Below are 59,417 nucleotides of genomic sequence, written 5' to 3'. Positions count from 1 at the left end.
AATAATTTTTAAAAATATAGGACACAGACACGGCGTGGATAGATGTCTCTTTTGAACTTTCACCTAATTCACCCCCCGCCAGTAGCATAGCTCATTTTGCTAATAAACCAATCATACATATGAGTACACCAAATTAAATTGATATGAAGTGAAATCAAAATATTCCAATAATAAGACAACATGAATACAACAATATACCAGTCTGCCAGGGGTCCAAGGGAGCGCTGCCCCCTGGCGGGGTTCGACCTACCCGGTTAGGTCGCGGGGTTTCCGGGGGCAGCGCCCCCGGAACAAAATTTTATTGTAAGAGTAATTTTGAAGTTCTGCTTATTTTTAAAGTTCGTAAGTTATTTGTATGGGAAGATACCGAGTGGTACCGAGCATGTACCTAGCAGTACCGAGCATATACGTAGCAATACCGAGCATGTACCTAGTGGTACTGAGCGGTACCGAGCATGTACTGAGCGGTACCGAGCATGTACCTAGCGGTACCGAGCATGTACCTAGCGATACCTCATTTAATAACCGGACACGCGTGCCCGATTTTAATTTTAATTTTTTTAATTGCGACACTCCAATCCGTGTCGGACACGTGTCCATGCCGTGTCTGACGCGTGCCCGTGTCCGACACGTGTCCGACACTGCATACCCTCTCTAAGTGCCGTGTCGGTGCATCATAGCATGCAGATTTACATAACATTTAATATTATTTTTTTTCTATTTATATTTAATAATTATTCGAGCCGGCTCGCGAGCTAACGGGTCGATCCGGTTCAAGCTCGAAATCGAGCTCGAGCTAGACTCGTGAGCTCGATAAGCTCGGCTCGCGAGCCCATAAAAGAGTGGAGCAAGCTGGCTCGGCTTACTTACACATAAAATTATTCTGTGTGGTCACCTGACGGCTTTCGGAGGCAAATAAGAGCGCGTCACGTCACTTCTTTTGTTGTATACCGGGTGATGTGGCGCCCTCTAATTTTGCCTCCGGACGGTCTGATGACTGCACAAAATAATTTCTCTACTTTTTCATAAGTTTGTGTGTATGATGTTTGGCTTTGAGAGAAAGAAGAAGAAAACTATAGAGGAAGCTTCAACCATTCACAACTTGAGATCACCCTGATGAAAAGATAACACTTCCAATCCCTTTCTCTTGTGGCAAAAGAAAACGGAATTAGCAACTGAAACAGAAAGAAAGAATTTTGTTTAGCTTGTAATTACCGTATTAAACTAAAAGGTTAGCTAAAGGTACCTGTCTTAGTGCAAATTGACAGTTTTTTAAGAGCCAAACAAATGTTGCTTCTCGAATTTAACATCGGCTTGCATATCTTTTATGTATGTTTAAAATTACAAGTTGATCGAGTGTTAAATCAGCAGATATATAAGAGGATAGGGATGAATCTTATCATGACTTGGAACTTCTTTTTTGCCTAACCTATTATTTAATTACACACCAGCTTGATAAGTAACTGCATTTATTAAGTACTCTCCAAATTGGTTGAATATTGCATGCACGTACTTGTCTTACAGTATAGTGTAATATTTTTTGTGATTTTACAAAACTAATTCTATTTCTGTTTCTTCTATATATATTTGTATAAGCTAATAGTCGAAAATCAGTCTGAAAGCTAAGAAGTAAGACAAATGGTGTTACAGCTGGTTTGTCTTGTCTATTCTAAGATTTTGTTTGGGATGATTTTCTTACTGCTTCTTATTAAAGCAATATTTTAGTACAAAAATTTAATTTTTTGTACTAAAAGCTGTTTTAAGAAATAGTAAAAAAATTGTCTCAAATTAGATCTAAGATTATAATCATAACTATGTACATTAAATTAATTCATAGAGTAAATTAATAAGATCAACTAATTATTAGTGCTTATAATATATATTAGTAAAAGATTAAGTATGTTTCAACTAATATCAGAGGAAATTAAGAACTAAGGAAATGGTTCAGTTAAGCAGCCCAGAAAACATGCAAGTTGAAAGAGGAAATAAAAAGTTTCACCCAAGGTATAGAATCACTCATACAGGAAGATTCTCATCAATTTTATTAAACTAACAATTTTTAACTTTTTTTTGAATATAAGACAATATCCCCATCTATTTCACCATCACTCTGAACAATAGATCCAAGATACCTAAAACGTGTACTCTTATTAATGACTTGATCGCCCAAAGTCACAATCCCCTCACTAGGACTATTACTGCTAAAATTACACTCCATATATTCCGTTTTAGATCTACTCAAGCGAAAACCTTTAGACTCTAAGGTTGACCTCCATAATTCAAGTTTACCTTCAACTCCCTCTCTAGTCTTATCAACAAGAAGAATATCATCAGCAAAAAGCATACACCAAGGTACATCATCTTGCAAATGTCTAGTGAGAACATCCATGACTAAAGCAAATAGATATGGGCTTAAGGCTGATCCTTGATGTAACCCAACCGAAATAGGGAAATACTTGGTCAAACCACCTTGTGTTTGAACACAAGTAATAGCTCCTGCATACATATCTTTAATGATTTGAATATAAGCATTATTGACTCCTTTCTTATCAAGAACTCTCCATAGCACTTCTCTTGGAACTTTATCATATGCTTTTTCTAAATCAATAAATATCATATGTAGATCCTCCTTATTTCCTCTATATTTTTCCATCAAACCTCTGAATAAATGTATGGCTTCCATAGTCGACCTACCCGGCATAAATCCAAATTGATTTTGAGAAACATTAGTATCACGCCGCAACCTATGCTCTATAACTCGCTCCCATAATTTTAAAGTATGACACATTAACTTAATACCTCTATAATTCGTGCAATCCTGTGATAATATCCCCATCTATTTCACCATCACTTGTAACAAACAATAAAACAACAAATTCCAAAACAGCCCTCCCCAATTTCCTCTCAAATCAGCCCCTAAATCAGCCCTCTCTAATCAGGAAATATCTCCTAATTAATCTCCTCCAAATCTGCCCTTTTTAATTAAGAAATATTTCATAATTAATCTCCTTCAAATCAGTCCCCCAAATTAGTCTTTTTTTTAATTAGGAAATATCTCTTAATTAATCCCTTCATTAATTCCTCTCCTCATATATATAATGATAGGTAATGGGCTCCACAAGATGGGCTGAATTTCCCTCTTCCGTGTCAGTTTCTTCACTCATTCACCTATTTTTTTACAGAAACTATCCTCCTGAGAGAGGGGGTGGACAGTATAAGCAAAATTTTTGGTTGATGGATGAATCTGGGTATACGATGACATTGCTGTAGATTTAGGTGATCATTGTAGGGAAAATCCCGGAACACCATTTAGGAAGAATTCGGGAACAATTGGTTTGTTGATTTGAACTCCATGTGATAGTGCTTGTTATAGGTCACATCATCATAGGTATGTTTAAACATTTGGTCTAAACCTAAAAAAAATATAAAATAAAATAAATAAATCATCCTTAAATTATGAAATTATTAATTTTCTCATTGTAACACGTCAGATTTATGCTTGGGGCGAACGCAAACCTTAAAAATATCCATAAGAAGAGAAATAGCTTCTTCCCTGTAGCTTGGAAGTCTGGCCATCTGTTTATCATTCCATCCATTCCTATTTTGGGAGCATTGGGGTTTTTCTTCAGTTTTGTGTCCAAGTCAACTTGTTTGCAGTTTTTCTTGAAGAAGCTTTAGGCCTAATTTGATTGGACATTTTTTGTGCTTATTTCTTTTTAAAACGGTAAATTTATTCCTTCTTTATTGTTTGATTCCTCAAATCACGTTCCCAATAACACCATTTTTTTTTCATTTTTCTGTTGTTTTAATAAAGTTTTTTATATATGCTTCTCCGTTAGAAAACTACTTTCTTTGAACTGGTGTTTCTTAAAACTATTTTTTACAGAAGCACCGAATAACCAAACGAAGCCTTAGTTGAATATTCAACGTGGTTATGTTGGAGTAGTTGATGTTGTTGGTTCCTTCGTCTATTAGATATTGCGACTTCAACTTAGCTGTTCGATCTTAGAGTTGACTTGTTTGAAGCCTAAAGTCTGTAACTTTTACTTGGCCCAAATCCTGTTTTTTTTTTCTTTTCCTCCGTGATTTTATGGATGGGTCCGTTGGATATTCTGTAGTATTTTCTTGTTTGATTGGTTTTTTCTTATTTTACATAGCATTTTCCTTTAAAAGCAACCCACTGTGTTCCAGATCATTTCAGGCTCGTCTTTTTCTTCTTATATCGTTGTAAAGTTGCCTTTTTTATAGATTGGGCTTAAGCGGCGTTCTGGGGACTGGATATTAGGGAACTTGATGGGATTTGATGCAAATGCGTTGTGAGGTATGCTGTTTGATAAATGAGCAGCTCTGAAACACCAGAGGCATATTAATTTTTGTATATTATCGCTCGTAGCACTTACTATTCAAGCGCAGTATGTAAAATTATCTCTAGAATTTTTGTAAAAAAAATAAATAAATATTGTAGGTATTATAGACTTCTTATTATTGAAATAATAGTGATTTCCACGTCCTAAGGTCTGGAGTATTATCACACCATTTAAAATAAGTTTAAGGTGTCTCAATTTGGAATTTTGTGCTACTCCATTGAATTGATTCTTCATTGGCATTTATTGTTGACAGTGAGACTTAAGTATTTTATGCCTCAATTCTTAATTTTTTTTCTATTGTTGCTGCTTGTCTGATGCTGAAGTGTCTTTAGTCTTTGGGATACAAGGTTGCAAACAGGCTTTATAGATGCAAAATATAATTGTTTCTTAAATTTCTTTCAGATCCAATTCAAGATCAGAATCCTCCTCGGCTTCTGTAAGTTGTCTTTATTACCTCACCTCTGTTGTACCCTAAATGCTGTTCTCCCTCCATATTTCATGCCTTTCTTCGCGTCTTTTCATTTTGCAGCCACGAGCGAGGCACAGCCGCAGCAGAAGCAGAGGCCGAAGCCCGTCGCGTTCTCCTTCCATTGATGCATAAATAAACGGTTCGTCTTTTAGGCTTTGTTTGGGGCGGCTCTTTTATTGCTTCTTAAAGTAGCTTTTTAGTTCAAAAATTAATTTTTTTAACTAAAAAACTGCTTTATGAAGCAATAAAAAAAGCCGTGCTTCGTGAAGCAGCTTTCTAGTAAAAAAATTTTATTTTATTTACAATAAAAACGCTTTAAGAAGCATAAAGAAAGCCGTCCCAAACGAGGCCTTAATCTCAGTTTGATTCATGAAATTTAAGCTTCGTTTGGGACGACTTTCTTACTGCTTCTTAAAACAGCTTTCTAAATTTTTTGTATTAAAAATTTATTTTAATAAACACTAAGAAAACCATCTCAAACGAAGCCTTAGTAATTTATCACATTTTTGAACTGATAAATCTGTCATTTTACAGGTGAACTTTGATCGCAGCAGTGAATTGAACTTGTTGGAAGTATGCTTGTTTTCTCCAAGCAAAGAATGTAGGCTTTGTTCGGTACGGTTTTTTTCCTGCTTCTAAAAACAGTTTTTTAGTAAAAAATTAAAATTTTTGTGCTAAAAAGTTGTTTTAAGAATCAGTAAAAAAGTCATCCCAAACGAAGTCGGAGTCTTTGCCTTTCAGCTGACCTTCAAGAGAGTAGAAACTTAACAGTATTAAGCTTGATGTTTTAGTTATTTTAAGTCTATGAGTGAATACTATATACCCCTTATTTGAACATGTGAGATATTCAAACAACTCATACTTGGTTTTCTCTGTTAGATTTACTTATTGCAACACCGACATTTTCTGTGTTCTCTTCTGATTTTTTTATTTTTTATTTTTTGTTGGCATTATTGTTTATCATTGTGCTTCGTTTGGAGCAGTTTTTTAATACAAAAATTTTAAATTTTCAACAAAAAAATTACTTAAAAAAGCAGTAAGAAAGTTATCCCAACCGAAGCATCAATTTAACTTTTAGTAGATTAATGGTATAAATTTTGAGATGATTTCAATAAATTTATATGATTGGCATGCATTATAAGACAATATTTGAATGAAAATTTGTAGAACTAAATTCAGGATCATCCAATTTGATTTCAATAAATTTATAGTTCAATTGAATGTTTTAGAGGAATGAATTTATCAATGTTGCAAATTATAGTTAAATTTATTAAAATAACATTCTCAAAAAGATTATAAATATGATCTCATTCTAATATAAAATAGAGTTTAAGGGCTGATAGAATTAAAAAATTATATTATTCAACTTTTAACCTAGTTGTTGGGTTTAATTGTTCGTCATTGTACATTAGATTTCTATAATTTCCAAGGAAAATTATACAGTTATTTTAAATTATAAATAATCTCATTCTTTAGATTTCTAAAGAAGGATTTTTATAAATTTTTTAACTATCTTGAATTTTTCATATAAAAATTTTATTCTCTTATAAATTTTTCTGGACAAGTTTGTTTATTTATTCAAAGTTCATATATTAAACAACTCCACCAATGTAAATTTTTGTAGTTTTCAAAAAATTTATAATATATATATTTTTAATTTTGTACCCTCATAATTTATTGCTTATTTGAAATTAATTAAAAAAATAAATAAATTCTACTGTGAATAGGAGAATTTGATAAATGAAGCAGAATAATTATATATACATATAAACTCTCTTATTTATAACTATAAAATAATAATTATGATAAATTTTACTGATATGTTAGTAAAAAATAATTATTTTATTTATTTATATTAACATCTCTGATAAACTGTGGTTCGATAGCTTCCTTCTTCTACGATTTTACAGAGAGGAGAGCGAGGAGAGAATGGCGGCGGAGGTGCTCGCTATGTACAGAGCGCTTCTTAGGGCGACGCGGAAGACGTTCGACGGCGACGCGCTGATGCTAAGCCAGTCGGCGGTGGAGATCCGACGTAGATTTGAGGAGAATCGAGCCATCTCTTCGGAGGCGGAAGTGAAAAGGCTCGTCGACGAGGCGCGCGACGCTTCCCACTTCATCACCCATATGATCGTGCAAGCCAAGAGAAGCTCCAATGGCGGCTTCGGTAATCGGTCTTCTGCCCTAATCCTTCGCTTTCCTTGTTTACTCTATCATCACAAGGGTAGTAATCTTATGTTCTCCATTAGCTATTATTGATCGATTCTTTGATACGATGCAAGGCATAAGAATAATAGGATGGTAGAACATCGGATTTATTGATTGAATATATAAAGATGTGATCGGAGAATTGACATTGACGGTACTAAAATATTTTTTGCTAGAAAGAAAATTAAATTTCTCTTTTACAAGTATCCATGTTTTCAGTGTGGATGGCATCTTTGGTACCGTGTAATTGTGTAAAGGGCTGTGCATTTCTTGAAGTAACAAATCTTTGTTGTGATATTCCAACTAAAGCTTTTCAAAAATCATCATTTTTGGGCTGTTTGGTAGCACCCAGGATTTGATTTAATTAGGATTTCATAAATCCAGATTTCACAAATCCTGAGGGGCCTAAATCCTAAAAATTGTTTAGTAACATTCATCATAAATCTTATTAAACCCCGTGTGACTATTTGGCTATAGAATGGAATGAGCAAACTATTCCTCTCCAGCCAACAGATTTTCCGGGATTTAGCACGAAAAAGACGAAATTTTCCGTCTACGGTGGGTTTCATTTGTCGTGAGATTTGGTTTTGTATTTTAGGCCGTTTGGCTGGATTTCGCTCAAATCCACCTTAAATCCAGCCTAAATACTGCTACCAAACAGACCCTAAGGGTTTTGGATGGTGCTTGACTGCTGGTATTCTAAGCTTAAGGTGGACTTCATTAAGTGTGTTGTTTATAGAGAGATTGGCAGTTGGTGCTCAATTGAAGTAGGATTTCCTTCTGATGAAGTGCAAGTTAAAGACTTAACCTGCCAATTATCTTTTTGGCCCACAAAATATTTGATCTAATAGTCCAACGAAAGCTTTTCAAAAATCATAGTTGATCTCTTCATTTGGAGTCTTCCAATGATGTTTTGTTGATAGCAACACTGTTAAGTGTTGGATGGTGCTGGTATATTAATCATAAGGTGGACTTCATGAAGAATTGTTTGTGGAGAGATTGGTGGTGTGGGCTCATTGAAGTAGGATTTCCTTTCACTATAGCGTGAAGGCTAAGAGTTTCTCTAGCAACTATCTTTTTTACTTGCCCTTCAACTTGGTGGGTGTTACTACTGAAATTTTTGTGACTATTTTGTTTGTGCATGTCAATAAGCTGAATACAAGAAAATATTGCATCATCAAGAAATAAATGTTTATAGAATAAAATTCTTATGGAATAAAAATTAACTAAAGTAAAAGAAAAACGAGCCTAATTAAATAGAGAGAATAGAGCAGAGAATTCTAAACTAGAGGTAGACCTAAAAAGATTTGGTTAGAAAATATTAGAAATGATCTTTCTTTATTAGATTTAAATGATAATTTGACTTTTAACTGGACACAATGGAGAGAAAGGATTCATGTAGCCGGCCCCATGTAGTGTGACAAAGGCTTGATGTTGTTGTAGTATTTAAAAAAAAATGAAACTCACTTGTGAAGTACAAAATGGCTTAAAAAACAAGGAAACGAGAACAAAATCGAGCAAAGCATTGATGAAAAATGACTTGCTTTAGGGACTTTCGTCTTTTCTTTCACTAAGTTAATAGTTTATGCCTACACTTGAGTTGAGACCGACTACTCCAGCTTGGTGTCAATGATAACAATTTGCTCTTTCTTGGTTCAAAATTCAAAGAGGATCAATGGGAAAGCTTAGAGAACCATGGTTTATGGTTGGTGAATTGTACACCATCTCATAAATGAATTGTGAATAGGTGCTTGGGGTCGTCACCATAAAAAAGGATGATGAACCCTTTTTCTTTAATCAATGGTGAATACTAGAAATGGTGGGAGAAGATAGTGGAGTGATTGTATCACGAGGGGTTCTGCTAATTATTATGATGCAAGTTCTATAGGAATTTGTATTAAGGATGGAGGTTTAGTTTAGCTCGTTAAAATGGAGTACAACAAGCGTCCTTCTTGGTTGGCAATGATAACACAAGAAATTGAGGCTATGATATTACCTTGTGGGGACTTATTTCACATCAGTTGTAGATTGGATAAGACCAAAATTTGAATAGGATGGGTTTTAAGACCCTTAGGATTTATTTTGAGAAGGGTGTAATATTAGAGTTGATTGATTATCTTTTATGTTGAACTCATCTCAAATCAAATCCTAGGGTCTAAAACCCATTTCAACAAAGTTTAGTCTGGATATTCTGACCTAGTTTTTTCTCCTGACAGTCTTAAAAGTTTTCAATGTTCTGCCTTAAAGGTGTGTCTGGATGCTAGGAATTTAGCAAATGGAAATGAAAATTTGATTGAAATGCGCAATGGTTGCAGATTAAGAAATCATAATCAACCATAAGTTATTTGGATTTCATTTCATTTCCTCTTGCCATAATCCAAGCAAAGTCCAAGTCTTTATCATGATGCAGCTGTACTGAGATGGCAAGGTAATCTTGCCAGTCTTCTTTGCTGATTGATAGGAATTTTATTTTGTGCAGAGTCCGGAGCGTCCAGAGACCAATAAAAATACGCTACGTCACCTCAAAAATGTACCGCACTCGGTACCGATCTCGGTACCTGTGCTCGGTACGGGGCACGTAACTGGACGGGAGAACCGTCCGGTGTCCACACAAAATAATAGCTCGATTGATAGGGTTCATAAACCTATGAGTCCCCTTCTTTTCTTATTATATGCTTAAATTAACTTTGATGAGTAAAGTTTGTCCCAACTTCATTAATTTTTATAGCTAATACTGGCACTAGTCTGCTGAATCATTTTAGGTGTTACTATTTGCGATTGTAGTCTATATTTCATGTCACCATGCAACTGGTTTTTGTAAACTTTACATATTTTTCTCAAGTAGTTTCACTTTATCAGTATTTGCATCCTTACAGCAAAACTCCTCATTTTGGTGCTTCAAATCAGGACATATATTCTGAAAGAAGATGAAATTTATTAGATTCATTGTTTTGTTCTTCAAACTTCCTCAAAACTCCTCAAAAACAACTTCATTTGCACAAACAAATTGAGTGATAATAAAATTTGCATTTTTTTTTAACTTGTTATTCATCTTTTCTTATGTTGTTCTCTTAAAACAAATGTTTTGCAGTAGTGAAACCTGGTAAAGATCATGCTGGCGCAACCTTAGAGATTCCTTCCGAATAGATTAACCCCAAGTGATCCAGAGGAACTTAGAATTTGGTAGCTCTACATAACTGGCAATCTTCCAAGGTTTCAGATTTAGGCTTCGTTTGGGACGGCTTTCTTACTGCTTCTTACAGCAGTTTTTTAGTACAAAAATTTTAATTTTTGGGCTTCGTTCGGGATGACTTTCATATTGTTTTTTAAAGCAATTTTTTATCACAAAAGTTTTTTAAATTAGTTTAAATTAGAAATTTTTTTACTAAAAAGCTGCTTCATAAAGCATTAAGAAAGCTGCCCCGAAGCCTTAGAAATCTTGATTTTGGGACTGTGATTCAACAGAATTGAGTAATCTGGAACTCCCCTTGTGCCTTTCAAGATCAAATCCTGTATAATTTTCTATGCTGATCAATTTTGTAAGTTATATTAAGCATTATAACACAATCTTTTTTAGATATATAGACTGTTTATTATCTCAGTAGAGTAATGAATTGTTAATGTAAATTCAGGCTATGTGCCAAAGATGGAGTATCAGGACATCATATCCAAGAAATTAAGGCTTTGTTTGGGACGGTTTTTTTATTGCTTCTTGAAGCAACTTTTTAGTATACAAATTCTAATTTTGTACTAGAAAGCTGCTTTAAGAAGCAACAAAAAAGCCGTCCCAAACGAAGCCTAAACCTATATTCTTTGATTGAAGGACCAAAGTGATTATTTGGCTATTGATTCAGCCAGCTTGGCTTGATTTAGGCTTAGACGGTTTTTTATTGTTTTTTAGAATAACTTTTAAAGTATAAAAATTAAATTTTATACTAAAAAGTTATTTTAAAAAGTTATAAAAAATACTTCTCAATTTAATCTTTGATCATTGAACTAAAAATTTAGCATTGATGATCATCTACATAAACAATAAAAATTCCACTCTGTTGTGCAATCAATGTTGTTATTTTTTTCTAATTCAAGATTATATCATTATTTTTTATTAAAAACAAAAATTTTAATGTTTATTTAATCTTATTAAGTTTCATAGAAAAAAATAGTTATGAGACATTATTAGAAACTAATTTAAGGAGTCTAGTTCAAAAAAATCTCAAAGTAATTCTTAGATTATTCATGTATTATCAATTTAATCAAGAATATCATGTTATCCTAATTTAATTCTCTAATTATACAAAAGTAATTTAAATTAATTCTTCATGCTTTAATAGCAACATAAAATTAATCTCAAATTAATTAAAAAGAATTACTTAAGATCAATTTTATATAAGAATGAATAGCTCCAATCATAAACGTGTTTTTTTTTTTTTTGACATTCAAGTCAATTAAGACAAACTCATAAATCATATAAGCGATCTTCAAATCAGAATACGTCATGTCAGCGTAGAACGCCGCCCAAAGATAAACCAGAATGCGTCATGTCAGCGGTATGGAGCCATAGTAACAAGCAGTACCGAGCAATGGGTAACGTGACGCATTCTGGTTGATCTTCGAACCACATTCGACATCCTCACAAAATAATTAATTCAAATCCATAATCTCTTAATTGAAAGTTAAAATTCTAAACCAACAGATTAAGATGAGCTGCGTGACAATACAATAGCAATACATAAAAGTTTTCTCAAAGTTGGAACCATCAAGAACTCAACAGAGAGTCAAAAAAACATACACTAATACGAAAGCAATACAAAAAAGTTTATAAAGATTTATTAGGTTTCGTTTGGGACGGTTTTCTTACTGCTTCTTAAAGCAGCTTTTTAGTAAAAAAAAAATTATTTTTTGCAAAAAAACTATTTTTAGAAGCAATAATAAAGTCGTCCCAAACAAAGCCTTAAATTGAGTCCTAAGATTCATTCATTGAAAGAAATATATAAAAAAAAAATAGCTCACCTCTTCCTCTTCTTACTTCCCCTAAGATCACTCTTGTTGAAGACACTTAAATCATTGGTAGTCTCTGCAGTATTTTTCTTCTTCATCCCCTTTCTTCCGCCATGGCCGAACTTGCTTTCCCTGAAGGTCCTTCTCTTGTTCTTCTCCTTTGCTTTAAAACCACCAGATCTATCACCGGGAGTCACTCCAGGCCTCTTCTTATTCGATCTCTGGAAACTATTCGCTCCATCTCCAAAATCCATTTCTTCGGCCTTACTATTTCTTGCAAAACCGCTCTGTTGCCGCTGCTTCCGCCATTTTTTAACAGAATCGATCTCTTCTTTCTTGCGCTTGGCCTTCTCCTTCAGCTTGTGGGCCTGTACCTCCTTCGCTCTCTTCTTCGACTCCCTCGCCTTCTTCCTCTCCTCGGCCTCCTCCATCTTCTTCTTCTCCACCAAGAGCCTGCTTTTGATCTTCAGCATATGGTTGTCTGATTTCACCATCTCGGCGTAGAAATCTGGAGGTCGGAGGAACGGGATGCCCATAGACTGCAATTTCTCGAAGGCGTTTCTGGCGCCATTGACGGCCTGGTTATAGAATGCGAGCTCGCGAGTCAGATCGTCATTCACATCGATCTCTTCTGCTTGATCGTAAACGATAGTCAGTTTATGGATCCATTCGAGATCCTTCGGCCAGGCTATTTCTTCAAGCTTTTCAAGGAGGCCTTCCCTATTGTACACAGCATCTTTTGAAGGTTCCGACAATGGTATCTCTTCAGATCCCGACCCAGAATCCATTTCTTCATCATCAATATCATCTTCCTCCATTGTTTCCTTTGTCAATAAATATTTTTGCTCTGTAAGGCCATTCATTCTGGATTGAAGAAACACTGCATAAACAATAAGACAATCTATAATTTTCTCATTGAAGAAGTTTGAAGAAATAAACTCTTAGGAAATTAAAAATAATACCATCTAGAATTCTTATAGATTATCCTAAAACATTTATCAAATAAGCTAATTACAATCTACATTTCCCAATCTTTGTATATCTAACTGCATTAATTCATTTAAAGGTTCAGCTCACTCCCATCTTTCATAATCCTAAGATTTTTTTTTACCATTTATATAGCTTATTAACGGTCAAAATGCTTCTCCAGAAAAAAGTATAGATTTTGATGGCTCCCTCCCATTCCACTTTCATTTTATACTTCTTTGTTATTCTAATGCAATATAGCTTGAGGTGTAGTTTTTCATATCACCTACAATTAATTAAAACAACAACATTAAGCCTTTGTCCCACTACGTGGGGTCGGCTACATGAATCCTTCTTAGTCATTGTGTCCTATTAAAAAAGCCAAATTCTCATTTATATCTAATAAAGAAATATCATTTCTAATATTTTCTAACCAAATCTTTTTAGGTCTACCTCTATCTTTCTTAACATAAGTCAAATCTAATTCCTCAACTTTTCTAACCGGGTCATCGGAAGGCCTCCGTATAATGTGACCAAACCATCTAAGGCGACTCTCTCCAATCTTATCTTCCACTGGAGCTACTCCAACCTTTTCACGTATATGAGCATTTCGTATGATATCTCTAAGTGTAAAACCACTCAACCACCTAAGCATCCTCATCTCTACAACACTTAGTATTATGTTTTTCTTTTAATGGCCAACATTCAGTACCATAAAGCATTGCAGGTCTCACCACCATCTTCTAGAATTTTCCCTCAAGTTTGAGGAGGACTTTTCTATCGCACAACAAGCCCGATGCATTCCTCCACTTCAAACATCCAACTTGAATTCTTCTAATAATATCCCCATCTATTTCACCATCACTCTAAACAATAGATCCAAGATATCTAAAACATGTACTTTTATTAATGACTTGATCGCCCAAAGTCACACACAATCCGCTCACTAAGTCTACTGCTACTAAAATTACGTGCCATATATTCAGTTTTAGATCTACTCAAGCGAAAACATTTAGACTCTACGGTTGACCTCCATAATTCAAGTTTACCTTCAACTCCCTCTCTAGTCTTATCAACAAGTTATCAGCAAAAAGCATACACCAAGATACATCCTCTTGCAAATGTCTAGTGAGAACATCCATGACTAAAGCAAAAAGATATGGACTTAAGCCTGATCCTACAATTAATCAATGGACGAAAAAATAAAAAACAAAAAACACATCAGGGAACTTAACTCGGAAATAACCCACCCAAAGTTATAGCAAGGCCATCATTTCATTTTATAAGATCTACTTTTACAAAAGGTTCAGGCAAATGATTGCCGTCAATGCCTTCTCTCTATATCTTTTTAAATCCCTCATCTCTTCCTCTGTTTCAAAAGGCCAGGACATACACCTTCACAAGTCCCTCCTTGATCTAAATCTTTTTTCTTCCCGAAACCTCATTAATCCCAACATCTAGCCACAGATAATGACTCTAAACATCCTCGCTAGTCTTAGAGATCAGAAACAACAGGAAATTTTGATAACTCGCCACCCACTCTATTATAAGAAGTGCAAAAAATTCATATAAACCAAAATGATATCGAGAGAAAAAAATAGATGTGAAAAATGGGAGATGGAATATGGCATAAGATGTATTTGATATATAACCAAGTAAGAGATGCAAAGCATAAAGTCAGAGAAATGTCACTGCAAAGTTGGGCATCGGCAAAGTAAATCACAATATTTCTCTAACAGAAGACTATAAAGCAAGTAAATGAAAAGGATAAATGGTGCCATAGATAGCAAAAAGTATAAAACTATCTTTTCTATTCTACCCCTCATCTTCCCTTCAATAAATATAGAACAATTCCATATTAAAAACAGAAGATCCTTTGAGCGTACTAGGGTGTTTTGCTCAAGTGACAAATATTACATAAAACTATTTATATGAGTTTATTCTATTATCTCATACTGCATTTAATTTGTGGGTTAAATTTCTTATTTGAATGAACTGAAAAGAAGTCTTTTATCTAATAAAACAATATCTATATATGGATTTAATGTACACTAACAACAACGCCTTCTATTACATGGAATCGGCTACATGAATCATGTTTCTTGAGTCAAATTATTATTTGAATCTAATTAAAAAAAAAGTCATTTATAATATTTACTAAACCAAGTCTTTTTAGGTCTGCCTCTAGCTTTCTTAACATGGGCCGGACTAATAAATCCACTCTCCTAACCAGGTCATCAAAAGGCCGACATTTTATGTGATCAAACCATCTAAAGACGACTCTCCCTAATCTTATCTACCACTGGAGCTACTCCAACCTTTTAACATATATATACTCAATTTGTATTCTATCTCCAAGTGCAAAACCTATTCAACGCCTATTTCACCACTCCACACGCCACATCATCCATGGTCCATAAAATCCTAAATGACCTGCTATAGGGTGAAGGTGAGGTATTGTATGTTTCCTAATTTCAAGAATATGGCAAGATCTCTTCAAAATATGTGGCCTCTTCGTTTGTTACTTAAATTAAAGTTTCTTGTTCTTCTTTCATAATAGAGTTAAAATCTTATTCCTTCTCTTCTTCTAAGAATTATTTTTCCTTCAAAGTGCGTAGTAAGGTGGTTGTATTGCTAACTTCTTAGTTATTTTATTTGTTGGATTTGTCCATGTGTAATGCATATCATGCTATTAATTAACTTAAATATATATTATTAAATACAATTTACTCATTAATTATAATTTACACCATTAATTATATATTAATAATATATATTTAAGTTAATTAAATAGCTAATTATATTAATATTTAATTTCTAATTATTCAATTAAGTTAAATGAGATAATTAATTTATGTAGTAATTATATTATTAATTATGTAATTAATTTACTGAATTATTAATATTTTAAGTTATATTAATTTTAATCAATAATAAGTTAGAGGCGTCTAGGGTTTGCCTTTCATCTTCTCTTTTCGTCGTTGCTGTTCGGCTTCGTTGCTTCGCAGGAGGTGTAGAGATTGCAGGCGTCGCTTTTTCGGCTCTGTTCGACTTCGCTCCTTCGACAACTTTCCCTTCCTATCGGATCGGAAGCTATGACATTTTGATCGGAAGCAACAACGGGAGCTCGCTGGCTGTGAAGGTAACTTTCTACCTTTCGCGCGCTTCTTCGGCTAAATCCCATAAATCCGCCGAACCGAGGGATTTAAGCAGTAAATCCGGGATTTAAGCTGTAAATCCGTAAATCCGGGATTTAACGCGTGCACAAAAACCTTTTGGCTGGATTTAGCGTAAATCCGAACTAAATCCCATGATATATATGATGCCAAACAGGCCCTTATGCTTTTGTTTATGCAACTTTTCTCCTATTTAACATTTCAAAAACAGTTTTGGTTTCTGATTGGAAAATATTCTTAGAAAATTCTGCTTTACATCTCCTTTTTAACTTCATGAACATATGAGCTAACCCACATAACAACTGATAATCCATTATGTGTGAATGGTTATTTTATTTCATAAAGCACAACCTAAGAGCATTTGAATCAAATGCAGCCTTGAAGAACTAAATATTTTTTTCAATTAGTTTCTCTCTATATGTTTATAAGTATTCATATGCTTGTTTTATTATTTATTCATCCATATTATTTTGAAAAAGAAGAATATTGCACGTAATAATGCATATATATTTTATTCTTTTTTTATTTTACTTTCTTATAAAATAAAGCATGGAATCAGTGTGATTAGTTTTTCACGGAGATTCTAGAAATTATTTTGTTATGTCTTAACTTTTTAGCTCACTTTTAACAGATGAAGTAAATTGTTCCTAAATAAAAATTCACAGAGGATGTGGAGTGAAACGTGAATGATGGGGCAATAGATTGGCCTGACACATAAAAACACTTTCTTCTCTTGTTTTCCCCAAAACTAGCTGTTTTGCAATAGCGTAAGCTACCAAAGGGTATGCAGTTGCAACTATGTTTGAAGAGGTAGAAGAAAGTATAAGCTGAACCAAACTAGCATTTAGTCTTCACTATTGTTGTTAATTTTTGTTCTTTTCCTTTACCATCACATTATAAATTATAATTAATGAGTAAATTGTATTTAATATGTTATTAATTCATAATATATTAAATCTGATGATTGTTTTTATCTATATTTTAAGGCAGCGAACTGAGACATTATCGGATTTTATATTTACTATTTGGAAACAGAACCCCAAAAAGGCTAAACAGATGATTTAGGCTTCCTTGAATTAAAAATTTTTATACTAAAAAGCTTTTAGAAAGTAATAAGAAAGGTATCCCAAACGAAACCTTAATCCATCTGCCTTCCAGATTTACATGCAAATAGAAACAAGCAAGACTTATTGACAATAGAATCAACGAGATCTACAATCCTAGGTTCGTAAGATTTAAAGGCCTAACTTTCATGATATCAGATAGTGAAGCATCCTAGCAACGACGTAATCTAGGTAGGTAAAACAGCATAACAAATCAGAAATTAAGAAATAACAGATCAAGCCAACACAATCCTAAAAACCCAAATAAACGCATACATCTAGGCTCAAAACCCAAAAACAAGCTCAAACATTCAAAATGGAATCATAACTCTAACGGATCTGAAGAAAGAAGAGATTTTTACCGAAGACGGTGTTTGTCGGATTCATGGCAACCTGATTCTTCGCAGCATCGCCGATTAGACGCTCGCTGTCGGTAAATGCGACGTATGAAGGCGTGGTGCGGTTGCCCTGGTCGTTCGCAATGATCTCCACCCGATCATGCTGCCAAACGCCGACGCACGAGTACGTCGTACCGAGATCAATTCCGATCGCCGGACCTTCGCCTTTTCCAGCCATCTACACCGGAAACAATAGAAAAATTCGAGCGCGCCGAGAGAATTTAGGCAGAAACAGAAAGGAATTGTAGAATGAAACCCTAGCTTGACAGGACCGACAGATTGAAGGCAGTATTATAGATGAAGAGATGAACTTCTAGAAATTTCTATTTGTTGTGATCCGTTGGATCATATGCTGGCTCACGTATTGACCGCACGATTCGCTAATAATGTGGGTGGAAGAGCAGAGATGTTTGTTGCGGTTGGATTTGATGTTTGAGATATCTTGGCCGTCCGTAGCACTCCGTGGCGTGTTTTCGAAATATTCGAATCTTTTGGTTGAATCTTCAAAATTGTCGACGCCCGGCCTTTCAACGTGGCTTCAGCGTATCGTGCGTGGATAATGAGTGTTCAAAATTGGGTAATTGGTCAGATCAACATTGACGGGCATTTATGTAAATAAAGAAATACATTTGAAAAAATAATTTAAATGAGTATACTTTAGAAAAAAAAAATTGTTAGGCAAAATTTATATCATATTTGTACATAATCATATCATGTATCATGTACCTAATTATCCTTAATATCTACTTTTATCTGTTTTAAGTTGAGTCGAGCCGCTCGATTCGAGTATAAGCTCATTAAAATCGGAGACTGTTTGGTAACTCAAATTGCTGTTTGAACCTTCCAACAGCGCTTCGGGTCCTTGATTCAGACTCATTTGGGCTCATATTGAGTTGATCTTGGTGTCGTTGGGTTCGTATTTCCGAGACGCTCAGTTTGACTGTAAACTCACTGCAATCGGAATTCGGGTGCTCCCAAAATTAATTTTTGAAGATTCCAACTAACTTTTGTCTCGATATTCATGCCCGATCAAGCTAATTTTGTGATGTCGTATCAAGATTATATAAGCATTCACATCAATGTATATGATTTCATATAATTTATTTTTTTCTTTAATGTCATAATATTACTAGTTTGGAGAGATTTTTCATTTTTCAAGAATTAATTGGATTTGAGCCCTTTAACTTTATGTGTTTTGTTGAATTCAAAATTAATTGTGAATAATATCTAAATTTTATTGAGAGTATTAGATTAAGAGAGAGAGAGAGAGAGAGAGAGAGAGAGAGAGAGAGAGAGAGAATTTGTGTGAGAATGAAATAATTCTATGGTGAGATGATATGAGATTTCTATAAAAATATGTTTAAGTACAAAACGTTATGTAAATTATGCTTGCTTTTTGACCCCTTATTTATATCTTGAAATTGAGGCATGAGAGTTATAGAATTAACTATATACAAGATCAGGGAGTTATTAGTCCCTTAGAAATAGGAAGTCTTAAATTCACATATATTCTTCATAAAAGACATAGATGGTGCATCTTTTATTTTATAAAATACTTTCATTAGATCATATGGTGTGATTCAAGTATTTATTACTAAGTTCTCTCAATTTCTTAGCTATTTTATAGACAATTTTACAAGTAAGGTTAATGCACCATAGAAAATGGTTGATTTCTAACTGCATTTTCTGTCGGAAATCGACAAATTTCTGTTGTAAACTTGTAATAACACATTTCTGACGAATTTATGATGAAATTTTTTTTGCAGGTATAACATGCATAGGAAAACAAACAGCGCCAAAAAAATCTGGCAGAAATATTTCCAGTGAAAATTACGGCCATAATTTTTTTTTTTTAACTCATTTTGCCTTTGTTTGAATTCTACCTGAGCTTGCCAGCCCTCCAACGAGCTACTCGTGCAAGCTGGCATGCCGACACATGTATAAGGTTCGAACCCCACTCCTTCGAAGGAAAATCCAGCCATATATCCACTTGGCCACAGAGCAAGAGCTATTATAATTGCTACTTTTTTATTTAAATTATAATTCATTGAATATTAAAATTAATAATCAATTAAAAATAAATATTAATATTTTTGAAAGATAAAAATAATTAATTTAATACTATGGTGGAAATGAATTTTTACGCAGGAATTTAAATTTTTCACTCGAAATAAGCTATTTTCAAATTCAACAATATTCACCATTTTAGATAACTCAAAGCTAAAACCATATCATTGATTATGATCAACAACAAGCTATTTTATAATTCAATAGAAGAAGATTAAAAGAAAAAAAAAAAAGCTATTTTGCCAAAAAAATTATATTTAATTTCAAATCCTTTATCCTCTGAAAATAATAAAGTTGTTTTTCATACAGTAAATCATCTATTTAGAATCATATTGATCCGATCTGAAAGAGGTAATTTATTTAATCATGTATTCGAACTATATTTGTATGTACTTGGGAATATTTTGTATACATGTGAATATATGAATATGCTTTAGAGCGGGTCCCAAGGGTACATGTGCTTATTTGTGGAATCTGAAAATTTTCACTCATAGGGCACCACATCACTGAGCTCTCTGGAGTTTCATAAATTATTCATGATGCTGGTGGCGCCGCAACATTGTGGGCTCCTAGGGGGAGCGCTGCGGCATCCACGATTGGGCGCTGCAACCCTAGGCTGAAATTTTATATTAAAAATATCATTTTTCACAAAATCATTTCCATTCCCTTCCCTAAGAAGCTACCAACTAGAGAGAGAGAGAGAGAGAGAGAGAGATCCTAAAAAGAGAGTAATTTTTTGGTGACTCCAATCCATTTTCAACTTTTAGTCCAATTATGAAAATTGTTCAGCTTAAGGTAGGCTACATCTTGCATATCTCAATTTTTTTTTAAAGAAAATTTATTGAATTTTTTATTTTATTTATAATTTCATTAGAGAAATTTTTGGATAACTTTACACATGCTAAATTTTCATTGTGTAACTTCATGTATGTTATAGATACAACATTTATAAATACTTAGATTTTTTTCTAAAAAGTTTAACCGAGTAACTTGGAAAATGTTGGAATTTTGAAAAATTAAAAAACAATTTAGGTTCCAAAAAAATAATGTGGTAGTATAGTTAACACTTCAAGTAATGCTCTGAACAATTTCTAGTAATTTAGTTATATTTTGAAATAGTACATTTTTAGTTGTATGGATTATTAATGCATTTAAAATCTATGATAATGCATGTTTGAGTAGTTAAAGAGCAATTTAGTCAACCAAACTTGACCAAGACTTAGGTTTAGTTTTAACACATCCCAAATGTTGTTTGGAAGGCATTGGAAGAGTTTCCAAAGGTTGTTTTGAATAAGTCATACTGAGATTTATGAAAATGTTTGACTGTCCCTTTTGGAGCTTTGGGGTTAAGTGGGCCCATGGTCAACTAGGTCCACCAAAAGTTCATTTTTTATTTTTAACATGTCATAACAATGATCATGAGCATGTTCAAAGGGTTTGGAGAGGTTCCCAATGTCAATTTGAACAAGATGCATAGTCTAGTGATATAGGTTGTAAATATTTGAAGATTTTATAACATTTGGAATCAATTCAGTTTTTGGGATTACAGAGCTTGAATTGCTCTTAAATTTGGAGGCTTGGCCTTAAGGATATGTCTAATCAATATGCAAATGAAAAATCATAATTTCAAAATCATTTAATTTGATTTTGAGATGATTGAAAGATATCCTAAAATAAGTTACATGACAAGAGATTTTGGCATTGATTTTTTGTTTGAAGTCTTGGATTTTGGTTTTTAATTTAGATTTGGAATTTTCTTAGTCAACCTCATATACGAATGAGGTCAACAAATATGGATTATCTTAGCAAAATTTATCTGTTAATAATCATACATAATATACTAGTTAAAAAAATTCTTCATTTTGATCAACTAGTTTAGGGATTTATTTGGATCATAGAATTCATCAAAAATTGGGTCTTCAATTTTTATTTTGGTGCAAAGATCATAGGGAACATGAAGTCTTGTTCAAGTTAATGTTATTGCATTGGAAGTTTTCTAAACTAATCATTCATGGGTTCATGCTTAGGTGCAGTGTGGAACCTAATGGCCAAGTTTTGTGGTTGATCTTATTGTGTTTGAAATATATTTTGAAACATATTAAACTTTTTCACAATCGCATCTATTTTTCTTTATGTGGTTTGATAAAAGTTTTTTTTTGCATTATTTTGAAATTCTTCAAAATTGATCTTGGTATATTTATGAGGTATACTGCCATGAAGGGGTGTGATATATTTAGCGCATTATAGTCTAATACGATAATTGTTTTTATAAATATAGCAAAGCAAGTGATCCTTTAAAATATTAATGATTACAAAAAGCTTACAAAGTCTAAATATAATCATAAAAATATAATTTTCAACTATTTTATTTTAATTACAATTCAAGATAAGACTTTTATTTGTGGAGCGCATATTTTCTATTTAAAAAGTCTTAAGAAATTTTTAGATTATGATTCTTTTTTTTTTTTTGAAAAAGGGACTAGCCCAAAATTTTACTCAACAAAACGGAAGAGTACAATAACCACACAAAGCCAAAAACACACACTGACAACATAAGAGACCAACGTTATGAAACAACTAGCTTAGATGACAAAAAACACATCGCATAAAAGGTCAAAAAAAAAAAAAAAAAAAAAACCAAAGGATGCTAAACCCAAAAGGACTTAGTATGACAATCCTGCACCCATTGAGTAGCAAATAAACGACAATCCATTAGTGGTAATAAGCCATAAAGCAACCAGCTGAAGTTTAATAAGCAACACCAAAAGGCACAGAGATAACCACACTAACCACCAAGGTTGCCAGCTTAAGGCCAACCCGGGGTTAAGAAGCATTGTCTCATCATAGTCTAGCAACCAATAGAAAAGCCAAACCAAACAAATCATAAATCACTATTTTTTCTTAGATTTACTTTTAGATCTTTTTCTAACACCACTAGAAAAAGCATGATTAACTATTCGACTTGCCATGAAATTATACCTATCTTGTGGATCTTGAAACTCATTTGTATTCTCATCAACATCATATCGCCATCAGACACATTTAACCAATTTGAATGATCCACACAAGAGTTACTGACAAGGCCATATGGGCTTTTAACTCTGCATTGGACATGACAAGGCCAGATGGGTTTGATGAACCCCTTCTCAATCAACTCTGAAATTGACTCTTCAACTCCTGCAACTCCTTATTAACCATTCTATAAGGTGTTTTAACAATTCTTATTACTTCAAGCTGAACATTTGTTGTAAATCTCCTTTTTTATTGGCAGACCAGCAAGCTGGCTTATTCAAAAAAAAAAAAAAAATCATTCACTATAGGAATACTTCTTTTCTCACCAATTATTTCTTTGATTGATTCAAATTTAGCCAATCGTATTAATTCACCAATCTTTCTTCACTTATTCAACCTAACGGAGTATGACATTATTTCTTTCTCACATTAAAAGTAAAATGTCCAATCATTCGGAAAATCAAATGAGTCTCTCCTTCCAGTATTCAATGGAAGCATAATATTTAGTCAGCCAATTCCAAAATTACATAAAACTCAGTCAATAATATAAAAACAACAATAACTTCAAGCCTTTATCCCATTATGTGGGATTGGCTACATGAATCTTTTTTCTCCATTGTGTCTTGTTAAGAGTCAAATTCTCATTTAAATCTAATAAAGAAATATCATTTTTAATATTTTTTAACAAGTCTTTTTAGATCTACCTCTACTTTTCTTAACATAAGCCAAATCTAATACATCTACTCTCCTAAGTGGGTCATCAAAAAATTATCGTTCTATGTGACCAAACCATCTAAGATGTCTCTTTCTATTCTTACCTTCCATTGGAGTTACTCTCCCTTTCACGTATCTGCTCGTTTCAAATCCTATCTCCAAGAGTAAAGCCACTCATCCACCTACGCATCCTTATATTTGTAACACTTAACTTAATATTATGTTTCTTTTTTAATGGCCAACATTCTGCACTATAAAATATTGCAGGTCTCACCACCATCTTATAGAATTTTCTCTTAAGTTTGAGGGATAATTTTCCATCATACAAGAAGCCCGATGCATTCCTCTACTTCAACCATCCAACTTGAAATCTACTAATAATATCCCCATCTATTTCACCATCACTCTGAACAATAGATCCAAGATATCTAAAATGTGTACTCTTATTAATGACTTGATCGCCCAAAGTCACAATCCCTCCACTAGATATATTACTAATAAAATTATACTCCATATATTCGGTTTTAGATCTACTCAAACGAAAACCTTTAGACTCTAAGGTTGACCTTCATAATTCAAGTTTACCTTCAACTCCATAATTCAAGTTTACCATCATAAAGAAGAAGAAGATTATGAAGAAATAGGTGGAGGAAGTGAGAGTTAAGAGAGATAACCAGTTTGAGAGGTCAAGCTAGGCGTTGGGTTTGACTTGAGGTGGCCAGACATATATGAGAGCAAGAGTATCGAGAGGAGAGTGGAGAAGCGTGAGCATCGAGAGAACAAGAGGCGAGGGGAGGCCTCCTCGGTGTGGTTCGCACGAGATGGAGGAGTAGAGAAAGGCAGGGGTCATCAGAGAAGCTTTCACGGGAGAAAAACATCGGGCTCAGAGGGGTTGGGGTGGGGTTTTGATGGAATGTAACGGAGTAGTATTTCAAATGAGAAGAATGTTATTTAGGTGATATATAAGTAAACAATATAGTTTAGTTAGGTATGTAAAAACAGTAATTTTATGTATTATGTATGTAAAAACCCCTTGATTTTAACATAATGTTGACACTCATATGAACTTAATTGCTAGTTTTTACATTCCATTGTCAGCAACATAACATAAAATTTAAAGTTAGCATATTTTATTAGTTATATAATATAATATACCTACATATATTTTCATTACAACATTATGACCCCATGTAGTGGGATAAAGGCTTAATGTTATTGTTCCTGGTGGTGGCATTGTTGTTGTATAGCTAGAATTATAATATCATCATATTATAATATTATCATAATTATGGATACATCTAATAAAAGATTTACCACCATTAATGTGAGTTTACTAAAAATTTTGAAAGACGTGAAGATCGTATTCAATCCATTCCAAAATATAGGAAATATAAGAATTGCCATGATTTAAAATTTGATAAAAGTCTACATTGAAATCACTTTTGTCTCCAATTTTAATAGACAGCAAAATTCTAATAGTATTTTGGACTGTTAGCTTATTTTGATAATGTATTCAATAAGAACCACATGATTGATGAAAGTTGTATTAGAATTGTTTACGCTAAGTTGGTAATTGTGCATAAATATTTTGGAAAAAGACTCAGAATGAAGATAATCCTATTACTATATGAGCTAAGATGAATTACAAACTTAAGCAGTCATATCTGTCACCACAACACTATATGCAATCAATTGAAAAACTTCTAAACCTTAGCAAAAACTCTTAAGTGTGGAGAAGTAATTTAATAAGTTTGAAAGGTCATTTGAAATGTGTTTGCTTGAAAAATCATGAACTATTGCACCAATATTCATTAACGGTCTTAAGAAAAACATTAGATAGAAAATAAGTACTTATTATCACAAGACAATAAATATGACTTACTCTAAATATATAAAGATTGAATTACATCTTAAGTAACCTCTTGTTATTTCTATTGATCCATCCCTTTAAAATAACAAAATCTGCTTATGATCCACACGCACAAGCAACAGCATCCACAAACTCAAGTCAAAACTCATCTTATTTAGAATTTTACAATCCATGAAATTTTTAACCCTTCTAATGCTAACTTAGTTTTAGAAGAATATTACCAAATCAAGAATGTATCTTTACAATGCAATTTATCTACGCTTGAGACTATATCTGTTTCTGAACTTAAGCCCAAACGTGAGTAAGTCATGAAAATGAGAATCAGGTCGAATCTAATATAACCACGTTTTTAGCAAGCAATTATTTTGGTTCAAGATTACTTTCATCTTTTATTTTGTTACTAGGGTTACCATTGAATTGTAAGTTTAAATAAATAAATAATAATAATAATAATAATAATGCTTAATTACTTATTATTTCACGCTATTTACATATCTAATACATAAAATATTAATATTACATGTCAACCAACCACAGAATAAATATGGGTGCATGTAATGAAATATTAGAGTTTATAGCATTGTATAAGTGGTAAGAATGAAATATATGAATCGTATATTCAATATTAAAGTTGTATAAGGATGATAAGCATGTAATATTAATGTTTTGAGTGTTAGATATATAAATAGAATGAAATAAAATGGTATGGATGTAAATCCCTCTTAATAATATTTATTAATTACAACTATGTTAACTTAAGTAATATTGTTTTTAATTTAATTTAAGTAATTAAAATATTATATTTAATCAAACTAATAAATTATTAATAAATGATTTAATAGAATATCAACTTGTATTATATATGATTTAATTAACTTAATTCTATTTCATATACTTTACTAATTAAGATTATTAATAATTATCAATCTTATAAATTAGATACAAATACATTAATAAAAATAAGTCACCCTTGTGAATGAATATTAATTACTTTAAAATATTTATTAAAATAAATTAATTTTATTTATTATGCAATTTGAAAAAAAATGTACTATATTGTGTTTAATTAACTTAAATAGGAGTTTTATTATAATTATTATTTAAATAATCTAATTGAAGTTGATGTATTGATTATATATAATACTATCTCATAATCATATAAATATTTATATTTTGAATCAAGTAACAAAATAGTATATTAAAGTAGTTTTTTTGTAATAAAAAATTGGGAGATGAGACGTTTGGGACGGCTTTCTTGTTATTTCTTAAAGTAATTTTTTTGTAATAAAAAATTGGTTTAAAAGAAGTAGTAAGAAAGTCGTCCCAAACGAAGCCGAGATGTGAGCATTGTGAATGAGACTCTAGAAGCTTCCTAGTTAAACTAGAAATGTCCAACTATAGGATAAATGAACATTTTCATTGATGTTCTCAATTGAGAAAATATTGAATTGTATAGAAAACAACTTTGAGTGGAATTTTTGGTCTCAACTCTCAATAATATATTAGAAATTTATCGTACGGTCTTCAACCAAGTTCTTGTAGTCAGTGGCTTGCGTATCACCATTCTAACTTAGTATTGAAAATATATATAAGATTACACTAATCTTAAAGCAAATTTAATAATTATAAAAATCATTTTGAATAAATTTAGTCAATGTATGATGATCTATAATAAGCTCGAAAGCATTATAAAAACAAAACGAAATTAGAAAAAAAAAACTGAAAAATAAATTGAAGCGCAGCCTCTGTAATGTGGCAGAAAAGAACTGTATTTTCTTTCAATCAAAATATGTATTACACTCTTAAACTAAATCTCATTTTGACCAAATTTGAATCAGAATATTGATCCAAATTTGATCTATTAACCAAGAACATACAGTGTGTAAAACAGGAAAATATCAATTTTTTTTAAAAAAAAGTACCTTGCCTGCAAATACTAAATCAAGTGAGGAATCTCCATTGAGGCTTTCTGGAACCAAATCATGGAATCTGGAAGGATATATTCTCCACTTGGATCCTCAATCTGTAAGCATCCATTAGGCATTAGGCAGAAAAACAAAGGGAAGCCATTAATTGATCTGACCAATCTCATCCAGCTTTCAATCTAAGTATGTCCAAAGCTGTCCTCTTTCTGAAATAAGCCATGTGTTCCTGTAAAATGATAAGTCCTTTTGATTATTTAAGGGGGAAAAGAAAAGAGTTTAAGGGAGTAATTATTGTGTCCGGATACCGAACACGTCCGAAGACCAATGGGTGCTCGGTACCGAGCACTCGGTATTGCTCGGTATTTGTCCGGATTTCTGATTTTTTATCCGGACGTAATAACTTTTCAGTTTAAGGAAGCCAGAATATAAGAAAAGTAGTCTGAGAATTAGGAAAGAGGAAAGATCTAAAGGTAATTTGGATAGAAATTGTTTAAATTATTTTAAGGAAAGAAAGTTTGAAGTCTGAAGCAATAAATGATGATATACACACCTGACTGAAGCGCAACTTCAAACCTCTGCTGTAGAAATCCGCATATTTGAGCATAAACATTCCACAATCCCACCTGTTAAAAATATTGGGAGAGTTAATTTTAGATTAGCAAGAAAAATTTTAAGCAGATAGCGAGGTTCTCTTTCTCGTCAGATTTAAAATGACTTGTAGACATGTTATCTCTATCAGTCAATTTACTTGAATTAAAGGAGAAAAAAAATTATATATATATATATATATATATATATATATATATATATATCAGCAAATTTAGGAGCCAAAGGAGGGAGCGGAAGGGGCTATTAGGTCATTTTGCTTCTTGTTGTAACGGTATGCCTTAAGTATGAGGGGGAGATTAGAGTTAGGGTTATGCTTGATTATTGTTCTCTTGAGAGTTTCTTCTTGGTGTCTTGGGCTCTAGAGCTATCTAGAGATTGGGAGAGAACGATCCTCCCCTCGAATTGAGGATCAATTGTATCTTTGTTTTCGTTACTTCCATTAGTTCTCCCTTTTGCAATAAAATTACTGTTAGAGAGTTTTCCTTCAGATGTTGTGGGAATCGTTTGCTTTTCTCTATCTTCGTTAGGGTTTACTTGATATATTCAAGTATTTCCTCTCAAACACCTACTAATTCAATGACAATCATGTAAAATGAAATCTTTGGACTTTTCTAACAAGAGAATGAAAGGCTATCAAATTTTCAGAAATGAAATTCAGGAATAACAAGAAAAAAATTAAAAAAAAAGGATGATTACTAGCTAATTTTTTGGTCCTGAAGCAAAAAAAAAGAGATTTCACCGGACCGCACAAAAACTCAAAATTTTAAAATAAGCTTCCCTAGAGCAGGATTCTGGATGCATGAGGTTGACCAAATGTCATGGAAAAAATATCATCAATTATATTATGGTAATGACATAGCCATCATACCCATTCTTCTGTAAAGGAAGTTCATCTACAAATTCCTTCTTCCAGGATAGCGTGTCAATTTCTTTGCCACTCTTGTCCCTTACTTCATCCTTCAAATATCTTGCCTGCATTTGAAAACAAACCAAAAACAAATTCCAAAGATGAATGACATCATATCTTACATAAAATATTAAAAAAATCAAAAAATATAACAGAATCTGCATCAAGGTAGCCACTTAGTAAATATTTTAAAAATATGTAACTAGTAATATCAAAATTGTGAGTGCAGAAATCTCCAAGACGAGCAAGAAAATCAACAGCAATCAATATTCAATTAAGAACAAAAATATACTATGATCAACAAAGCAAAATATTTTTTAGTTTCCAACACAGACTAGCCAAGAAAATATACTTTTAACTTTTGTTAGACTGGTCCATTGGACAGGTCCAGCCGGTCCCACTACGGGACCGGCTCGTGCAAAATAGGCGGAGTTCCGCCTCTTGTACGCCGATCCGACCACCCAGGCACCGCAGAGCTATTTAGGAAGGTTTTTGAAGGGAGTTACGAGGGAAATGTAGAGACTGTTTAGAGATTTCCTTTTTGATTGTATGCATTAAATAGTTTGTTTTCCTAGGGTTAAGAGCATCTTGAATTTGGCTGAAATTTGAGATCGCTTAGGTTTTTGGACTCTAGCGGCATCTAGATATTTGAGAGAGATAGATCCTCCTCTCGAATTGAGGATCAGCTGTAAATTGTTATTTTTTCTTCCGTTTTATTTGATCCTTGCAATAAAATTACTATTTTCCCGGGCTTTCATCGGAGTTTGGAAGAAAGTTTTTTTTTTTTTATCAAAGATTGATAGGGATTCTTGATAACTTCAAGTGTTTCCTATCAACCTTCTACTTGTCAAGTACATTGACATAAGATCCCTGCTGAAAAAAATATAAAAATTAAAGGTGCCAATTCAAACAGAACATGAATCCGATCCAAACAGTGTTGAGTAAATAGATTTAGCTCGCAAGACATGTTCTAGTAAGATAGCTGCCAAACTCAAAAATGCTCCGCCATGTTCAGGTTGAACCAAACATGCCAAATCTGATTTTCTGAAGGACTTAACTGATCATTTACCTAAAAAAAAGATTAGCATCCCAATTCCCAATTTTGAAACCTCCAATCATAATCACTTCCGATTCATGGCACATTTCCATTATAGAAATGATGTCATGTGATAAGCCAACTCTTCTCTGATAGGCCGGTTCCTCCTGAACCGGCCCAATCAGGATGAGCCGGTTTTAGTTTATAGGAGGCGGGCTAGTCCCACCTCCTCTATACTGCCGCCCACAATATTGAGTCCCACTATTCCAATTGAGTTCAAATTAGAAAAGGAGGGGGCAGCTAGGACTTTGGAGGGAAATTTGATTTGGAAAGTTTATGTACTAAATAGTGTTAGGGATATGCTTGATTTTATTTCTCTTGAATTCCTTGGCGTCTTGGGCTCTAGACTACCTTGTCTAGAGATTTGGGAGAGACGATCCTCCTCTCGAATTGAGGATCACTTATATCTTGTTTTCATGTTTATTTGGCTTTGATTCTATTATTGCAATCCATCGTTTTGGGGCTGATTTCAACCAGATTGTTGCATTATTCTCGCTGTTTTCACCGATTAGTGATAGGTTTGCTTGTGAACTCAAGTATTTCCTATCATTCTCCTAACACCTTCAGTTGGCACCTTGGCCTAACAAAATTCCAGATTTTATGTATATAGATACTTGAATATCTACTTATATTACAAACCCAGCCCGTTACGACCAGTGCAAGCTAAGGCCTAACAGATTGAGTTTTCAATAACACTGATAGAAAGTACTATCTAAAAAATATCTGCAATACCAGCACGTAGTATAAAAGGTTATGAAACATTTCGAATATCTGAAACAAAGCAAAGACACTCCATGGAGATTTGCACTAGTATTGGAAGCATAAAAATCATTGTAAGTTACCAGCATTTTCAGCACATGATTATCCAAGCCACCCAACGAGTCAAGATACTGAAAAGATCCATCCTTAACATTAATAACTGCCAAACACCAATGAATTTCTTTGTGTATGGGTACAAAAATCTGCAAAATAGATTTAAAAAGGGGCTTAGACATGTAAAAGTAAGCATTCAATCATGAGCAAGGTAAGTATGTTCACCTTGTCACACTCAATGAGAGCATAACCCAACTTCCTTTGCGTAGTCCATCTTTTCACAGCCTTGAAATCATAGCCATGCTTCTCACTGGTCAGCTAAACAGCAATCAATAATTATTAGGAAAAAAATCAAACTCAAGCAGAAATCACCTAATCACAAATCTAAAAATTGCATACAATGAAGGAATATGTACAAACAGTAAAGATAACACAACAGCAACAGCTCCAGGTTATGCCACATATTCACCCACACCCACTAAAAAAAGGAATAGTAATGATCAAGTACAATAACAACAAATTAATTGTAACAGAAAATAAAATGCAAAGTTTTATATAACCATGATAATCACTTAACAACTTTATGAATTAACATTTTTCATTTGTTCTGATTGAGTATTGCATTATATGTTAAATCTTATTTCATGCAAATTTATTTGCAAGCTTTTTTCATGTTAAAAAAAATAATGATTCCCAAAAGAGAAAAAAATTTAACGTGCCAAAACAAGACTGATAAAGAAGCAACACGAACAATATCACCATCTTTTGGAAATACCTTTTAAGCTAGAGAGGATCAGAGGACTGGCACTTTGGCCAAAATCTCTGGCCAAAAGGAATGAACAGGGCCGTATGAAATGTAATTTTTGCCCTATATATGAAAGAATATCATGACAAAACTGGTACTTAAAAAAATGCAGCGCATTCGAAACCTCCCTTTCAATGAGAGAGTTTGACAAATAAAATCTTTCTCTACAGTGAAACTAGATAGTATGCCTCACAAAAAATGAAGCTCCTAGAACAAATATATCACCGGATTAAATAGAAATTCAAAATAGGGGATATTTATGAGTATGACATTGAATTTCTTATTTACAAAACTAACCTTCAGGTCATTTGTTTTAAACTACTGAATTCATGCATTTATGTGTACTACGATCAAATTATTGAGAAGTTGAAACTAGCGGAAAAAAAAGGTTGAGATTTTTGTTGTGAATTTCAATATTTTAGTGAGAACTTCGAAAATACACAACTCACCTTGGCCTGTTGGTTGAGAGCTTATGCTACAACCTAAGAGGTCTTTGGTTTGAGTCTTTGTGCATGCGATGTGTGTGTGAGTTTGTCTTAATTGGCCTAAATGTCCCAATAAAGAGAACTTCGAAAATTAAAAAAGTAGAGTGCTTGTTTTATAAAGAGGCAATATTTGAATGCTACATATGAAACTACCCAAAAGAATATAATTAAACATCGGTGCAAAATAATGACATATTATTTAATCAACAACAACAACAACAACATCAAGCCTTTATCCCACTACGTGGGATCGGCTACATGAATCCTTTTTCTCCATTGTGTCCTATTAAAAGTCAAATTCTCATTTAAATCTAATAAAGGTCATTCCTAATATTTTCTAACCAAGTCTTTTTAGGTCTACCCCTACCCTTCTTAACACAAGTCAAATCTAATACCTCTACTCTCCTAACCGGGTCATCGGAAGGCCACCTTTTTATGTGACCAAACCATCTAAGGCGACTCTCTCTAATCTTATCTTCTACTGGAGCTACTCCAACCTTTTCACGTATATGCTCATTTCGTATCCTATCTCTAAGGGTAAAGCCACTCATCACCTGAGCATCCTCATCTCTGCCACACGTAACTTAGTATTATGCTTCTCTTTTAATGGCCAACATTCGGCACCATAAAGCATTGCAGGCCTCACTACCATCTTATAGAAATTTCCCTTAAGTTTGAGGGGTACATTTCTATCACATAACAAGCCCGATGCATTCCGCCACTTCAACCATCCAACTTGAATTCTGCTGATAATATCCCCATCTATTTCACCATCACTCTGAACAATAGATCCAAGATACCTAAAACGTGTACTCTAATTAATGACTTGATCGCCCAAAGTCACAATCCCCTCACTAGGACTATTACTGCTAAAATTACACTCCATATATTCCGTTTTAGATCTACTCAAGCGAAAACCTTTAGACTCTAAGGTTGACCTCCATAATTCAAGTTTACCTTCAACTCCCTCTCTAGTCTTATCAACAAGAAGAATATCATCAGCAAAAAGCATACACCAAGGTACATCATCTTGCAAATGTCTAGTGAGAACATCCATGACTAAAGCAAAAAGATATGGGCTTAAGGCTGATCCTTGATGTAACCCAACCGAAATAGGGAAATACTTGGTCAAACCACCTTGTGTTTGAACACAAGTAATAGCTCCTGCATACATATCTTTAATGATTTGAATATAAGCATTATTAACTCCTTTATTTTCAAGAACTCTCCATAGCACTTCTCTTGGAACTTTATCATATGCTTTTTATAAATCAATAAATATCATATGTAGATCCTCCTTATTTTCTCTATATTTCTCCATCAAACCTCTTAATAAATGTATGACTTCCATAGTCGACCTACCCGGCATGAATCCAAATTGATTTTGAGAAACATTAGTATCACGCCGCAACCTATGCTCCAAAACTCGCTCCCATAGTTTTAAAGTATGACACATTAACTTAATACCTCTATAATTCGCACAATCTTGAACATCACCTTTATTCTTAAAAATAGGAATTAACACACTCATTCTCCACTCATCTGGCATCTTTTTAGTCTTCAAAATAGTATTAAAAAGTTTAGTAAGCCAAGAAATTCCTTCATCTCCTAAGCATTTCCACACCTCTATTGGAATATCATCAGGTCCATTTAACATACATTATAATATATTATATATATTATTTTAATTAAAGCAAAGCTCATTATCCCAAAAAAATCAATGATGCCATCCCAACTCCCAAGCAATTATGTGAGTCCCAACTTCCAACATATATTATAATAAGTTATATATATTATTTTAATTATTCATTAACATTTATTTTAAAATATTTTAATATATTATAAAACATATTATATATATTTTTTAATTAATAAATAATTAACGAGTCGGCTTCGTGAGCTCACGAGCCGGACAACACAAACTCGAACTCGAACTCGAGCTCGACTCGTGAGCTCGGCTCACGAGCTCATAAACGAGTCGAGCTCGAGCCAGCCCGGAGCCGGCTGCTCCTTACACCCCTATGTTAAATCAATACATAGCAAATCAAAAGAGCATAATAAAAATCATAAAGTGGCTGCCCTTCGATTGGTAACTTCTATATATCAAAAAACACAAATCCAAATGCACAATTTTATGGTCAACCAATCACAGAGATATCATAAAATGAATACAAAAGCCTTTTAGGTATGCAATATAGCCAAGCTGAAAAATAAATATATCTACACGAGCAAAGTAAAAAATGACAAGGAAAGATGGACTAACCTTTTTATAGAAAAAGGTGTTAAAGAAATGACATTTCAAAAACTTTTTGGGCTCCCTTTTTTCCCTCTCCTTCAATAGCTCAAAGTACAGATTAATGACCTGCCAGAAGAAGCATGCAATAAGAGATGATTTCAGCTCTTTCCAGACATATTTTCATTTCTAAGATAAAAATTTATAATACAAAAAATAAACATAAACCAAGAATAAACACCTCATCATTCAACCAAGCACCCGGTCTCAAGCATTGCAAGACCTCTCTCGTAATCTGAATGTTAGAGGATTCATGCGCTACTAAAACTTTATGGCTGCAAGGATAACATAGGCAGTATTCACAAAACTATACTTAGCGCTGAGTATAAGCAGGAGTATTATGTCATAAATCACATGGGATTATAGCATCACACCTGTTGCCACTAAACAGAGCAATAGAGATCTCTTCCTCTTCTTCAGCCGTGAGAGGGTAAAAAAGTTCCTCAATTTTCTGAAAAAGTTATCATTAAAACAGACTTTAATGCTAAAGTTTAGGCGTAAAGAACTCTAATAATAACCAGAAGAACAAATTTAATTGGCTCATTTATAACAGTTTAGATATTTGTCCATAAAAAAATTTCACTCAATAAAATCTAATTACTGCATAGATATTATGTTCCACAGCATCACCCTACATGAAAGTGTCTGTTAAGATTTGATGGCAGTCATATTTGTTAAGCGCCTACAAAACAATATCAAATCATGTTATAAATAATCACAGAACAAGCATATGGCTATTTTCATAAGCAATGACATTAACAAGTCCCTATATCACTAGAAGCTTCATGGTTTTTGATGAAGCCAGTGAACCAATAGTAAGACTAAGACATATAATGCGCTTTCCAACGGTTCCAACGGTTACAAGGGCTAATATAATTGATTCTTTGGAAATTATAAATAGTAACGGTTTTATCTCGCCTTTAGAAGCTGATATTCTTGAGTGAGTGTTTCCTTTCTTCTATTGGGTGAGTGAGTCGCCAAAATTTTTATAATTTTTTGTTGAGTTTAAGTACGACTTCACATTCTCTTTCATCACTTATGTTTCCACTATATCCACTCAAACATTCATTTTTTTCCTCATTTATATGGGGAAATCTTATATTCAAACATCAAATTTAGCATAAGAGTGAATTTATCATGCCGCACAAGTAATATACTTTATCAACTCCAAAGTCTCCAATATTGACCATCCATGAAACTACAATTTGGGATGAGATCTATGACCTCTATTAATCAAAAGCCAGTCTCAAACACATGGAAGAGAGCAATATAACAATCACAAAGGAATGGTTGGCCGCCACTAACCTGTCCTAAAATTATAAAACCTATCAAATCCAATCTAGCAGATAACCATTATGCAATGTTCTTAACATTAACTACAAGTAGTATATCAATTCAAAATAAAATAAGGTCATATCAAAAGAAAATCTGAATATATTGACATGAAACAACATGACTAAAAGAATTAATTAGTAATTACGACTCAATATTAACATGATAGGAACTGCATTCCCATATTGCTAATCAACCATCTTTTTTATAAATTTCAGACACCTCACATTAATTCTATAAGTTCCATGGAATCAGCGTTACCACTTAAGAAAACAACCGCTTTTCAATCCATTTGCATTGTACAAAAACAAGGCATGTAAGGACAATAGTTCACAATAAATGCTCCGGGCCCAAGTACGGTGGGCGTGGATTAGAAGATTTTCTTGAGGCATATTTTTAGAAACCAAAGCTTGAAAACAAGTGAACATGAATAAATATAAAAGCTCATGCTACTTTTACAAACAAAAATGACTTCAAATAAATCATTGGGGTGAAACGTGGTAAAATGGAAACTAATAAGTAGGAAAGTATATAAACAAATTTAAGTTTAAATTGTTGCAATACTTTGTTAGCATGCACAAATTAAGTCAGCACGGGATTGTGTTGGACCGACCACAAATTTAACAGACAATACAATAAAACGACTCAACTAAGTACTATACTAAACTTAGTTATTTTAGTTAAAATTTGGCCAAACTAGTAAGAACTAAGAAAGTGTTTCTTTTTCCAAAACTATATGCTTATTCATATATGTTTTAGACTTTTAGTTAGCATCAAAAATCAGCCAAAATGAACAGAGCAGTAGGAAGGCTGCTAAAAATCACAATAGATTATGAAGCCAGGCGGTTAACAAGTCAATTAGGTGAGATGGACAAGGCTGGGAATTCAAGTGCAGGCGGGGGCAATATTATTAAGAAGGGAGCAATAATCAAAATTCGAAAGCAGGAGAGGTTAGTGAGAATTTAAAATGTGATGCAGAGGGTTTGTTATCGGAGTAGTTCATGACCATAATCAACACTGGAAACTAACACAATCCAAATCTATAACAATATTTTTTTGTTTAATTTTATTAAGCACTTATCCATCATAAAGCTGAGCACAAAGAGTTGGATGAGAAGGCTATATTGATGCAATGTCATCTAATACTTATCAAAAGGATGGCAACCAAAGGCATAAGTGACAAATAAAATATGCGCCGATAAAGTGCGTCCAGCAAAAAGAACAAAAGTTACCTCTTTTGGTTTCTCTTCCCTTTTCCACAGCAACTCCGCCTCAATACGGAACCCAATGACCTTCTTATACAACACTTCCACTTCAAAGTTCAAGCTATTTAATCTGGTATCATGCTTCTTAGCCTTCTCATACAACTCCTTGTACAGAGGTTCCTTCTTCACCAAGATCCTCTCCTCCCTCTTGTGCACCAACTCTAACGCCATATTTCTTCCATCCTCCACCTTTTCACTAACAACATCCGAACCATCCAAAATATCCGCTTCATTTATTGTTAACATTCCTCCATCCTCCACCTTTTGGCTTAAGGCATCTGAACCATCCAATATCTCCGTTTCATTTCTTGTTGACAATTCCGGAGATTTTGGCTGAAGCGAGCTCACCTTACCAACCTCATCGCCAGGAAAGCCAGATTGTTCCTCCACCAGCTTTTTGTACTCTTCCAGTGCAAACATCTCATCCTGCTTCTTTCCACTGAGTTGAGAAAAGAAATTCCCCATCTCCGCTATGCTTGAGGGCTTCCATTTCCTGGTTGACGAGGATCCGAGACCAAAGGCGCGGATAATGCGTTGTGGTGCGTGAACTAGGCGGCGAAAGGGAGTAGGCTGCGGGATATTGGATGAAATAGGGGACGACGAGGGCGGAATAAGACGGGGTTTCTTTGGAGAAGCGGAAGAGATGGGAAGGCGCAGGTCAGCGGAGCTGCGCTTTCGTTGATCGGTGAGTGCACCCATCTTGGTATCCAGATCGTCGGTGGCGGAAGCTTAGCATGGACTGGGCTATGGGGGCATGGAAGATCCCTGAAGCCCTGAAAGTAATCGAGGTTTTGAATATGTTTTGAATCGGACGCGGGAGGGAGAGAGGGTTAGGGTTCGGGAGATTTGGGTATCGGAGAAGATGGGTTGGGCAGCGCAAAGCGCGCGGGAGCCTATATAAGTGCGACGAGGGTTTTCTTTTAAAGGCTATTAGGAAAGCTTGAAAAGGCCCAAATTTTTTTTTCTAAAAATAGATTTTCTTGTTGTGAGAGAGTGGAATTAAATAAGTATATTATAAATTAAATAGGAACCCTCACTATCAAACCAAATATTAAATTCATGGGAAGGCTACATATGTATATTATTTATAAAATTAAGATTTTTTTATATTTAAACTCTCATTTAAATAAAAACTAATTTAAATTATAAATGAGATCATCTTTTATAAATGTTCCATTTGCAAAGATTTTCATTAATGGTAACTCTTCTCTCATGTTCTTTCTGCCTATTAGCCAGCTGTTTAGGCATCCCTATCCTATTCTACCTCAATTGGATCTCTTTAGGGTTTTCATGTATGTTATGGAGTGTTCCTCATCTCCTTTCTTTGTCTCCTCTTGAAGCATGGAAAGTTAATAGTCGATCAAACTCATAATTGAACTACAAAGGGCTATTAGCAGTGTAGGTGCCTAACTCCTCGAGCTTCTCTCTGAGGTATGTCTCATGCTAAGAAAAGAATCTCACCATATCAAATGAAGAAATAGATAAAGAAAAGCAGTGTTGGAGCTTTGCCTTAGTTGACTACGCAATTAGCGGGAGGCTTTTTATAGCAACTTATGTCAAGCTATGCATAAAATGTGGATGCTAAAATGTACCTTTAAAATTCTGTGTTGTCGACAAATTTTTTTTTTCTAGTTTACTTGAAGTGAATGCTTGTAAATGATAAACAATTTAGGTCATTGGCTTATAAATGGAAGACCCTCCATTTTTTTAAAAAATGGACCCCTTAGATTTGTGCAAGTCTAAGAAGAATATAAGGAGATTCCCATTAGAATCAAATAACTTAATCTCACCCTTAGATGTTGGTCATTTGTTCCACTACGTGGGGTTGACTGCATGAATCTATTTTAGGTCTTAATTTAAAATACTCAACTTTATTAATAAGATTAGTATTTCTTTTATTGCTAATTCATTAACTATCAAATATTGTAGATTGACTTTTTCCATGACCAGTGTCCAGCTTTCTACTTGTTATGTTCTTTCATATTTCATCGTCTTAATTATGAAAGGGAAGGACAATCAACGTTATATGAATGAGGAACCTCCCCTTGAACTACATGTGACATATTTTCTCATTTGCTACCAATTGTCCAAAATCAACGAACTTTCAACCAATTCCAAAGCTATACCAAAATTGTATCATTATGATCTTCCATTTCCCCCTCCCCTCATTCACTATTGCCATTAATCTCAATATTCCAATCATCAATTTGGTTAATATCATTGGCTCCTTTTTTCTCCTCTCATTCTAGAATTGAAGGATGATCCAAAAATATTATTTTTCTCGCTTCTAAATAAACTAACATGTGATTGTCCCCATCTCACAATGCATTCGGTATTGACCCTAATCCTGATATCGATAAGGAACTGGTTCTTGCTGTTTTGGCCACAACTTCCATTTCAGTGAATCGAGATACCACAAAGTTTTTATAAAATATTCTGCCTACAATTTGAAAAATATAAAATGCATACAAATAGAGCTACTCCCCCATCCTAGCATCTTTCAATGCATTTGTTTAAACATATTACATAAATTGTTAGGGTTATAATGGTGATATGCAAGCCACCGACTACAAGAACTTGGTTGAAGACCGTACGATAAATCTCTCATATATTATTGAGAGTTGAGACCAAACATTCCACTCAACTTCTTTTCTATGCAATTTTATATTTTCTTAATTTAGATCATCCATAATAATTTTCATTTATCTTATAATGGACATGTCTAATTTAAATAGGATGCTTCTAGAGTCTCATTCACAATGCACACATCTCATCTTCATGATTACATTTGTTCTTGACTAATTATATGAGATTTCAAACTCTAATATACTATTTTGTTACTTGATTCAAAAATTTAAAGATTTATATGATTATGAGACATTACTATATATAATCTATACATCAAGTTAAATTAGATTAATTAAATAATAATTAGAATACAACTCCTATTTAAGTTAATTAAACACAATATATTACATTTTTTTTTCAAATTACATAATAAATAAAATTAATTTATTTTAATAAATACTTTAAATTAATTAATATTCATTTTCAAGGGTGGCTTATTTTTATTAATGCATTTGTATCTAATTTATAAGATTGATAATTATTAATAATCTTAATTAGTAAAGTATATGAAATAGAATTAAGTTAATTAAATCATATATAAGACAAGTTGATATTCTATTAAATCATTTATTAATAATTTATTAGTTTGATTAAATATAATATTTTAATTACTTAAATTAAATTAAAAACAATATTACTTAAGTTAACATAGTTGTAATTAATAAATATTATTAAGAGGGATTTACATCCATACCATTTTATTTCATTCTATTTATATATCTAACACTCAAAACATTAATATTACATGCTTATCATCCTTATACAACTTTAATATTGAATATACGATTCATATATTTCATTCTTACCACTTATACAATGCTATAAACTCTAATATTTCATTACATGCACCCATATTTATTCTGTGGTTGGTTGACATGTAATATTAATATTTTATGTATTAGATATGTAAATAGCGTGAAATAATAAGTAATTAAGCATTATTATTATTATTATTATTATTTATTTATTTAAACTTACAATTCAATGGTAACCCTAGTAACAAAATAAAAGATGAAAGTAATCTTGAACCAAAATAATTGCTTGCTAAAAACGTGGTTATATTAGATTCGACCTGATTCTCATTTTCATGACTTACTCACGTTTGGGCTTAAGTTCAGAAACAGATATAGTCTCAAGCGTAGATAAATTGCATTGTAAAGATACATTCTTGATAGGTAACTTTCTCCCTTTCGCGCGCTTCTTCGGCCAAATCCCGTAAATCCGACTTCTAGCGGGATTAGGATTTACCGGGATTTAGCCGATTTACGCCGCAAATCCGGGAAATCCGTAAATGGCCATTTTTTGCGTTTGGCTGAATTTACCGTAAATCCTACTAAAAACTCGAAATAAATCGGATACCAAACACCCCCTTAAATTGAATATTGCTCGCTCGAATCTTACTCAAATTCTGATATCAAACAGCCCCTTACACTCGCTTATTCTCCATTCTGCATCGGCGTGCTTTGCTTTACGACGGTCTTGGACTCACAGGAAATCTAGTTCCTTCATCGCCATGGTAAGATCTTAGGGATATCTTATATTTATGCTTTATGTTTTGTAGTCCCGAAAAAATCCTCTTCCCCTATTTCAATTTCTTCTCCTTACTGATTATATTTCTTTTGACAGCCTCAAGGTGATTACATTGAGCTTCATCGGAAGCGCCATGGCTACCGCCTTGATCATTTCGAGCGGAAGAGAAAGAAGGAGGCTAGGGAGGTCCATGAAAGAGCTGCTTACGCCCAAAAGGTTCTATAATTTTCTTCTTCCATTATGGGAATATTTGTTTTGTTTTTATGCATTGCTAAGTTGTTTTTTATATTTGCTTGTAGGCGCTTGGTATCAAGGGGAAAATGTTCGCGAAGAAGCGTTATGCCGAGAAGGCGCTGATGAAGAAAACGTAAGTACCATTTCTACTCTCTAGCTTAGTTTTTTTAATCAACATTTTTTTTGGTCTCATCTAGAGCTATTTTATATGCTTTATGTTATCTTCCTATTGAAATGTATATATACTCTCACTAGTTGCTTCTATGTATTAAGTTGATCATGATAGTGCAACCTTTTGTTTCTCAGGTGATATCGGTCCAGAAGTAGTATAAGTCATTGAAATTTAATGAATGGATAATGCTTCCAACATGTGAACTTGAAGAATCATCCTTAGTTGTCCATGGAATTCTACTTAGATGGTTATGTTGTTTTGATAATTGAATTTAGGGCTGAGTCCTAAAGCTTTGATCTAGATTTGCTCGAGGTTTAGTGGAAGACAATCTTTCAGGATCCCTACACATCAAATTTCTTTTTGTTTTGCTCATGTGGTTCTGGGTTCAACTTCAGCTGTTCAATGTCTGAAAGCTTCGGAGATTCGAATCATGAATCCACTTAGCATTTACACTTCCATTTTCCACCTTTAGTTAATGTTTGACTGCTTTCACTAAGCCCCTTCTTTGCAGTTTCTTCTTTCAGAGCACACTTTGCATTTCCACTTTCATGTTCTACCTTTTGTTGGTGCGTTAGCCACTGCCGTTTATCATAAAATCTTGTTGCACATTCTCTTCTCCATGACGAGCTTTGACCTGCAAAAATTCTTGGAGATGTGCCGATCATATGTGTTCAAATTGCTATCAGTTCTGGTTCATAATGAGCTTATTTAAGTTTAATCATTTTCTACTTGGATTGGCTAATTCCAGAACTTGTTAGAATGCAGTCAAGATCAATTGAAAACATTCCAATTTCAGTTCAATCAAATCAAACCAAACCAAAGTTCGATTCTAGTTGAGGTCAACCTGTTTATTTGAAAGCTTAAAAAACTTTGGGATGCCATCAATGCTGGTGTTAAGCATTGTTTTGTAGTGGTTTTGCACTTCCTTGCTTGTGTTCTATTGCTTATTATATGATATCAATACATAATAGTATGTAGTTATACAGAATGAAATATACATTAAATATTTAAAAAAACTTTGAGCCATGCTTACTTGATAATATTTTGGTGGGGTGGGTTTGAAGGTTGTTTTATGATTGGTTGGGGCAACTGAATGGCTGTGAGAGGAGTTGAGTTTTTTCTTTTACTGTAATGCTCTGTAACCTTTTGTCATTCTTGTATTCTAGCATGAAGACCTTCATATTTGGTATTTATAAGTTTCACATTGGTCACTTATTGACAACATCTATTCACTGAAACTTTAGCTGTGCATCGCCTTTAATGAGCATCATGGGACATCCAAAGTTCCAATGGTCCCCAGAGAATAATCAATGAATGGAATAATTGCTTCCAGTACCTATAAATCTAAGCAATTTTAATCAGAGTTGATCTATGAATAATCTTTATTGTGTTTATCTAAAAGGTTTTGATCATATGGTGGTCATCTAAAAAATTGTAATCTCATTGATGTTCATGATGCATCCATTAAGATATTTGATAAACAATTAATTATAGCAATAAGAGATTCAAATTATACCTAGCATGCATGGGCGGCCCTCCCCCCTAAAAAAAAAATTCAGTTATGTATATCTTCTCTCTCTCTCTCTCTCTCTCTCTCTCTCTCTCTCCTAGCATATATCTCATGTTTAACAAATAGAATTTTTTAAGAAATATTTTTTCTATTCACATTTGCTTAGGTAATGAGGTACACCTTGCAAAAATGTTTTCAAATTATTTTAATTTTTAATAAAAATGTTTTTTTTAAACATTAGTTATTTCATGAATATAATGACCTTGACTTAAATTGTAGTGATTTTAGATTGAGATTTATTAGGTTAGTTTAATGATTATGAAATAAATTTTAATCATACATACAAAAATTCAATCATAAAAATATATAAATTTATAAAAGATTTATAAAAAAATTTATATATGCATCTCGCCCCCAAACGAAGACCACTTGGTGATGAGACGACAAATAAAACTATTTTAATTTAGCCTCCCCCTCTGAATAAAGTTTCTGGCTCCGCTGTTGCTAACATGTATGTTGGTGATGGTGGTTCTTATGTACGTGATGTAAGAGAGGGAGGTGGAGAACATTTCATGTGCAAATGATTAATTTTCCATTGTTTAGTGGCTATGGTATCTATGCACTGCTTCAAAATATGTGCAAGCTTTCATGTTTGAGTTAACTTTATACAAATACGCATTTAAAATATATATATAATTGTAATTTTTGCAGTCTTGCTATGCATGATGAGTCAACAACTAGGCGAAAGGTTGATGATAATGTTCAAGACGGGGCCATTCCCGCCTATCTTTTGGATCGTGATACCACTACCCGCGCAAAAGTAACCAAGCAATGCGAGAATATTAGTTGTTCTTGTTAATGTTCTCATTATGCAGATTATATGACCATATAACAATTAATATATGCTTGTGTTTTCTGCCCAGGTTTTGAGCAATACAATCAAGCAAAAGAGGAAGGAGAAAGCTGGCAAATGGGAAGTTCCATTGCCAAAAGTAAGTTTGTATTGGATATTATGTGTTTTCAACTTCTTTTCCCTTTATTTCTCCGATTCCCCAATTTTATATATTGGTATAAAATTAGTGAATGAAATTGATTGTTTTATGATGCACATTGTGGTGTTTGTATGTTTTGTGAGCATTCAATTGAGTACAATATTGTATGTTTTTTTTTAATCTCCATTTTAAATAGATTCCCTGATAATTTTTTACTTCTCAGGTAAGGCCTGTTGCTGAAGATGAAATGTTTAAAGTATTACGATCCGGCAAACGGAAAAGTAAATATTTCTAAATCTATTTTCATTTAACATATTTTTTTTTTCATGCAAATCATATATGCAGAATCAATGCTTCAAAGCCTGTTATGATCTTGAGTGAAAAGTTAAATTTTGGTTATATCGCTAGTAGAAGCAATAAGTTTTGTGTTGTTTCGTTTCTAAAATATGAATTTGAATTTTCACCGCTCTTACCATGTACAAAAGGAATGAATTTTGTGCCCATATGTTCTTATAAGACTATCACTTAAGCATTTAAAGAGACGATGCTAATATATTTTTTCTGCACGTGATACAGATTAATCATGAATAATTAAACAACTAATTGAGAACAAAAATAGGAAGGTTTGTTGTGCCCTTGGAGATTTGGTTGTTTTATTATAAATAGGACTGCTTAAGTGTTTTTTTAAATAAACATAGAAGATTTAAATGTTACATATAAAATTACCCTTTAATTGTAATATATTTATTATCTGTTTTTTTTTTTTAATTTGAAATATGGGATTTTATGGGACAACATTCCCAATGTCATACATGATAGAGAGATTATTCTGTGCGGACGCCGAATTCAGTTCACCATTCGGAGAACAATCAGAATGCTCCATGTCAACGGTATTGAGTTGTGGTACCGAGCAGTACTGAGCCGAGTACCGAGCAGGGGGCAAGGTGGCACATTCTGGTTGGTCTCTGGACGAAGTTCGGCGTCCGCACAAAATAATTTCACTACATGATAGGTAGCAATGAGGCAATCAAATTGTTTCCAATGGCCTGCTTAACGCTACCACCAAAACCTTGCATAATTCTACAATTTTTGTTCTTGCTAGCTCTTTGTCCGCGTTTTGCAAAACAAAGATGCTTCGTCTCTTGTACTTGTAATAACACGCTTGTTTTTCTATATACATATATACTTTTGGAAAATAAAAGCCTCTATCTGCACAGTGCACACATGTTCCCCCTTTCATCCTAATATTTGAATGATAGAATTTTAAAGAAGCCAAGAGTCGTTGGCATTGTTAAGTGTGTTTTTTACTGTTTTAAATCCTTAGTTAGATCAGGGCTTCGTTTGGACGGCTTTTTTACTGCTGCTTAAAGCGGCTTTTTAATACAAAATTTTTAATTTTTGTACTGGAAAGCTGTTTTAAGAAGCATGAAGAAAGCCGTCCCAAACGAAGCCAAAGTTTGGAAGATTTGCAAGGAAAACGACTTCTGTCTTTCTAAAAGGAAAAAAGGTTAATGTTTCAGAAGTTAAATGATGATTGGATTGAAGGAAAGTGAAAGTGAAATGAAATCCCAATAATTCCTATTCTGATTAAGAATCTTCAACCAATGATTTAAAGCTTTTCAATCTTTTTTTATTTAGTTCCCTTTTACTCAAATTCCTAGCATCCCAACGCAGCTTAATTGTTTTGAAGATTTTCTTATCATAACTTTCTATACTCAAGCCCCACAGTTGTTGTAACAAAACTAAAGGAACTTTTAAATCAATGATCATTATAGCTTTTCCTACGGCTTCAAAATACTATCTATCGAAATGAAATCCCCTTTAAATGTTAATTTAATCCTTTAAATTCTCGTGTTTCTTCATTATTAAACTTTAAATGCACCACCACTTATGAATTGCTAATCTAAACTTGGTACTTAGTGAGCAAAGACACAGACCCTAAAGTCCATATAGGCAAATTTTATTTGCTCGGTTGATTTCCAAATTTATTCTAAGCATTTTATGCTGTTAGTACTTGGATGTTTATGAGACTTTTCTTTAGCTATTTCACCTTGTATATCTAAAATAAATTTCAACCTGCTATGCAGCAAAGCAATGGAAGAGAATGGTCACCAAAGCCACCTTTGTCGGCCCTGGTTTCACAAGAAAGCCGCCGAAGTATGAGCGGTTTATTCGACCCAGTGGTCTGCGATTTACCAAAGCTCATGTGACCCACCCTGAACTGAAATGTACTTTTAATCTCGAAATAATTGGAGTGAAGAAAAATCCTAATGGTCCCATGTACACCTCATTGGGTGTCATGACCAAAGGAACTGTCATTGAGGTATATTCTATTAAACACCTAAATCTTTGTAGTTATATAACATTCTAATTTTTAGGCTTTATTTGGGACGGCTTTCCTATGGCTTTTTAATGCAATTTTTTAGTAAAAAAATTAATATTTGTACTAAAAAGCTGCTTTAAGAAGTAGTAAGAAAGCCGTCCCAAACGAAACCTTAGATCACATAAAAAAATACCATAAATACTTATCTAAGATTTTGTTTGGGACTACTTTCTTACTGCTTCTTAAAATAATTTTTTAATACAAAAATTTTAATTTTTATACTAGAAAGCTGTTTTAAGAAGTAGTAAGAAGCCATCCCAAATGAAGCCTAAGTTGAAATATATCTTTTTATGCAAATGTTATAGAAGTAAATGTAAAGATTAGCACACTTTGATGTTCTTTGATCGTTTATGACTGATAATTCAAAATAACCAGGTGAATGTGAGCGAGCTTGGACTAGTCACTCCTGCAGGCAAAGTAGTGTGGGGTAAGCTCTCCATTCCCTTTCATTTTTTATTTTCTTTTGATGTTCTGTTCAAGCACGGGCGAAATCAGCCTTAATTTTCAGGGGAGGCAAACTTATAAGTAAAAGTGTAGAGATTTTATTTATTTTTTTCATAAATATCTTTACAACCAAAATTTGTTCCGGGGACGCTGCCCCTCGACCCCTATTTGTTCATATCCTTGATTGTTGTACGCTTTAGAGATATGTCGATGCCCCCTTGTGTGATTCGATCTGCCTGGTCAGGTCACAGGGTCAACGGGGGGGGGGCGCCACTCTTGTGGAGGTTTCCAAGGCAGCGCCACTGAAACAAGTTTTTTTGTAAGGATATTTTTGGATTTTTTTTAATTATTTTTCTTTGTTTTTGGTTTATCGTTTCTTACTGCTTCTTAAAACAGCTTTAATTTTTATACCAGAAAGTTGTTTTAAGAAGCAGTAAGAAGCCGTCCCAAATGAAGCCTAAGTTGAAATATATCTTTTTATGCAAATGTTATAGAAGTAAATGTAAAGATTATCACACTTTGATGTTCTATGATTGTTTTTGACTGATAATTCAAATTAACCAGGTGAATGTGAGCGAGCTTGGACTAGTCACTCCTGCAGGGAAAGTAGTGTGGGGTAAGCTCTCCTTCCCCTTCCATTTCTTCTTTTCCTCTGATGTTCTGTTCAAGTGAGTGAAATTTTGGTTGATCATTGCAAAGGATTAGAGAGATTAATCTGCAATTTATCTAACGACCAATCTATCGACCAACTTATCTCGTTCTGTACTTTGATAAACTTAAACTTCTGAGCTGATTTCCTGCATCCAATGCAGGTAAATATGCACAAGTGACCAATAATCCAGAGAATGATGGTTGCATCAATGCTGTTCTTCTTGTCTGAACCATTTGCTCCCTTTCATTAGCAAATTTGGTGAGAGAAATAGTTTTGAACTCCTAACTCAACATTATTCATTTCAGTTTACTTTTTTTAAGTCTAATACAGTTTTGATGCTTAGTTCTCTCTTGCAATGGAAATGTGGAATGAGTTTTTAGTTATCTCTTCAGCTATCTCTTCTTTTGTTCAATCTGCTAAAGATTTGGTAACATAAATGATTAGTAGTTTGAGTTGTGGGCCTTTTTTTGGTGTTTATTTTATCTGTATATATATATATATGTGGGGTTATGGATGTAAATAAAAAAAGTTTAAGGGTGTGATATGAAAAAATATAAAAAATTTATGGTATGTATGCAAATTCTAAGATGTGTTAAATGTATATCATGTTCATCTTAAAATAAATTAATTATTTTTAATAATTTGTTAAAGCTAATGTTGGATTGAATTTCTCTAATGTTGATCATAATTTGATGTTTTTCTTTCTAAAATAGATATTGTGAATCAATTTAAAATAAAGGTTTTATTTATTTTTTATTTATCCATCATTTGTTAAGTATATGAGCTATAAATATAATTTAATGGATAAATATGTACTCTTGAAAGTAATGAGTGAAGTAAATGAGAGAGAGAGAGAGAGAGATTTGCTCATGAAAAGGCCTAAGATTTATTAGTTAAATGAGAAGGTTGTTTTTCTAAAATCATAAATTAGAGCTGCAAAATTTGTAATTGTTGCTCATAATAAAAAAAAAACTATTTATTTGCAGTCGGATATTGATATATTTGACAATATTTTAAAGTAATTCAACATAATTACAAAATTGTTCTAAAATCCTCATAAGGTTGAAAAATATAAATAAATTCTTTTAATTAATTAATTAATTAATGAAATAATCAACTAAAATTTTATTTGACTTTGCATATTAAGTTTTTAACTCAAAAAGTTTCTCTCACATATGTTTGAAGCTAATTTTCATCAATTCTCAATATTAGTTATGGAATAATCATATCTTAATCAATCCATAATATAATCCTTCCATTATTGTTTTTTAAGTTTGTAGATTTGTGAGTATTGTTGAGCTCGGCTTGACAAATGGCTTATAAGCCGAGTTTAATGAGCTAACGAGCCAAGTATGAAGCAGCCTCGACTCATTAGGTTGCGTGCTAACTTGTTTAACAAATATAAATAAAAAATACACAAATAATATATTAGAATATATAAGTTCAAGAATAAAGTCATTAAAATATTAAAAAAATTAGGTCTCATTTCATTATAACAAATGTTTTTTTTTAATATTATTTATATTCTAATTTTTCATTTATTGTGATTTTATTATAATATTTGTCTGAATCATGATAATTTTCTTTTTTATTATAAAAAATCGACTTATGAACCAACTCAAATTCGTAAAATTAAGCTCGATTTTTTGCTTGAATTTGCCCGTCCTTCGGTCCGGAGCCGCTATACGGAGCAGTACCAAACTACGGTATTGAGCAATACGGAGCCACGATACTGAGCGAAGGCTGACATGACGTATTCTGGTTGGTCTCTTGACGACATTCGAGGTCCGCATAGAAAAATTAATCCCATAGAGGAGGTTCTATAATAAATTATAGATGTGAAAAATTCAATAATACGATAATCATTGTGGCATCAACTTTGAATGCTAGAAAAATAAATAATTTTAAGAAAATACAAATTAGTCTAATAATAGTTTGTTAGGAAATGGCAGTGATGACAAATTATGCAATATAATAAATTTACATAAATAAAAATATTATAATATATTAATTTCAAATAATTTAATAAATTTATGTTAGGATAAATGGATAATTTTATTTTTACAAATCTAACCCCTATTTTCTTCATAGCTCTACCGCATTACTTCTGCTCTCCCTTCTTCTGCGGCGCTCTTCGCTCTTCCAATCCGATCTGAGGGAGAGATCAGTTAGAATATCGGATGGCTTCTGCCTCGTCGGAATTGGAAGAAGAGTGATTCTCGTTCGCTTCCGCGGCGAAATTTGCTATGATGGTCTCTCCGGCGACGGCGACGCCGCAATCGCAGAAGCAGCAGCTGACGGGCCACCTTCAGACTCAGCCGTCGGATAATGATCGGAGTAGTAGTGAGATTAGGGCCGTGGATTGCAATCTCGCGTCCCTTTGTGAACACATTCAAATGGAGGGTTTTAACTCCGGTGCATTCTCTGACATCATGGTCCAGGCCATGGGTTCCACCTATCACCTCCATCGCCTGATTCTTTCCCGAAGCTCCTACTTTAGGTTATCCACGTTTCCTCAATTTCATGGTGGTTTGGATCGAGTTTATTGGGAGAGATGAGGTTTTAGTTGTTGACCGTTTTTTTAATTTCTTGGCTGTATCTGATTTTTGGTTTGATTCTATCTAAATTTTCGTGATTCCATGTTTTTTCCTTTCAATATGCGCCGTTTCCCTTTATGTCTTAGAAGTGGACTGAATTATATACTTCCGGATGTTTCATTTCTTGTTTCTGCAAATTTCCGATTCCCTGATCTAATGTATAAAGCCGATCCTTCCCTAACCAAGCGTGGCCGCAATGCCAAAGAACACAAAAATAGAGGCATTTTCCCTTCACTTTTAAGATTGAAGTCTTCGTTCTTGGATTTTGAGTTATGTGTGAAACTATTCGCATTGCTCTGATCTACTCTCCCATTCAAACTCTGTTGAGCGGACCATATTGCTCTCATTAGTAAATTCATTTGAAATTGAAATACTTGACTTAATTGTTTGAATTCTCTGGTAGGAACATGCTTCATGGTCCATGGAAGGAGGCAGCTCTTCCAAATTTGGTTTTGCAGATCGATGACCCTAATGTTAACTCTGAGGCAATTACGATTGCCTTTGCATACTTATATGGGCACCATCCAAAGCTTAATGACGATAATGCATTTAGAGTTCTTGCCTCTGCTTCTTTTCTTGACCTTCAGGTCAGTCGATTACCCGCTTGAAAGCTCCTATTAATCTTTCATTTGCATTTTAAGAATTTGTTCACATGATATCTCAACTTACAGGATTTGTGTGCAATATGCACCGATTTCATTATTTCCGAGTTGTGGACCTCGAACTTCTTGGCATATCAGGTCAGATCTAGCCATTTTGAACAGTTCATGGACACTGAACTTTCATGCTGATACATAAAACTTCACTATTGCATGATCTTAAATCGCACATAGTTCTTTTGGATTAGGTTTTTGCAGAGAGTCAAGATTATGGGATACACGGAGAACGTGTCAGAAATGCATGTTGGGGGTACCTTTGTCAAAGTGCGACCATGGAATTGAGAGAAGTAAGGAATATATTCTTCTATTATGTTCTCAATGCATTTATATTTACATTTGAGTACTTTTTTTATCTAATTTGCTGCATCTTGATGTTCTGGTTTATTTGTTTTACCACATAGGATGCATAACTTAACCACAGATGTTAAGATATTCTGTGTTTTTTTTGTCCTCAGACTCATTTTGTTCTAGAAGAGATGCTAGTAAAACTTGTTATTTACTATAAAGTAAAATACTCATATTGCAAAAATCGGTTTTTTTCAATTCAACTGATCTCAATAGGTTAATGATATTTAGTAAGAAAGAAGTTTGGTTAAGCAACTAAAAAGGTTTTTGAACTTGATATCATTGGTTGCTATATGGCGGAGTTGGCTAGGATGTCACCTGCAAATGGATTTTCAGCTGATAACAGCAGAAACTCTTTCTTACGAAGGAAGATAATATTTTTTCTGAATTATAATTCTTTTCTGATAGTCATTTCTAGAAGCTTTTGAAGTTTATCTTTTTTGCTTGTGCTAGCTTTACTGAAATAGTAGAAGTGTTACCATCATCTATAGGTGCTTCCAAAACTTTCTTCTCAAACTTTAAATGCTCTGCTTACATCTGATGAACTCTGGGTGCCTAATGAGGAGAAAAGGTAAGCAACTTGCTCTTGAAAATACAACTCAATTGTTTTGACTTTCTGTTTTAGCTCTATTGAAGTTGTTAATCCTATAATGTTGTTTCATCTTAAGGTTTGAACTAGCTTTGTTCACATTAATTGCAAAGGGCACCCTTTCTGATGCAATCAGTTCTGAACAAGAAAGTCCAGATTCTGAACTTGAAATAAACCATACTGTTCGTGATTTACTAAAGGAGAATAATGTCACTTATAACACTCGTGGTAAACAGATTGTGGATTTAGGAATGAAACAAATGAGCATACCGGCTAACTTGGACGGACATAAGGCTGCTCAGAATATTCTGGTTGACCTTGCGGACTGCGTGGTTGATTGCCATGCTGATGTTCCTTATTCTCAGCCTATACAAGTGCGACCAGCCATGGTTCCTCATGCATTGTCTGATCCTAGATATTCCATCAAGCTGCAGCAATCATCTACTGACTCCAATTTGAACAGAGAATCTTGTTCTTATGTTGAAATTCGGAATTGTAATGAAGCAAACAAAATGTCCAGTAGTCAGTTTGCCATGGAAGGGCCATCAGGAGATAGTTCTTGTTACCAAATTAATAATAGTATCTGGTCTTCTGTTGATCATCAGAGTAAGTTCTCTGTCTCCCCTTGTAATAATGGAGCAAGTCCCAGTGATTGGGGAAGAAGCAATTTACCTTCATTATGGGGTGGCAGGACGGTAGGTAGAAGGCAAGTTAAAAGTTCCAAGGGTAACTGTGGGGTGCAAAGTGAAGAGTATGATGCATTTCATAATATTTTTGAAGGAGGCTCACTTTTGTATTGCAATATGTCCTTTGAGGCACTGTTAAATGTTCGAAAACAACTGGAGGAATTGGGATTTCCCTGTAGAGCTGTGAATGATGGCCTTTGGCTCCAGGTCAGTGTTTTAACACTTTAAACAAATATGGCTATTCTTTGTGTATTATTCACTATATTTGAAAGTCAAATTTAATTAACTCATTGACGCAGATGCTTCTTTGTAAAAGGGTGCAAGAGATAGCAGCTGATAACAGCAAAAATTGCTGCCTTACAAGCAATTTTTGTGCTTGTAGACAGTCGTATGAATACTCACATGGAGGTACTGCAACTGGTTATTATAGGCAAGAGCATGATAGGAGCAATTCTTCCGGCAGTATTGGGAATGTCTACATAGCAGACTCTCAAGCTGAAGGCCATGGCATTTCTAGTCCTGTACGGGTCCATGTAAGGGGTCCCATTGATGGTCTTGCTGGCATAGGGAGAGGAGCAACTTACTCCCCTGGATCTGCATGGCCTCCCACTCGATACGTCTTTTCTCGTGTGCCTTTTGGACTCGGCCACAGGAATTGTCAGCAGTCACTAGCCAATGATGATTCAGAAGCTAGAGTTGATCTTAGCGGCGATATATCAGGGGATGGCTTGACAGCTCTGGTTAGTCTTAGCCAAGGGAGTAATTCTGTTAATGTACATACTGAACAGACTGAAAGAGTATATGAGGCAGACTTACAGGGCAGGTATGCTGGAACTGCTTCTCACACAAGTTCCAATGTGCTCCCAGTTCAGATGGTAGGATCAGAGGAGCATGCTCTTGCCATAGATTGTGAAAGTTCTGATGGTTCTATATCACTTGATCACAAAACACCACTCCGTGATTTTCCTCCATTTCGCTTCGGGTAGAGTTCCTTCCATCCAGCATTTTATGCTTTGAATATATGTGTTTTCTAATAGTGATAGAACTGTGTTCACGAACCATAGATTCTTTACAGATTTCGTAAGAATTATCATATATTTCTCAAATTCATCTACTTTATGCCATTATTATTACCATGGGTGGCACAAATGGTCTTTATGTTATTTTGTGGAAGAATAAAGAAGTCCTTTGGGAACCAATTGATTAATGTCATTACATTGTGCTTCCTATTCTTTTCACTCTAAAAAGATTTACAAAATAAGTTTAACTGTGTATGCTTTGTCCAGCACCAACGATTCAGTGTCTACAAGGAAGATTTATTGCCTTGTAGTGGGTTAATCTAATTATGAATATATTCAACTAAAACTTTTTTTTTTAACACGCAATTCTTATCATTTTCCCAAAAAAGGTTATAAAAGGAAGGAGGCTACCAGTCCTCTTTATGAAGTGAAACTATGTAAGTAGATTGCTTGAAAAACAAAACACATTTAACTATCACTACTATGTTCTGTGACTTTTGCTTTGATAATCTACTGTTCTAATGAATCATACAAGGAAACTTATATTATTTCGATTACAAGGTACTAAAGTTTCTCAGTGCACATAGTTAAAAAATAGGGAGTTTATGGGAAAATCACTTCCAAGTTCCAACTTATCTACTGTTCAGAAGGACAATTGATCTCTCCAGTGCTTTATGCATATGGAGATTTGATCCTCATTTAACTAATTATGGAAAATTCTATGCTTTCTCCATAGTTTCTCCTGCATTGAACCTATTCTTTGTTATTTGATGATTTCCCTTTTGAAAGAGACTTCAATGTGTCATTCAGTGTTTAATGCAAGTAGTTGTATTTTGTGGGTGTGACCATTTTTTGTGACTTGAACATAAATTTTGACAGAGAATGATGGTTCTTCTTCTATGTCGACAAAACTCTCTCTCTTTCTCTCCCTTTCTCTTCCCTCTGCAAAATCTCTCCTTTGGATCATGACTAGCTCCTAAGTACGGCAAGCCCAATAACCATGTAAATACCTACTCTTTATTTTGCTTGTTCGTCGTCTCTGATCTTATCAAGTCCTGGGAATTAGTCCTTCAAATTACTAGCTTGTAAAGCTCTAGACCTTGCTCTTCCAGTAAACTGTCATCATAGTATTTTTTTTCTTCGGCTTGCTGCCATATCTACTTTGTTTTCTGACTAAAACTGCACCTTTGACCTCCATTTTAGATCACATTGCCTCACCCTCATGCTAGAGTTTACAATCATTGCTAGTCCTCAACGTCTTGAGCTTCACACACACTCTCTCTCTATCAACTTCACTAGATTCACTCATTATAGATTTTTTGCCAATATAAGGGCTGGCTTCTCTGTGATTCATTGCAGATGACAGTTTCTACTACTGCTACTAAACCAGTTGTGTGCCAGGGCCTCACCCCCCTTAACTTGCCAAATTGGGCTATAAATGGAGTGATTGAAACTCTTGTTCACTCACGGGGCTATACTCAAACATCTCATTTTCTGAGAACTCTCTAGAAAAAGGCCTATTTCAAATGAATGTTTTTGTATTTCAAGCCAGATGAGCTATCCTTTTTTTGCTCGAGCTCAGACACTTTGACTCATTTATGGTCTAGTTGTTCTTATAGCTTGTTAGAAATATCAGATGGAGACTCGACACCTTAAAGATGGACTCGATCGCCTGCATCACTTTATAAAAAAAATTCTTTGTGGTGGTGCGATCATTCCCTTGTCGACTTAAAACATATAGGTGTTCCAATTGATCCTTAATACTCTCTCTGTTCTTGTCTTCCAATATTTTTCTCTCCAGTAGCTCTATTATGATTTACCAGTAAAAATGTCCTATGATGCAACCAAAATTTTTAAGGACTACTGAGATTGCATAGAAACTTGATGTCTTCCTTTCAAAACAACTTTAACAAACACAAACTCAACTAAAATGAAATAAAACAAAGCAACACCTTACAACTTTTATATTAGAACAATCAACACATACAACTTACACGACAAACAATATCTTATAACATAAAAACACCTGAAAAGCTTTTCATTGATTGAGAAGAAAGATACAAATGAGGTGGAAACTTGTTGAGAGAAGAAATAGATAAGAAGCCCGAGACGAAGTCATAGAGGGGAAGGGGATAGAAGCTAGCTCGCAAGATAGAGAAAACCCGCAGGTTTCTTTCCAAAAATCTTCACATAACTCTACTTAAAACAACCACAAACAGCCCTAATATATAGGTGAAGAAAGGGAACTAAACAGCCAAACAACCTCCCATTCAAACCAATAAGAAAAAGGGAGGCAAAAGACCAAAAGACAGCCGCTGGAGCAGCACACGAAGGGGCATGCAGAACAGCCAACGAACAAACAGGCGCCAGGGGAAGAACCGGGACACCCAAGCAGGGAACCGAACAGCCAAAGAGGAACCGAGAAAGCCGGTACAGAACCGAACAGCCCAGCAAGGAAATCTGGGGAGGCATTGCTTGCATCATCCTAGTAGGAATTTATAGCTTAGCTCTATATGTTGATTTGTTGCGGTTGTGATTCGAGGACTCTCAATCGATTCCGTAACGTTAACCTGTGATGTTTTTCCAATAATTGCTAATTTTTCTTCATGCAGAATGAGATCTAACTAATAATATAAATGATACTTTTGTTCTATTTTAATACAAGGGTGGAGTTTGAAGATGTCCATAGGCTTAGTGATGGTCTGGTGAAGCATTCTCCTGAAATTTTCTATGCTGGATCACTGTGGAAGGTCTATAATCTTTTTTTTTTCCTTTTTTTTTTAAAAGCATTTATCATGAATAAGCAGCAATTTATCTTAATATCTGGCTTCTTTACAGGTCAGTATTCAAGCTTTCAATGATGAAGATCTTCAAGGGCGTCGTACTTTAGGTATTTCATCCTAATCGTATACTTCTTATGTTTATATTAATCATCAAAATAATGACTGAACCAATTTAAGCTCTGTAAAACGTATTTTCTTCAGGATTATTTCTTCATAGACGTAAGGCAGAGGTGGCAGATTCCCTCAGAAAGGTAAGGGGCTGTTTGACTACAAGTAGGATTTAATCAAGTAAGATTTAATGAATCCTGTAATTCCAATTTTAGTAAATTTTTGGAGGATTACATGTCAAATCTTCCTAACTATTGATAAATTGTTTGCTTCAGAGTTTAAAATTTATGATATGATAATTCTTCAATCATTTAAATTTTTTGAATGATGGTATTCAACAGATCATGGAAACTATTTAACAATTTGTTTCATAATTCAAAGTTTATAAGATGAGAATTCCTTAAATTCTTTAAATCCTGTGAATTGTAGGGTTTAACCAATCATGGATTAAATCAATAACATGGTTGAAATAAGATTTATCAAAGTGATAGGAAATACTTGAATATTTCAAGTAAACCCTAACAAGAATAGGGAAAATTAACAATAGAATCACGCAAAATCTGGTGGAAAACTCTTCAAATTATAATTGCATTGCAAAAATGAGAAGTTGAGAACTAACCGAAACAACAAAAACAACGATACCATTGATCCTCAATTCGAGAGGAGGATCGTCTCTCCCAATCTCTACATGAATCTAGAGCCCAAGTCACCAAGAAAATCCTCCCAAGAACACAATAATCAAAACATAACCTTAACCCTAATCTCCCTCCCATACTTAAGACATACAATTAAACAATAAGACAAAAAGGCCTAAAAGCCCTTGCCGCCCCCTCCTTTGACTCCAAATTTGAATTTAAAATCAAGGGGACCACACCCCATCTCTCTCTCTCTCTCTCTCCCTCCCTCTTGCCGCTGCCCCTCTTGTTGTAGACGTGAACCGGGACCGGTCCACTAGGGGCCTGTCTAACACAAAAGCACGAGAATTTAAAGCCCACCAAAATCCCATTTGGCAGGATTTAAGCTAAATATAACATAAATCCTGCCTTCTATAGGCTACTAAACTGCCCCAATGTGTTTGTTACGCAAGCTTCGTTTGGGACGACTTTCTTTCTACTTCTTAAAGCATCTTTCCAGTACAAAATTTTTTAATTTTGTACTAAAAAACTGGTTTAAAAGCAGAAAGAAAGTTGTCCCAACAAAGCCTCAATCATAACATATCAACAATATCCAGAATGTCCTCAACCTTTTCTTCTCAGGTCCATATGTATGTCGATCCCCGCGAAAAGGTGACGGCTCGTTATCAGGTATTTCGTCGAACAATTTTTGTCGAAGAAAACATAAGAAAACCGCTTAACTGAAATATAATACTGTCTATGATTCACAGTTGATTTGTCCATCAAAGAGAGAAGTCATGGTGTTTGGGAGCTTTAAGCAGGCAGGAACACTGCTGCCCAAAGCTCCAAAAGGCTGGGGCTGGAGAACTGCACTGTTGTTCGATGAACTTGGTGATCTGCTCCAGCGAGGAGCTCTTAGAGTTTCTGCTGTTGTGCAGCTTGTTTGATGCAGATAAGGAGGTATGAATTAATGTATCATAATTTGATTTTTTTTTTTTTCATGAATTATTGGTATATTTTAGTAACAGAAACCTCAAACCTGCTGCAACTTATTTAGATTGAATAAGGGGAAGGGGAATTTTTTTTTTCTTGTCCATGAACAGAGATGTTTTCCAGGTGCTTCTGTTGATATTTTGTAAATTTGTTTGAATCTATTGTTAAGGAAATCAACCAAAATAATGCCTACTTGTTTTGATTTGTTCATTTTTTTGTCTTCAGATGGTTTTCTATATTTTTCTGCCTGATTTAAGCTTCTTTTGTGACGGCTTTCTTACTGTTTTTTAAAATAGCTTCTTAATACAAAAATTAAAATTTTTTGACTAGGAAGCTGCTTTAAGAAGCAGAAAGAAAGCTGTCCCAAATGAAATCTTAGGCTTCGTTTGGGACGGCTTTTTTATTGCTTTCTAAAATGGAGTTTTAGTACAAAAATAAAAAAATTTGTACTAAAACTCCGTTTTAAAAAGCAATAAAAAAGCCGTCCCAAATAAACCCTTAGACTTCGTTCAGCTTTCTTACTATTTTTAAAGCAAATTTTTAGTGCACGAATTTCTAATTAAAAAAATTCTGTTAAATAAAAGAATAAATATCTGTTTTGAAGTCATTAAATTTATTTTGAAATTAATATAACATATAGTATTATTTAACAATTTTTTATTGCACGCATTAAAATTTGATTCGAAGTCTTGCTTTTGAAAATTGGACAGAGATTGAATCGGAAGAAAATAAAATATTCAGGATTAAAAAAATAAATTGGGGTTGAACTGTAAAATAATAAATGTTTAAATTATTTAAATAATATGAACTTTAAATAATGATAAATTTATTAAAAAAAATAAAAAAAAATATTTATGAGATATAAACATCTTCAACTAAATCAAATAAATTTATAAAATAATGAACTAATTATCAAAAAGTAATGCAAATTTTCATGAATTTCTTTTTCATCTTATTTTATTTTTTATGTATTATAAATTCACCTAATTTTGATTGATTATTTTTTCACCGCAAGTCAATTGCGTTACTGGCTACTGCCAACCGCCATCACTGGCTGCCGCCGCTACCACTCACTCGAATATTTTTTAGAGAATCATAAAGCCAAGCAATATTTTTTAGAATCATGTTGGGAGGAGAGGCCTATGCTGAAGTTCATATCATAGCATCTTATAAATTTACTAATTCCATAAGCAATTATTTAAAAATATATCAATTTATTATTTGTATGTTACTTTTTCCAATTTAATTAATTATAAATGTATCCTAAGAAAATATGAAAAAATATATATTTAAAATTAGTGAAAAATATCTTTTTTTCTTTTAATTTAAATTATATATTATATTAGGCTTTTTAGAATTATTGTAATTGTAAATTATTTAACTAAGAGTAGTATTTGAAGCATGTGGAAGTACAAAAATATAAAATCATAAAGAAAAAAAAGATTAAATTTATTGAATATTTATTCAATGTATGAATTATTTTAATAAATTTAAAAAGTAATACTCTAAAAAAACTGAATGTTATTAATTTAAATCAAAATTAATATTTTAAATAGTTTAACATACTTCTATTTTTTTAAAATTAAAATTAAAAAAATGAT

At 33.6% G+C, this 59,417-nt stretch overlaps 6 protein-coding genes across 13 annotated transcripts in view; 4 read left to right on the top strand and 2 right to left on the bottom strand.

Annotated features, from left to right (window-relative positions):
• The window catches only part of LOC110113150 (serine/arginine-rich splicing factor SR30-like), a 20,525-nt gene extending 14,770 nt beyond the window's left edge, over positions 1 to 5,755 (top strand). For 4 of the 8 annotated variants that reach the window (XM_020845589.2, XM_020845594.2, XM_020845595.2 and 1 more), the window contains 3 exons: positions 4,770 to 4,803; positions 4,897 to 4,975; positions 5,371 to 5,751. In XM_020845589.2, coding sequence (XP_020701248.1) covers positions 4,770 to 4,803; positions 4,897 to 4,968 — 106 coding nt within the window. In that variant the 3' untranslated portion in view covers positions 4,969 to 4,975; positions 5,371 to 5,751. Of the gene's footprint in view, positions 1 to 4,248; positions 4,474 to 4,769; positions 4,804 to 4,896; positions 4,976 to 5,370 lie in introns of those variants that run through there. The other 4 variants (XR_003701570.1, XM_028697106.1, XM_028697105.1 and 1 more) reach the window with 4 other exon arrangements.
• Positions 5,756 to 6,732: 977 nt separating this feature from the next.
• LOC110113148 (mitochondrial zinc maintenance protein 1, mitochondrial) lies at positions 6,733 to 10,389 on the top strand. The gene is made up of 2 exons (XM_020845587.2): positions 6,733 to 7,003; positions 10,136 to 10,389. Exons 1-2 carry the CDS (start codon positions 6,766 to 6,768, stop codon positions 10,189 to 10,191), a joined length of 294 nt encoding a protein of 97 aa, XP_020701246.1. The 5' UTR covers positions 6,733 to 6,765; the 3' UTR covers positions 10,192 to 10,389.
• A 1,549-nt stretch (positions 10,390 to 11,938) lies between these two features.
• On the bottom strand, positions 11,939 to 17,965 carry LOC110113152 (probable rRNA-processing protein EBP2 homolog). The gene is made up of 2 exons (XM_020845597.2): positions 17,650 to 17,965; positions 11,939 to 12,922 (listed from the first exon to the last, which is right to left on the bottom strand). The coding sequence occupies exons 1-2, from the start codon at positions 17,861 to 17,863 to the stop codon at positions 12,051 to 12,053; spliced, it is 1,086 nt and encodes a 361-aa protein (XP_020701256.1). The 5' UTR covers positions 17,864 to 17,965; the 3' UTR covers positions 11,939 to 12,050.
• Positions 17,966 to 27,096: 9,131 nt separating this feature from the next.
• Positions 27,097 to 37,784, bottom strand: LOC110113159 (ubiquitin-like-specific protease ESD4). Its single transcript, XM_020845607.2, has 9 exons — positions 36,846 to 37,784; positions 34,656 to 34,732; positions 34,463 to 34,556; positions 34,252 to 34,350; positions 30,924 to 31,016; positions 30,728 to 30,847; positions 28,751 to 28,854; positions 27,824 to 27,896; positions 27,097 to 27,499 (listed from the first exon to the last, which is right to left on the bottom strand). The coding sequence occupies exons 1-9, from the start codon at positions 37,575 to 37,577 to the stop codon at positions 27,437 to 27,439; spliced, it is 1,455 nt and encodes a 484-aa protein (XP_020701266.1). The 5' UTR covers positions 37,578 to 37,784; the 3' UTR covers positions 27,097 to 27,436.
• A 3,103-nt stretch (positions 37,785 to 40,887) lies between these two features.
• Positions 40,888 to 47,818, top strand: LOC110113158 (ribosome biogenesis protein NSA2 homolog). The gene is made up of 9 exons (XM_020845606.2): positions 40,888 to 41,022; positions 41,133 to 41,252; positions 41,336 to 41,403; positions 43,664 to 43,772; positions 43,876 to 43,944; positions 44,168 to 44,225; positions 46,032 to 46,267; positions 46,703 to 46,754; positions 47,584 to 47,818. Exons 1-9 carry the CDS (start codon positions 41,020 to 41,022, stop codon positions 47,649 to 47,651), a joined length of 783 nt encoding a protein of 260 aa, XP_020701265.1. The 5' UTR covers positions 40,888 to 41,019; the 3' UTR covers positions 47,652 to 47,818.
• A 1,674-nt stretch (positions 47,819 to 49,492) lies between these two features.
• LOC110113149 lies at positions 49,493 to 57,910 on the top strand. The gene is made up of 12 exons (XM_020845588.2): positions 49,493 to 49,923; positions 50,424 to 50,607; positions 50,692 to 50,760; positions 50,868 to 50,966; positions 51,516 to 51,595; positions 51,693 to 52,506; positions 52,599 to 53,281; positions 55,984 to 56,068; positions 56,157 to 56,208; positions 56,303 to 56,352; positions 57,466 to 57,513; positions 57,594 to 57,910. Exons 1-12 carry the CDS (start codon positions 49,670 to 49,672, stop codon positions 57,768 to 57,770), a joined length of 2,595 nt encoding a protein of 864 aa, XP_020701247.1. The 5' UTR covers positions 49,493 to 49,669; the 3' UTR covers positions 57,771 to 57,910.
• The last annotated feature ends 1,507 nt before the right edge of the window (positions 57,911 to 59,417 follow it).

Source organism: Dendrobium catenatum, unplaced genomic scaffold (assembly GCF_001605985.2).
Source record: "Dendrobium catenatum unplaced genomic scaffold, ASM160598v2 fragScaff_scaffold_875, whole genome shotgun sequence".
NCBI lineage: Eukaryota > Viridiplantae > Streptophyta > Magnoliopsida > Asparagales > Orchidaceae > Dendrobium > Dendrobium catenatum.
Note: the sequence above shows the minus strand (reverse complement) of the source record. Positions and strands in the feature narration are given on the sequence as shown.

What these genes read in the sequence shown, in the direction of transcription:
- LOC110113148 (XM_020845587.2), top strand. Translation starts at nt 6,766, where the DNA reads ATGGCGGCGGAGGTGCTCGCTATGTACAGAGCGCTTCTTAGGGCGACG. An exon ending in AAGCTCCAATGGCGGCTTCG is followed by an intron (nt 7,004 to 10,135) that starts GTAATCGGTCTT and finishes AATGTTTTGCAG; the next exon opens with TAGTGAAACCTGGTAAAGAT.
- LOC110113152 (XM_020845597.2), bottom strand. Translation starts at nt 17,863, where the DNA reads ATGGCTGGAAAAGGCGAAGGTCCGGCGATCGGAATTGATCTCGGTACG. An exon ending in TCCGACAAACACCGTCTTCG is followed by an intron (nt 12,923 to 17,649) that starts GTAAAAATCTCT and finishes TTGTTTATGCAG; the next exon opens with TGTTTCTTCAATCCAGAATG.
- LOC110113159 (XM_020845607.2), bottom strand. Translation starts at nt 37,577, where the DNA reads ATGGGTGCACTCACCGATCAACGAAAGCGCAGCTCCGCTGACCTGCGC. An exon ending in GTGCTTGGTTGAATGATGAG is followed by an intron (nt 34,351 to 34,462) that starts GTGTTTATTCTT and finishes TTCTTCTGGCAG; the next exon opens with GTCATTAATCTGTACTTTGA. An exon ending in CTCTCATTGAGTGTGACAAG is followed by an intron (nt 30,848 to 30,923) that starts GTGAACATACTT and finishes TCTATTTTGCAG; the next exon opens with ATTTTTGTACCCATACACAA.
- LOC110113158 (XM_020845606.2), top strand. An exon ending in ATACCACTACCCGCGCAAAA is followed by an intron (nt 43,773 to 43,875) that starts GTAACCAAGCAA and finishes TTTTCTGCCCAG; the next exon opens with GTTTTGAGCAATACAATCAA. An exon ending in TGCAGGCAAAGTAGTGTGGG is followed by an intron (nt 46,755 to 47,583) that starts GTAAGCTCTCCA and finishes CATCCAATGCAG; the next exon opens with GTAAATATGCACAAGTGACC.
- LOC110113149 (XM_020845588.2), top strand. Translation starts at nt 49,670, where the DNA reads ATGATGGTCTCTCCGGCGACGGCGACGCCGCAATCGCAGAAGCAGCAG. An exon ending in CTTCTTTTCTTGACCTTCAG is followed by an intron (nt 50,608 to 50,691) that starts GTCAGTCGATTA and finishes CTCAACTTACAG; the next exon opens with GATTTGTGTGCAATATGCAC. An exon ending in ATGCTGGATCACTGTGGAAG is followed by an intron (nt 56,069 to 56,156) that starts GTCTATAATCTT and finishes GCTTCTTTACAG; the next exon opens with GTCAGTATTCAAGCTTTCAA.